This window comes from Astatotilapia calliptera, chromosome 18 (assembly GCF_964374335.1).
Source record: "Astatotilapia calliptera chromosome 18, fAstCal68.1, whole genome shotgun sequence".
NCBI lineage: Eukaryota > Metazoa > Chordata > Actinopteri > Cichliformes > Cichlidae > Astatotilapia > Astatotilapia calliptera.
The window spans coordinates 2,335,249-2,407,185 of NC_137439.1; the positions used below are offsets into that span (position 1 = coordinate 2,335,249).

Sequence of the window (71,937 nt, forward strand, 5' to 3'; positions counted from 1 at the left end):
TCCGGGAGGGGCTCAGAGTAGAGCAGCTGCTGCTCCACATTGAAAGGAGCCAGCTGAGGTGGTTCGGGCATCTGACAAGGATGCCCCCTGGGCGCCTCCTGGGAGAGGTGTTCCAGGCATGTCCCACCGGGAGGAGGCCCCGGGGCAGACCCAGGACACGCTGGAGAGATTATATCTCTCGGCTGGCCTGGGAACGCCTTGGTATTCCCCCGGATAAGCTGGAGGAGGTGGCTGGGGAGAGGGAGGTCTGGGCCTCTTTGCTTAGGCTGCTGCCCCCGCGACCCGGCCTCGGATAAAGCGGATGAAAATGGATGGATGGATTTCTAATTAGATGAAAGGTTTTTATTCATATCCACAGTCTTCTTCAATTCTCCTTCAGCTTTAGGAAAAGTCAGTATGAGGTCATTTACAGCCCTGGTCTGTCTGTCTGTGAGGCTCAGTGAGCCAAAACAGAAAATACAAAACTGCATTCAAAACTTTAAGTAACTGCTTTTGTCACCAGCTTCATCCGCGATTCACGAGAATCATTTGAAGCATTAAATGCCCTTTTGTGTCTTTAACAGCTGGACACCAGATGTTTCCTCCTTTGCCTAAAAATGTGTGTTTCTGTTTCTGACCTGAAGCTACAAGTCTGCAAGTCACACCTCTGCAAGTTTATTCGAGCACTTTGATTGGCTACACATTATTCAGCTTACAGGAAAAACAGGATGATAAATGACATAATTCCTTTAATTGTCCCACGGCAGTTACTGAGCATGTGCAGTAGTCGCTGTTATCAGTTCAGATGTGCTGTATGTCCCTTATAATCCAACCTAAACCTTTGAAGAAGCATCACTTCCTGTTGCACTTTTTTAGACTTTTTGAAAATGATCATTTGATTTAAGAGAAACATTTTACTTTCAGAATGATGAAATGTGTGGCAGCTTAGAGTTTTTCCAGTTTTATTTAAGGGTCAGACCTGCTGCAGAGGAAACAACATGTAACTCAGAGTTTGGACACATGGGGGCAGCAACGCTCCAAGAATGAGTGGAGCTGAGAGGCAGGAGGAGGCAGCCTGCAGAGGAAGAACCAAGAGCACACGTCCATGTAAGAGAGCAAGAGACGGTTTAAAGGTTTAAACTCAAACTAACCCTGAAATCAAAAAGTGTTACGTCACAGATGAATTTAAAAGATATTTAAACTGTAACTTAAATCATTTTCTTTGCTCTTCAATATAACTTTGAACTGCTTATACACAAAAAGCACCATAGATTAAGAGTAAGTGTGAATATCAGTGTGAACCATCAAAATTATAAGAACCCAGACCAATTCTTAAAAACAGATTATGAAACACATGGACTATGTGGTGGATATTTATGACTTTTATCCTTAAATTTCTCCCTCTGGTGTCAAATATTTGGAATATTTCTTTATATTTCTGATTTAAAATGAAACACTGGTCAGAAACAACACTGACAGTGTTTGTGTTGGACTCGCTGTTGTGAATATGAGCTGAATTCAGGAGGCTCAGATTGAGTTTGAGGAAAATCAGAAGGATAATTAACGATAATCCTCCTGAATGAATCAGTTTCAAACCTTCAGTTTTGCCTCAAGAAACCAAACTTCATGTACAAATTCATCCTTTCCTTCATCTCTTTGCAAAATGATATTCTGAAACATTCTCCCTGCATTTAATGTGCTTTCAAACATTTTTATGCAAAAACAATAAAGTGACAGTTACTCACACAGAGCTCAACTCATCTTATAAAACGGTTTTTAAAAACCTTAAAGGTAAGTTTGAGTGAATTCTGTATCACAGCGTACTCACACAGTATTCAATCACACCAAAACACACATGAACTGAAACTATAATACTTTAATCAACAACAAGTTACAGTGACATCAGGCGGGTTTTCATCCTTTGTTCCTTCATCAGTGTCAAATTCAAATATTTTGGAGGAACTCAGAGTCGAAGATTCTACAGCAGGAAATCTGTCTGCTGGTCAGTGCCAAACACCACAGTGTGTGACTGGGAGTGCAGTTAAATTAAAGACCATCATGTTAGATACACACTGAACTGCTCATTAATACAAATGTCTAATCTGCCACGTGATAAAGACACAGTCAGGACGACCTGCTGAAGTTCAAACTGAGCAGAAGAAAGAAGAAATGTGATTTAAGTGACTTTGAATGTGGTGTTTTTAGCAGACAGGCTGATCTGATTGGATTTTCACACACAAACATCTCTGAGTTTGTCTACAGCTCACACAGGCCAGCGTACGGCTGCAACCACGATGCCTCATTTTGATTCCTGCTGTAACATTCACACGGTTTTCTTCAAATTTGTTGTAAACATCAAAGCATGGATGCATCGTGCTTGTACCAGTGTTTCAGGCGATGATGTAACATTATGGGGGATTTTTTAGCACACTTCTCAGTACCAGCTGAGCATTGTTGCTGATCGTGTCCCTTTGTGACTACAGTTTGCCATTGTTGATGCTTCCAGCAGGAAAACACACCACAGTTCACATCATCTCAGGCCGGTTTCTTGGTCATGACGCTGATCTCTGCACCCAAACAGCCTTCACAGCCAGAGGAACGAGAGATTCAAATCATGGATGCTGGTGTGATGATGTCATGATGATGTCGCATGACCACAATCTGTGAGGAATGTTTGAGCTCCTTGTTGTTGCTGAGTGATGAGAATTAAAGCAGCTCTGAAGGCAAAACAGGTCCAACCCAGGGCCAACAAGGTGTACCTAATGAAGTGACCAGAGTCTATTTCACACAACTTCCCATCATCCTCATCACGCCGAGTAGTGAGTGCCTGTAAAAACGATGAAATCTTGCAGAACAAGCAGCTGGAACATAAATCAGCGTCTGTTTCTCAGGAATGTGCTGTGATATTATTCACAATAACATGGAAACTGTTTATTTATCACACCTGCTGATCCTGTTCAGGTGGACTGAACAGTTTCACTGAGACCGACGTGTCTCAGCCTGTGGCCTTCATCGAGGTCTGAAGTCTGCCGAAGAACACAAAGTGAAACGGTGGAGTTCTTCTGAGCTCTGCAGACTTTCTGCTGTGCAGCGTGGACGTCGGTCAGACTGTGTCTGAAGAAAGAAATGATTAAAAACACAGAAGACATAAATCCAGCTGCACAGAAATGATGTGACTGCAGAGCTGGTTTACACAGAGACCACATCGTGATGCAAACTGGTCTCCATTAAACAGTGAAATGATCACAGGGAGGAATAACAAAACTAACCAGCCAAACTAGTGCGTGTTGTTTACAGAGGCTCACTGGTAATTTAAGGGATTAACTCAAATTAACTAACTCAACAAGCAGGTTGTAGCTGCAGACGTGGGATCTGTGTATTTACTGAAAAACCTTTTAGATGCTTGAATATTTCAGTTTTCAGATTTCCTGCTGGGCTGGTGGATTTAAGACGATGCTTCAGTGTTTCTGTGCAGCAGGAGGCTGAACGTGGAGCCGCCGTGTGTGACGATCTTTTTCTGTTTCGTCTTCTTGTTTTCTGCTTTCTCTGGACTCGCCTGTTTGTGTGAATAAATCTGTAAAAACAGCCCAAAGCGTGCCAACAGTTTGTGAAACAGTTAAAACTCAGTTCATCTCCACCTACAGTCCAAGGGTGTGTCTCCTCCACCTTTGTGTCTCATTGTAAAGGTAAAATAGTTTAAACACACTCACCTCTCACAGCGTTTGTTCCTAGAAACCCATCAGCTCGTCTGATGACACTGAACAGTTTACAGGTCCTGTTTCCATCTGCCAGTCTCTGCAGCTGAAGTTTGAAACCGAAACAGTAACTTTGCTCTGCACACAGACAGTTTACCTGCATGCACCCAAAGCCTGCTGAGACCTGATTGGTCAGTGTCGTCTGCAGAGTGGACAGAGATGTCGGAGCAGAGGTCTGTGTGTGCTCAGGGTTTGGGGCTGATTGAGGCAACTTCAGGTTTAATCCAGGGTACATCGCCATGGTAACCTATCCTGCAGACCTGCTCTGCTCCAGGCCCGGTTATGTTCAAGATTAGAGATCAATATAAACAAAAGCACTGACCAATCAGGTCCCTGGAAATCCATTCATTCTTGCAGGAAGAGCTCTCAGACCCGAGCGTGCAGATTTTAAGACGGTGTGTTTTGTGCAGTGTGACTGAAGTCGTCGTCTCTCCCTGATGAGCCTCAGTGTCTTTAATCTTCGCCTTTCTCATGCAAACTACTTTAAGTTCCTCCATCCTTCTGTGAAGCGTCACACTGCGAGATAATCCTGAAACGGGGACCTCGAGGCTTCTGGTCGTTGGCTTTATTTAAACTCTCTGAGCAAGCCTGCTCACTGGTTTGAATTCTGACTTTAGTTCTTTATTGTTTAACCCTGTCGGGGTTACAGCTGACTCACTAACGCAGAATAAACAGCTAGAATCAGATCTTCCTGCATCCGAGCCTCTAACAGCAGGTTGACTCATCGAGTTTGATCCACTCTTTTTGTTTTAGACATTTTACAAAGACTTTAATTCTAAAATCTACTTTCTGTTAATGTTCAAATTTAACCTGAGACTAAAACTAAATGAAGCCTGAATCTAGAGCTAGACCGGTCTCCTGGGACCAGGTGCATGTTCAGAGCTGAATGACAGAGTCGTGATAGCGACACACTCAGCTGGTTTCTTTATTTACAGCCTTTGTCGCTTTAACTGGATTTATTTAAATATCATATATAATACAGCACTCAGTGCAGCTGTGTTACTTTCAGGCTGTATCACATATTTAACATCTTTATAATTCTCTAATATTCCAATTTTATGCTCATTGTTAAAATCAGTCACTCAGACCTGTTCATGTTTCTGATTGGTCGGATGCTGCAGGCCCCGCCTCTTTCCTAGCTGGATTGATAAACCCTGGGTTGACTTATAGGGCTGATAACCTGTCAGGTGACCTCTTGGCCTGATAGCTGAACTAAAGCAATGTGGAAAATAAATCACAGGATTTTTTTTCCTTTGTAATTCAGGCTGCAGGTAAAACTCAGGTTAGAGATGAGGACGGCTTCTTTGCTTTCATGGTTGGGGCAGTTGCCTCAAACTGAACTGAAGTGAGTAAAAGATGGGCGACAGATAGTTACAGGTAAACGTGCAGATTTAGATATTAGATGGACGAGCGGGATCACAAAGGCAGGAAGGGGAGGATCCGGATGAGACAAAATAAAAAAGGAAAGATGAGAAAACAGAGCCTGAGAGCTGTCAGGTCTCTTACACAAGTATTTTCATGCTGCTTCAGTGATACTTTTACATAAGTAAAGTATCCGAATACTCTGTACCTGGTTAAAGAAGTCATGTTGATCACATGACTCATGAGAAAGGTTAAAAACTGCAGACACAAAAAACACCAAACACACTTAAAGACCTGATTACTTATACAGAGAAGCATCAGCTGATTCATAGCTGAGCTGCTGCAGCAGTAATAACTGTAGTGATCACAGTACTGTAATAGTTGTAGTACTTCAGTACTTTTGTAGTATTTCAATGAATCAAAGTGAATGAAAGTAAATGCCCATGCTGCTCTCTGATTGGCTAAAAGCAGCATAACCTCCAAATAAAACGTGAACCTGCAGTTCAAATTCCTCATGCACAGATCTGATTGGATAGTTTATGGTCAGGCGGGAGTGTGGAGAGCCAATCAGCAGGGAGCTGATGTTTGTAACCCATAGACGGTCAGACTTCATGTTTTCAGCCTGCAGCTGAGATCTGATGTCAAGTCAGGACTCATCTGTGAACAACACACACACACACACACACACACACACACACACACACACACTTGCAGGTCTCTGAATGAGTTTCAGAAACAACAAATTTCAGTTTTAATTTGAAGTCATTTCTGCATTAGCACCTTTTGGCACAAGATGAAAGATGCAGCAGTAGGGAAGCTTCCATGTGTCCTAAAGGAGGGAATGAAGGAAGCACTGGAGCTCTTTTCCTCAGTTTTAGAGGATTCACAGAGATACTTGAGCTGGTTTGGAACCTGTTTGACCCTGAACAACATCTGTAAAAACGCAGAATGAGTGAGAGTGCTCAACCAATCAGCATCACTCAGCATCAGAAATCACAGCTCAGCTTTATATCATCATAAGTCAAGTCAAAGTTTATTTATATGGCACATTTAAAAGACTAGTGTACATCAAAGTGCTTCACAATAAAACTGCAATGCAGACAGAACAAAGAAGAAATAGTACAATTATACTTAAAATTGCATTTATATGGTGTAGTGCAGGCTGAATGAAAGTCAAACTAACTCGTTTCAAAAGTTAAGTTAAACAAGTGTGTTTTTAAACAGGATTTGAACGATTGAACTGATTCTGAAGTACGGATTTTGACTGGGAGATCATTCCAGTCTAGGGGCAATGATGGTAAATGCAAGGTCACCTCAGGTTTTTAAACGAGACCTTGGTTGCATTAGGAGCAGTTGGATTTAGGACATCAGTTAAGTAGCTAAGGGCCGGGTTATTTATTTATTATTTATTTACATTTTAAAAGGGAGCAGAAGGATTTTTAAATCAATGCGATATTTGATGGGAAGCCAGTGTAGGTTAGCGAGGACAGGGGTGATGTGCTCATGCCTTCTGGTGCCGGTTAAGAGGCGTGCTGCCGCATTTTGGACTGACTGCAGGTGCTGAAGGAGGGAGAGTTGGAGGCCCAGGTAAGGAGAGTTGCAATAGTCTAGAAGTGATGAAGGGATGGATACGTTTTTCGAGTTCTTTATGTGGAAATTTGGCGTAATTGATGGAAGCTGTTTTTTTTAGCACCGTGGATACCTGCTTGTTTCATTTAAAAGAACTATCCATGAGCTCTCTGAGGTTTCTGGCAGAATGAGAAAGGTGGCTGGCAAAAGACCCCATTGTATCAGTTAGCTGGCCCAGGGGAACGTGGCTATCAAAAACAATCATTTCTGTTTTGCTTTCATTTAAGATAAACGAGTTCTGGGATAGTCGGTCTTTAACCTCCCGCAGACAGTCGAACAAATGCGAGAGCCGAGACGAAGCATCCAAATTTAGAGGAAAGTAAATTTGGATATCATCTGCATAGTAGTGATAGGAGATGTTATGTTTTTTAAAGATGAGTCCCAAGGGCAGCATGTACAGGGAGAACAGCGTGGGGCTTAATACGGACCCCTGAGGCACACCACAATCAACAGGGGCAGAAGAGGAAAAGTATTTCCCCATGGTGACAGAGAAGGATCTGTCTGAGAGATACGATTTAAACCATGATAGAACATTACCTTCAAGGCCAACTACATGTTCTAGCCTTGTTAGGAGAATATTATGGTCCAGCGTATCGAAAGCAGAAGTTTGATCTAATAAGACTAGAGCCACAGGGCGCCCAAAATCGGCAGCTGGGAGGAGATCATTAAAAACTCAATAAGGCTGTCTCGGTTCTGTGACGGTTTGAATTCAGATTGAAATTTGTCACTGACACCATGTGTCTCTAAGGACTGAAGTTGCTGGTGAACTATTTTTTCTAAAATTTTAGACATGAAAGGAAGAGATCGGCCTGTAGGTTGAAGGACTGTTGGGGTCAGCGTTGCTTTTCTTGATTACAGGTTGTACAGTTGTGTGTTTGAAGGCAGTCGGAGCACAGCCTGATGACAGTGAAGAGTTCGTTAGAAGTAAGATAGAGGGATCGATAGTAGTCAGAGCTTCCTTAATAATGCGGGAAGGAAGCGTATTAGAGCTTCTCATAGGATCAATTATTTCTTTCAGAGTCGAAAAAGGTACGGGCTCAAACTATTGAAAAACCCCAGAGCATTCAGAAACTGGGGTTTGGTTAACTGCTGGTAGATATGGTGCCCTCAGTGCTGAAATTTTATCTATAAAGTAATGTAAGAATTCTTCACAGAGAGCCGGGGAGGCATCCCTCAGGGATTAATAACTGAATTAAAGATTTTAAACAGAACTTGAGGCTTGTGACTGTTGTTAGCAATAAGTTCAACAATAAGAAGCTTTTGCAGTTTTGTCAGTCTTCTGATATTTTGACCGGCAGTTATGCAGGATTTCCAGGGACACTTGAAGTTCGTCTTTTCCATTTCCTCTCGGCTCGGCGACATTCACGCCTGAGGGTGCGAGTGGATTCATTCAGCCATGGTTGGTAAGTGGGCTTGAAGCGTTTAGCCCTTAATGGAGCCACAGTGTTTAAAATCGAGGCGCATGTTGAAATAAAAGAGTTAGAAAATTCATCAACCAATATAGCTGAATTACAGTAGGTATCATAAAAATGAATCTAAAAGAACTCAACAGAAATTTAAGACATTGTGTTGAACATCCTGAAGACTGATTTTTATTCCTAAAGAACATGAAAATAAAAATAAAATGAATGGATGGGTGTTCAAGAATATTCTGGAGCTCCATAACAGCTTCTTATTTTCAAACACTCTTTAAATGCAAAATAAAAATCTCAGAAAAAAGACCACGGCAGCTTTTTGTCTTCTTTCCTCTCATAAAACAACCTCCACATTCGTCAGGTGACCCTACTGAGGGGTCCGACCCATATGTTGGGAACCACTGTGCATGCAGACGGCTCCAGCTGCAGCAGCTGCAGCTGCAGCTGTGATGCATCATCAGGCAGCAAAACAAAGTTTGAAGTTTTGGAGGAAAACAGTTTGAGCTGCTTGCAGAAGCTTTACTTCTTTACTGATTTAGAGCTTCTGACAGAAGGCAGCAGACGACACTACATTTAATGTGCCCTACTAACCATCCTACTACAGCTTTAACTACAACATGAATAAATAGTTCATAACATTTTAATTCAAATATTTTTCTCTTTTCTTGGAAATAATTTTGGATTTTTGACCTTGACGAGAATTTTTCTCATTTTTCACTTTTTACAAATCAAATAATCAGCTAAGAATTATTCAAATGAGAATATTAACAATCTATAATTAAGAAAATTCATCTCTGGGCAGGGTTTGCACAGAAGGAGTACTTGTACTTTGCGGTATTACTACTTGAATAATCTGACGGCTTCCTGCACTGCTGGATAAACAGGAGGTTAAATATTTCCGCCTGTGATCTCGTCTTATCTCTCCTCCAGCATCTGTCGCCCTGCAGCAGCCCCCCGGCCGCCGTCACTTCACAGTTTAAAGTGTTTTTTTAAAAAGTAAAAGAAAACCACCCGAAACACTTATTTCAGTGTAATTCCGTGTCTGACACATTCAGGTAAAAGTGCGTAACCTCCTCACAGCTTCCTGTCCTCCCCCCTCCCTGCTGCAGAGGTGGGCCGTTCCCTCTGCTCTGCTCCTGTGTGGGACGAACCATCTGAGAGCTGCGGGGGTGCTGCTGCTCTGCTGCGTCAGACCACCTGCTGAGGTAAGAAGAGATTTCAGGTTTTCAGCTCACAGACTTGATCCGGTTAGAGAGCCGCTGACTCTCACCGACCTGCAGGACGACTGGGACCAGCCTCACTGGTGTGACTGGTGTTTACTGCGGTCCTTAAAGACGCGCAGTCTCAGATATTTACAACTAATTCTATTTAAGGTCATTTACGCTGAACGCAGGGGCTGTTCTCCTGAAGGGGGCGCTGGAGTAAACAAAATAAAATCAAACTAAATAGAGTAGAATAGAGTAAAAAAGTCATGATTATCATTTATGGAAAATTTAAGGGAATTTAAAAAAATGTCACAATTTACAAGAAAATAAAGTTTTAATATAATATGATAAAGAAGAATAAAGTGCAGCGAGAGTGCGAAAAATATATGAAATGTAAAAATGTGCAGCCCTAACACCTATAAATATAATAAAAATGATAACTTACATATGTCAAAAATAGAATTCATGAATAATAAATATTTCTAAAACATGTCTTCATAAAGCAAATAGTGAACAATGTGTTTTTGTAACGGATTTTTAAAAATTCACTGATTTTATAAGACATTTTACTTAAACACAAAAATTAAGGAACACTTAAACACTGCTAATGATTCACACCTGTGGAGCTCACCTGTCCGTGCCCCCCCCCCCCCACACACACACACACGTTGCCATGGTTTCTGTGATCCTGTGGGTGTAATGAAGCCGCTCGCTGTGTTTTTGACATTCCTGTGTGGATCTCTGCACTGCAGGCTGCGGCCGACATGACTGAACACAGATCAGATCCTCCTCCGTCCTTCAGGCTCCGTCATGTTCGACTCGCTGTAACACACTGACGGCAGACAGCTGCAGCTGCTGTGCACAGGTACACGAGTGCTATCAGCTTCATATACTGACAGCATCAGCACACATGAGAAAATGTGCTTCCACTGCAGCGCTGTGTGTAGCAGTCTGTGCCCGGTGGACTGGAGCCTGTTCTCCTTCCTAAAAGTTTTTATACCTGCAGTCCAACAAATCTAAGTGTCAAAAAGCTGCAGTTCCTGTAATGTCCACCAGAGGCTCCATAGACTTCTATGTTTACCGTTTTAATATTAGAGCAGAAGTAGACATGTTTACAGCCTCATAAAAAAACTTTTTCACCATTATTAGGGGTGTGGCCTATTTGACTGACAGGTGGATGGTGACACAGGTGGCTGGAGCTGCTAGCTGTCGGCTAGCTTCACCTGAACTAGACCTCTGCACCATGTTTATGCTGTTGGAGCCTGTTTAATTCAATGATCTGACCAATCATATTACCGCTGTGAGGTTACTTGTACTAACTGGTGACGGCCATCTTTTAAATACAGTCTGTGGTGAGGATGTGAATCTGGAAAAATCTGTAACATCCAAAACAAAAAAACAAGAATCAAAGAAGTAATCATAATTTTAATAAACATTTCTACATCTTCTGGTTCATTTTAGGCCGTCTTAGATCATTTTGACCTCCATGTTTAAACTAAGACTTCACACTCTACAGCTGGTTTGGGCTGAGTTGGTATCTGGAGCTGGAGATGTGAAAGAACGTAGATGCAGTAGATGCAAGCTGACGTCTCAGAGTCCTCTTCTTCTTGATCCTTCCTGTAAAGAGAAACTCATATGATCAAACACACAGCAGCAGCTTCATTAACAGCTGTGAGAGAAAGCCTGGGAGACGTGCTCTGGCCCTTTGCTCGATTTCAAATACCCCAAAATACCCAAATATTGACAGAAGTGTAAAAATTACAAGCACTCATTATACAAGCTGGTCCATTCATGTTGTCGTTTTGGTGGTTATTAATATTTTTTCACAGGCTTTGACACAAACGTGATTCCCTTTCTGCTCGGCTGATGCTGTAAAATAAATGTATCAAACTTTAAAATGAAGATGACTAAAGACTGTTTAAGAAAGTGCATCATATCAGAGTTTATGATGCTTCCATGCGACTCATCTGGGTTCACATCAGGAGCTAAATGCACGGAGGGCAGACTGCAAGAGTAAAATCTGAGCAGAGGATTAGAAATCAGCTTGTGCTGTAACTCATTTAGTGAAAATTCAGACTAACACCATAAATGGTTAATCTAAAGTTCTGAGAATGGGAAGAGCTCACAGCGACATCTGAGGACATGTTAACTGCAGCCTTGTTAAAGCAAGAAAACCCACAAATATAACACAAAAAGCTCAGAAATGTCTGAAGAACTTTTTGTTAGGTTTGTGTGAGATTTGGATGATGAGTCAGAATGAGTTTGTTTTCTTTTTAATGTGAATTTGTATATTCTGTTTGCTGGATGTGGAACAGGAAGTGCAGCTTTTTAAAAGCCTTATAAACCGTGCAGTACCAGAGCTCGCCTCTAGGGGTGCTGTTGTATTCATGTTCATGTTTTTAATGTTGTCTAATGAATATTGAAAAGTGTCGGGTTTCTGTTACGTGTGCAAATATCACTGAGCTGTTTTAGGGAGCAGTTTGATAAATTGAAGGAAGAATAACAAGTTTTGATTTTCCACGCTCAGCAGGAATGTTGTCTTTTCCATAAACTGGGAAACTCTGTAGCCCGGATCATTAGAGGAGCTCTGTCTGCTTCCTTTGATAACAGATTCATAATATTTTACCTTTTCTGCCACAAAATGTTCTGCTAATCTGCCGCAAAGCTGAAATATGACTTTCTTATTTCTTTAGGAGCACCAACTTTCAACGATGCAGATTTCTGTGTCTGAATAAAACCAGAGAAAGATTTAAACTGGACTTTCACAGACGACACATTCATTGTGCAAGCAGTGATTAAATATTTGAAGCTGTGAGTGAGTGTGCTGCTTGTTCTTGTATTCATCAGGTCCCCAAACTGTTCTATGAATTATATGAAGCTTTAAAAACATGAAGTTGAGGACCCGTCGTGTTTAAATGATGCATTAAGACCTTAAATATAAAAAACTGCTCAGCAGTATGAAGAGAATCTTTGGATTTTAGACAAAACACTGAATCTGAAAACACAACTTGGAGCTTAAGCTCTCACTTCTTGTTGTGCAGTTTTCCACCGCCTCACTGGAAGATCCTGAATCAGGAATTTCTCCAACTTTTTCTGCACTTTTTACATTTTCAAACCAAAGAACTTGAAATTGTAGAAGTGCACTTACCTGGACATTGGTCCAAATAAATTTACTAACAGACTAACTTACAAAATTAAACTTATTGGCAATGATTTTTCCCACGGACCTTAAACACAACCTCTAAAGAGGAAATTTATTAGAATACAGATCAGCTTCTCAGACCTTAATATGCTTAATTTTAATGTTAAGACTTTAAATTCATGCAGAAACCCTTATTTATGTGACACATTATGTTATTCTTACAACTTTCAACTATCAGAACTGCTTCTGTTTGCATGTTTGCAATATAGACAAAAAGAAGAGAAAAATCCAAAAGAAATAAACCACATTTTAGTCTTTTGGAACCGCCAGTTTATTTTAGTACCAAACCTTAACTTTTATGTAATATGAATTATATGGATGTAATGAGTGTAAAATGTCCAATAAGATGTGCTGGACCCACCTCCTCGCTGTTGTGACCCTAAAGTAAAAGCAGACCTCAGGTTTACCTGCACTGCTTCCTCTTCCTCACAGGAGAGCAAAGCACAAATAAAAAGGGGCAGAGATACAAAGTACAACTCACAAAATAAAAGTCCGGTTTATTGTCAAACAACAAACTTTGCACATACATCAAAACAGGCCGTCATAAAACAAAAAGTCGCTGACAAAAACAAAACCAAAAGAAAAAAACCAAAAGAAAGGAAAAAGAAAAGAGGCTCTTTTCTTTGGCCTTACCCTCCCATACAAACAAACTAGTTATGGTACAGCTAAAGTACATACATTAAATTTACTGGAATGCTCTGAGTTCAACGGCTTAAGAGGTTGTCTTTCATGTTTTTATTCATTTTATTTTTTTACACGTTTTTCTAAGATCTGTTGAGATATCGTAACATGGTCAACCAAGTAAAATCTTTCGTTAGAGAAGCACCGATTTGGTCTGACGGGATCGCTGCCGAGAGAGAAACTGCCCCCCTCCCCTCTCCTAACAATATGTACAAAAATATAAAATGTAAATAAAAATACAAACAAATTCTCCTTTTGTGTTGTTGCTGAAGAGAAGCCGGATTTCTGCGTCGTCGATGCGGTGGCGGGTTCCTCTAGAAAATTTGTCTCGCAGCGTCGAGGGGAGCTCGGGTGGGTGTGGGCGTGGCGGGTGTTTGTTGAACTCTACTTGCTAATGACCATGTTGGATTTTTTTTATTATTATTATTTTTTCCTTTAAATCAGTCCTCCAGCCCCTCCACCTGCGACATAGAAAAATGGTCAGAGGTGAAGAATCAGGAAGTGGTTCAGCAGGATGGCGCGGGGGAAACGCATCAATCGTCATCGTCGGTTTTCTGCTTCTTGGTTTCGACGTCGTCCTGAAAGAAGAGAAGACGGTGGCGGGTTAGACCGGCGCCTGCTGGGTGTCACGGCGACGCTCGATTTAAGGGCGTTTAAGCGCCGCTGCCTCACCTCGTCGTCGTCCTCGTCATCCTCAGCTGCCCGTTTTGTGCCACCCTCAATCTCGTCGTCGTCCTCCTCCTCATCTTCCTCATCACCTACAGGACAGAAGTTGAAAGGTGAGAAAGACTAACAAGAGTTCTTTTTTTTTTTTTTTAAAGGCAAATAAGCCTTCAAGCTACCTTCTCCATCATCTTCCTCTTCTTCCTCGTCCACCTCCTCGTCCTCCTCGTCATCTACCTCGGGCTCACCGTTCTCCTCATTCTCCTGGAAAATACAAAAATGGTTAAAAATGTCCGACTCTGTGCAGAGAGCTGCTGCGGCGGCGGCGATGGCGCTCACCTTCCCATTGGTGGCGGCGTCTTTGCCGTTCTCCTTCTCCTCCACCAGCTTCTTCTCTTTCAGGTCCTGGAAACAAACAGAAGCAAACATCAGAAACTGAACCTGCTCATCTGCCCAGCAAAACGCGCTGCTGGGTTTAGACTCCGCCCACCGCTACCTGCCCTTCTACCTACTGGCCTACTTAGCAGCGTCCCAGTGCTTGCTGGGAGCTGCACGTTTTTCTGCCTTCCTATTTAAACACCATATTGGTCTCCGCAGATCCTCCCCCCACCTCTTCCCTCTCCTCCCACTCCATCCCCTCTAATGTGTTGTAATCTGATACTTTGATGTGGCCCGCGGGGCATTCTGGGTATTGTAGTCTTCTATGGGCCGCTGTCGCCGCCATATGTCACGAGACACGCCCGGGAGAGGCACTGCAATACCCAGGATGCACCCCGTTTAAAATAACACAGGAGGGCGCAGGAGCAGGGAGGGAGCAGGAGGAGGGGTCGGTGATGGAGGAGGAGGAGGCGGCGGAGAGAGCGCGATGCACGCTGCTGCTACTGCTCGTTGTAACGGAGGCAGGAAAGGACAATAGAAGACGACACATGGCAGGCGAGCGAAGACACGGCACCTTCCGCCTCCGTGCTCGAGCTCAGCGCGCACTAACGCCGCTTCTCTTCCTCGTTTTGTTCCCTCATAGCCTATTATCCCCGCCACACGCGCGCCTCACGCATCCACACGTAGGCTGTTATTGATTAATTGCTCTCCATAATCTTATTGGTTGAAATCCATTAAGCTGTTAAGCGGCAGGAGGAGAGCAGCCTGGCCGCGCGCTGCGCGTAAAAACGCGCCTGTGCGTAAAAACGCTCCACAACTAAAAATAGTGAACAGGCTCCCCGGATTACCCGCGCTAATGCCTGTCCAACTTTTCCCCTCTACACCTTCACCACCTCCTCCAAATGGACATTTGTTACAATCGCTCAGAATTATCGGGCTCGCTGCTGCTCTGATTCCCGGGATGATCGCGGTCCGCGGAGCCACAACTCCCCCCGCGGGGGCGATTAAACTTTTACCCGATCTGATCCAAAGTCCACGCGCACAAAAACTCGCGTTTTCACAACAAAAGCAGCTCAAACGTTTAAACGGAGGAAAAACCCGCAGAAAGAGGGGAAAACCAGCAACGTCACATCACACCTCCACAGCCCGGCCACGCGCGCTCACGCGCACACACACACACACACACACACAGAAAGAAGTGGCTGCATTACAAAAAAAGAAAGAAAAGTTTCCCCTGAGACCGAAGCGCGCCCTGCAAACAAGCCCCGAAAACACCAAAGCAAAGCGGAAGCCCCGCGCTCACAGCCGCTCACGCGCTCCGGGAGCGGAGACCGGAGCAGCTGAGGCTGGAGCAGCGGCGGCCGCCGACCTTCCGGAGTCGGTAAACAAACGGGGTCAGACGGTGCAGGCAGATCGGTGGCGTTAACAAACGGGCTCACGGAAATAAGAAATAAAAAAGGCGGGAGGAAAAGTGCAGAACCGAAAGTTCAGCGGAGGACTACGCACCGCCTGACGCGCTGTCCTCCATTCAAACGGAGCAAACCCCGGGCTGGAGGTCCGCGTCCACGCATCCACCGGCCGCTCACTCCGTCACCGCTCCCGGTAATGCGACCCGACCGAGTCCCTGCACCGGGAACGGAACCTCCCCTCGATCTATACGCGTTAAGAGCCCGAGATGCGGGATAGATGTGCGCGGCGCCCCGGCGCTCACAACGAGCCCGAAAACCCCGCGGGGAGCGAGCCGGGGGACCGGAGCTGCTCGGTGTCCGGGTCCCGCTTGGATGTGCGCGTGGAGCAGCAGGAGAACCGAGCTGCTGGCAGAAACAAAGACCCGCGCAGACCGGGACGCTCCGGACAATGAGCCGCGGCGCTTTAACGCTGCCCGTGATGCGGTGCCGAGACCCCCCACTTCCCTCTACACACAGAGTTCAGGGGGAAAGACGCGAACACCGACTTTTCTTCTCCACCTCAGACTCCACAGAGTCCGAGCGAGCGCGAAGCGACGACGGAGAGGTTTTAAATGTAGGTTAGAGCCTGGAGAGCTTTATTCTTGTAAGGGGGCTCCGCGGAGACACGGCCCCGCGAATGGAGGTGTGCGGCGGCTTACCTTGGCAGAGATATCCGAGCCGGAGTCGACCTGTGTGTCTGCCATTGTTTAGTAGAATAAAATAAAGGACGGCTGAAATGAAAGGTTGAATAAAGTAAATCCCCTCGTCTCGGTTAGCGGATCAATCAGTATTATATTGTGCCAGTGGCCAATGCTTCTGACGGCCGAGCCTTTAATATAGGCTTGTGGGCGGGGTCTTCATGAGGTCGGTGGTCTCTGATTGGCCAGAGGCTCGGCAGAGGTGTTCTCCTAGCGCGTAGAGTAACAATGGATAGGATTTCTTAACCCAAAGGCCACGCCCCCTCCTATTCTATCGCTGCAACCGTCCCTTTCTCCCCTAAAACAATAATCAGAGTCGATAAAAGCCCACAAAACGGACCGGAGCCGGAACCGTGGCAGCTCCACAGCACCGTGAGCGCAAGAAAATCGAGTTTCCGTCGAGTTACGCAGTAAATATGTCGAATCGAGAGCGCTTCGGTTGACGTAGTGTCACTTTGATTGATTGATGTGCGTCTGGACGAGTCAAGCGGCGACTTCAGACGGTTTCTCCCGCCCACCGCCGCGACGGGGGAATAGAGGCGAAGTGTTTGGGAGGGAAACGTGGACGACACGGATGTTATTACGGATTAAATCGGGCTTTTCTCCCCAAAAGTTAGTGTCACATCTCAAGCTCCATGTGAACAACATCAGTCAGATACAAGGCGCTCAGAGTGTAAATGTGGAGCGGCGCCGCCATGTCACATCGCAGCTCTTCGTCGCCCCGCCCCTTCCCGACGTCCATGTTTGAAACTCATCCCTGTATGTGCGCACTTGACACTCTTGAGGGCTTTTTTTTTTTTTTTACATAACAGCCCATAAATTCGTGCGCCAAGGTCGAGACACAAATAAACACAGTGCCCGTCGAACAACACACACACAGCCGGCTCTGACGCCGTGATTCGGGCTGTTCGGGCTCAGTGAGCGGGTGCAGTGAACAGTGCTGGTGGCTCATTTCCTCCGCCTCCATTGTTAGGACCCACAGAGAAATGCCCCGCCGTGGAGGAGGGAAAAAAAGCAGTGCGACATAAAAGACATGCGATGAGAGAAGTGCGGAAAATAATTATAATGTGCTCATGAACTGACGCGCATTCTTATGAAACACAAGGGCAAACACGTATTTTCCTTACCGACTTTTGTACACATGGCTTTTACAAGCTGAACTGAGAAGGACAAAGCGGCACGCAAAAAAGGGTAGCCGCCATTGCTCAGTGTTGATGGGGGATGGGAGCAAAGTGTGCTCCGGTAACAGGCAGCCCACATTCACATTCTACTCTGATGACGCACTTGGCCGCAGAGGACGGCTCGGATTGGTCGGTTAAGTGGAATAAACACGGCTTTGGCGCACGGCAGGCGCTGATTGGTTACCGCCGACGTCCGTCAATTCGAAACTAGGCTCAGTCGGCTGGCGGTAAAGAGCGGGCCCGGATGCTGGATCCGGACTGTGCTTCCATCAGTGTAGAGTTTCAGTTCTGTCTTTGACATGTTTGATTTCCCAGTTGTTGCCTTTTAGTTTTAGCGCCACGATCTCTGAGAGACACTCATTATGCTTAATTGTTTGGAAAAGCCGGGCTCTTCATGTTTCATTAGGCTGTATTATAAAATATTTAAACAGGTATCAGAGAGAGCAGATGGAGGCGGTGATCCTTCAACAGAACCAAACTCTGTCTCCCTGCTGCATCCATCTAACCACGTTTTGAGTGTGTGGAAAATATGAATTTGCTGACATGCACCTGCAGCGCGTCGACCTGTTTATGTGTTGATTTTGAACTTGTGCATTAAAGCCCAACTTTTATACTGTGCATTACATTCATATACTGAGTAAAGATGATGGATGTAGCTAATGTGATGAGCCATCCCTTACTGAATCGTCCAGAAGCGTCTTGGTGTTGAAACCAGACGAGAAACTTGATACTGCCAGGAGTTTTAAGTCACATGCTCGTACCCCGAGTCATTGTCATTTTTGACTCTAACAGAGATCGTTATTTAAAAAGGAACACTATAAGGTATTGATTGCGACCATAGAGCCACCAGGAAAGTCTTTAATGAGGTTATAGATTGGGAGAGCCAAAGGTCAATGTGTCAAAGACAACTAAACCATCCAGAGGAGTCGCCCCCTGTTGGCCATTATATAAGAAAAAAGTACTTTTCAGAACCCGAAGCTATGTCCGAATTTTAACCTTGCAGGTAAATGTCTGTATTTTCGGGCTTAGGCTGCATTAAATCTGGTTTCCATGGTAACACCAGATGTAAAACACAACAGCAAAGTAAAAAAGTTCCCAAGAAAAGTTCCTGATGAATCTGAAGACACAGATCATTCGCAGGAACTATTACAGTTTAAAACAAGTGAAAAAAATCATCCTATGTGTCGAATCGAGAGCGCCGTGTGACCTCAGTAAACGCTATCATCAACAGCTTGTGGTCTCACTCGTGTGTTTCAACTCTAATCAAAGTCCATTAGTTCCCAGAAGGACAGTAAAGCTGGGTGTGATCGACAAGTCGCTAGCGTATAAGCATCCAGTATCCCTCTAATGTGACATCTTCTTAAGATAAGATGATGATGGTCAGTGGGCTCAGCTTCAGTCTTTACAAACTAACAGGTGACATCACGATGGCTACGTCCATCATTTATTCATCATGTGACTTCAGCATCCTACTGTAGAGTCAAAACCATCAGCTGTGTTAGCACAGAAACTAGCAGAGATGACGTATTTCCATCAGGTTTGAACTTCTTTTAAAGATGTCCTCTTTTTCTTAAAACATGAACTACACCCCAATAAAACATTGACTATTAAAATCATAAAACCAGGCTCGGTTTCCAAAAAAGAAGAAACTTTGTAAATGTAGAGTTGACAAATCAAACATGCACGTGGCTCGTAGATGTGCATTACTGCCTGCATCAGGCTCACCAACTGCAGACAAGACTGATGATGTCTTCTAAACATCTGTGTTTCCGGTGTGTTCGACACATTGGAAACTGAAAGAAGCCCGAAATGTTTTTGTGGGAGCCAAGTTAAGATGGGGCAGCAGGGTAGAACAGAGCCACACGGTTTTCCTACCGTAGTATGTTATTTTGTTGAGGACAAGTTAAACCTGACCACTCCTGTAAGATGCAAAACCGTGGAATAAATTTTTTGTTACATCTTTTCACATCGGAGTCCCGTGGAGTTCTTTTTCCTCTTCAAACTGACGTACGCGAGTGAATCACGGGAAAACTGGTCTCACGGCTTAAACAGTTTTCTTAAAATAAACAAAGTAACACAATTAATCAATTATAAGCAGAAAAGAGTAACAGAGTTGGTCAGTCAGATTCAGTACTGATTTGGTGCACCAGAACCCAACCGTCGGTCCAACTCTGGGTACAGAACAAATCTATGAGCCAAGGTTGGATTAACGGCCGTGCAGAGCGGTCAGCTGCCTCTGGCCTCCAAAGCTCTGAGTTTGCAGCGTGTCAATTGGTTGTAGATAACTTGATTAACCACAGATCTGAATTTGAATCACAGAAGATCAATATCAGCTGAGACAGGTACTTAATGTTCAGGAGAAGCAGAAGAAAGACTGCTGTTAGTTTAGTTTAATTCAGTGATAAATAAATGGTAAATAGCCTGTATTTGTATACTTAGGCTTTACATAGTCCAATAACACACTTTGGTTCTCAGGTTGGTCGGACCATGCTGGGTGTCAGCTGGTCCTCCTTTGCCATAACACAGCTGAGCATGCCGCCGCTCACAGTTTGTAAGGTTCAGGGATTTGATGCCAGAATAGCTCCACACTAACACTGGAGTTCAGTGTAAATTTTAGATTTCAGAAATGAAAACTACACGAAGCACACGCCGTCTCACTTTATTCACTGAAGCAGCCGCTGCTACATGATTATCGTCACCCCGCAGCAGCGAGTGCAGTCACATAAACTGGTCACTGATGCAAATCAGCAGCGGACGCAGACAATAACTCAGCCTGTTCACGGACAGCTGCGTCTTCTGATACACTCCCAGTGTGTGTGTTGGGAAACCGCTTCAGGCTGTAACAATTATCATATGAAAAATGTCCAGTTATACGTTTAAAAACATTTCAGACGCGACTTTAAATTCAAACGCAGAGACAGAAACTTTAGTTTAGAGTGCAGATCATCTTTACTGAGCTCTAAAAAGAAAACAATCCAGTCATTGCTACAGTATTAAACTGCGGGTCATACCAACTGGGAATATGTCGACTTGTTATATAGAATTTATGTGAATGTTTCTTTTATATTGGGGATATTTTCATATTACTAACATAAAATAATCTTGTTTCCATGAAGTTATCGAGTCCCAGAACCTGCAGTTCCTTTAACGGCCACTCGAGGCTCCAGCAGTGAGTCCGTCCCCATAGTTAAAACATCCAAATGTGCAGCTGGAATAAACATGTTTACAGCCTGGTACAAAAACTGTTTTGGTCTCTATAGTAAATGTAAACTTTTAAAACAACTGTACGGAGTTTATTTTTTATATAACTCTTCTGTTTAAACTGTGTTAAGACTTAAAGCTAAATGTAGCATATTTAGCTGCTTTGCTTAATGGAACTACATTTAATTCCTGGGCTGCTTCCTCCACCAGCTGTCTCGGTCTTCATCTTGATAAACCGAGCAGATACTTGAAGTTTACACAGCTAAATATCTTGAAAGCTTACTTCGTGACCCATTGTTGGAAACTGGAATTGGCTGGACCGCGCTATGAATTCTGGGATATGGTGGGCCAAGAAGGACACACCCGACCCATCCTTCAAATTCGGGGAAAAGGAGGACTCAATTATCGGCTGTATTCGGAGGAGTCCACGAATTTGGACAGCCTTCAGCTCATCGCTGTGACGTAATCGGTCAGGAGGATGCAGCTCAGGAATTTGGACACACCCTTAGTCTCTCTGATGCTTCAGCTCACGTTACTCTACAAGCTACAGTTAGCTTCTTCTGACACGCTCTATGATGTGGACTTTCACCGTTTATTTAACTTCATGTAGAATCATCAGCTAACGTAACGAGCAAGTGTTTGTAGTGTCAGCTGAGTTAGAGAATATGAGGCCTGAGGTGTAAACAGGATTATTTCAACTCAGATTTAATCAAATCTAACATTTTGATTAATAGCTGTTATTTTTGTCAGATTGCTTTATGCTTCTTAACATCTTGATGCTGTTTTTTGTAAAAAGCATTGCTGCTGAAGATGCGTTACAAATAAATTTGCCTTATGTTGCCTTTTAAAATAACATTTAAATCCATTTAAAATACCACGCAGACTCACTTATTAACCATCAATGCTTCATCCATACATCTGGGTATAAAGATGCTCAGTTTGCAGCTGAGCTCAATAACTCGCTCCTGAATATTTAACCACATCAGCTCAGTTTAAGTTCATCAGTTCGGGGTGTTTGAATTGGATTTTAAATATTTTCGGAGCTTCAGCTCTGACACTAATCCAGGTTTCAAGTTAATCCCAGTCAGCCTGTAAGGGGAGACGTTTGGTTTGTGGGTGAGTCGACGTTACTCAAACACACAAAGCTTCTGTTTGGTTTCTGGTTTTTCTTGCTGGCTCCTGCAGGCCAATGTTCAGGCTGTGTCATCGTGACTGGAGGGAGGAGAGATAAAGAAGGGCCACCGTGGCGGCGGCAAAGGGAAAGGTTTTCTGGTGGTTGTGTATCATTCATCCGGCGTGCAGCCGACATGTCTGAACCTGTCGCAGCGACGCAGTGAGGTGGACGCAGCAGAAGAAGTTCAGATGAATCTGAGAGAGCGAAGCTCACAGAGGCTTTTCTGACATTTCCAACATCCAGTTGTTGTTTCAGCTTCAGTGTAATCTGCACTGAGAGCAGTTTCTCTTAAACCTGCGGTTTTTGATCAGGTTAGTGTGAAGCTCTTTGTGTCCGCTCCTCCCCCACAGCGAGGACTCCTCTGACAGTTTGATTTTTATCTCAAACCTTGAATACTTTCAGTTTTTGGCTGATAAACCAGTTTTATACATTTTCTATTACACTTTATTTTTTTCTCTCAAAAAACTCTCAACTTCAAAGTTTAAAGAAAAAGGTTTATCTAAACGTTGGCACACTAAACTGATGTCCACCTTTCCTTGGTATTTATTTAATAGAGAGAATGCACTGCTATAAAATCTGATGGAAGCAGTTACTACACTGTGATTTTGAAGGTACAAGTTAATATTTGAGGTAAAGAAAAACGATCCTCTGCAGGATTTTGGTGTTGTGAGTTCATAAAGTCAAAAGGTCAAAAAGTCAAAGCAAGTAAAAAACAACAAAGTGACATCGTTTGACTTCCCAGGACGAGAACACACTGAGACTCCATGAAGACTTTTATTGGTGGATTTGAATCCATATCAGACAAATAATAAAGCAGTGCTGATGATGAAGAAGAAGAACATTTTCCACTCAGTCCATGTTCCTGTCCATTTTCAGAGGAACGCCACTTGACCTATAAATCATTCAAGCATACGAAAGTCTCCAAAGTCATGAACCGCTGCTGTCTCTGCCCATGACACACAACTCAGCAAAGAAACAGCCTGTAGCTGTATGAGCAGACACTCTGTTACCAGCAGCCTGTCACAGAAGCTTGTTATTTGTTCTCTTTAGTTTGTATCTGTGAAAAATATCAAAGACAACATTAAAAGTATTTTTGCACCAACCAGGTGATCTCCAAAGAGATCTGAGCACGTCACGCACCGGGTCCTTAATCTGAGGAACCCGAACAAGAGGAGAACATAAGAACTAGAGAAGATGGAAAAATGCCAGACGCAGGACCTGAGGATGCACCAGCTCATCAGCTGATCCATCTACTGTTCACTGAAGCGTCTCAGAGGAAGGCTGAGTGTCAGTCATTCTGAGGGACGGCTGAAGTCTGATGGAGGGAGGAGTCTGAATCAGTGTCAGCAGGGAGGAGGTCAGGAGGTGGAACCAGCCCGGACAGGTCACCAGAGACAGACAGCCATCCACGCACACACACACACACACACACACACACACACACACACACACACACACACACACACACACACACACACACACACACGCACATGCACGCACAGTTAAGAATCACTAATTACCTGAAACACACTGTAAAGCAAAGGTGTCTATATACTTCTGACCACCAGATGCCTGCAGTGTGTCTACTGTAGGCAGACAGAGCACAGCTGCATGTGTCTCCGCCTGTTTGGCCCCCTAATGGTCAAATATCACATCAAGCATGTTTAACATTTAATGGGATGTAAAACGTTTGAGCCGCGCGCTCTGCGAAACATGTGGCAACAGGCAGCAGTGAGACATGGATGTGTTTAACCCGCGCTTTCTGGCACAAGAGGAAGTGCTCACAGCTCGTCTGACCGTGACTTCCTCTGAAGCAACACTGAGTCACGTTCGGCCTTTTTCAGCACGAGCTGAATGTAACGCGCAGGTTTGTGTTCAGCCGTGTTTATTTAGCCCATAGACAGACTCCAGGTTGACTCGGCAGCACAATCCAGGACACACGGAGCTGAAAACAGTTCATTTACAAAAAGAGTGCTTTCCTGAAAAACGTCCAATCAGAACCTGGTTCATCCTCAACTGACGGCAGCGCTGCGTTTACAGCTATTTGTTTATGAAGCAAAGTAGTAAACCTTTAATACCTGTAGCACCTTTAGCCTTTATAAGCAACATATAAATATCTAATAATTACCTGATTAAAGGTTAAAGTTTGTGAAGCCGTAATTAGAAAATAATTATGCTTATCATTAATCAGAAAAAGATAGAAGAGCGTGGTTTGTCTGCAGAGCTGCCACTGAGCAAAGACCTCCGGTCTAATGTCCTCAGCACAGACGAGACCAAAGAGGAGACGTTTGTCTATAATGCACAGCGCCTCAGAACGACTGCAGCACGCTGGTGAAGGAGCGAGCACTGGGTCATCTTACAGACACTGAGTTGACTCCTGCTTTACAGCCACTGTCGGGGAGTAATGGAGTACATGTACCACCGTTACGTATTTAAAATACAAAATATGAGTAACTGTATTCTGTTACAGTTACCGTTTCAAAAGGTGGTAATCAGAATACAGTTACTTTGTTGAAATAAATGGATTGCGGTCTTTCCCTGTTTCATATGTTGGGCTATGGCCTCTCTGTTTTTGGTAATTCCACGCAGGTGGAAACCCAAACAGACACGCATTAAGAGGCTCAAATGCCCGTGTCTCCCCTATTTGCGGCCCGCATAAGGACGTGAAGAAATGTTTTTTAAAATTAATATTCAAAAAATGATTTAATATGAAGGCAACGGGCAGAGTGTTACAGGCCTAAAGCATGTGCTGCAGGGAGAATGGACCCGTGATGTGTCTGTGAGCGAGGGAGGGAGAACAAGGAAAAGTAGGAGCTGTCACGGAGCAGAAACAGGAGCTGGAAGCATGTAAATATAATAATAACCACTGCAGCCAAACAGAGAGCCTGACGAGCCCAGTTGTAAGTAAGCTGTTAAGACTCGACTGTACACTGTGTTCGTGTTTTCCTCTGAAACAATAAGTTCCGTTGCAGCAGCCTTTCAACGCCTCTCTCTGTCTCTGCTAGCAAAGTTGACCCAGACAGCAAAGTAAAGCTAGTTTTCAGCTATGAGCCCGACATGAACCCGACGTATCAGCCAGAGGTCCCTTTACTACGGTTCGGAGCCGCTGACCTGTTTTATATACGCGCCGAATAGTTTCTATACGAGGTCGCTGCAAAAAGTGCAGCCTTACCTAATGTCCACCTACTGTTACTCATTTATATTAAGATTTAAACATCTAGTTGGTGTTGGTGTGGAGAGTAACCTTCAGTAATAGTAATAAATCTCACAGCAATAGCACATTCATGTAGATGTAAAAAGCATGGTAATATATTAAGTAATCCAAAGTATTCAGAATACGTTACTCTCATTGAGTAATGTATACGTTACAAAATACATTTTGGGGCATGTAATCTGTAATCTGTAATATGTAGTGGAATACATTTGAAAAGTAACCTTCCAACACCGTTTACAGCCAAGGCCGTTTAAAGCTTGGTAGAAACCAGCAGCAGATCTAAGAATGTCTAAAACAGGAATCAAGTGCAGACTGAAGCTGAGTGCTGTGCAGAAATGAACGCTGCAAACCTCGATGGCCTGAAGCTGCGCTGTGAAGACGACCAGAGCTCGTCCACAGCGACATGACGGCCACACAGAAACCTTCACTCCTGCTAACAGAGCTTCTACAAGCCATGAGGTGGACTCAGTGGTTCTCACACAACTTTCACTTTGTAAGCACTTTGGGACTTTTGTTGTCACACATCTCTAAATGAATGAACTCGTGCATTAGTTTTGGTTCCATTATGACGAATCTGTGTGTTCAGTTTAAGTTGTGCTCGTATAATTTTAGATGCAGATGATTTTCCTCGTGTCTTATGTATTTCTTGTGAACCTTGGGTACTTTCTTTTTCTTCTGACTGCTCATGAACTCTGTTTCCACTCTTGCTTTCATTGTGGATTTATTTTGGTTGAATAACTCGAGCTGCTCCTTTAATCGTTGCCATACCTGCACGTGTGCATGTGAGTGCTCGTTTTGAATTGTGAAACACGACAAATATAGAATCAGCACTGCCTGATCTGGCACAAGAGGAAGTGCTGAGGGCACGAACAGTGACAGGCCTATGAGGGTTATTAGGTCACGCTCCGTGAACAGCAACAGTTACCGCCTAATTCATACGAGCGACAGCCTGGATGGAATCTGATTCGCGCGCTGAAGCCAAAATAAAGTGAAACCTGAATGAATGAAAAGCAAACACAGAGTCAGTGTGAACGGGAGCAAATCTCCGCAGCAGGTTCAACATCTGGTGTTCAGCAGCCGAGCCGAGGCCGTCGCGGCGGCGCAGTAACGAACACGGAGTCCCAGTCACATGTTACTCTGAGTGCTTCTTCTAAATGTCTCACTGACACTGATAAAGGATGATTCTCTGCATCCGCTTGTCATCTTTAGTAACCAGCAGCCAATGAAAGCTTTCCCCTCGCTCTCCACAGGGTCACATGACTCTGCCATCCTTCTCGCTCGCCCACAGCTTGATTTCCCCGTTCACCATCGCCTCTTTCGCTCTCCCTCTCTCTCTGTCTCTCTCTTTATCGATTACCCCGACAAGGACATTATGCCTGACGTATGACATTACATGGAGCAGAGACAATGGAGGGCAGAGAGATAAGTGATTATCACCTCGAGGTGTTGGAGGCTCCTTTTGTGCAGAGCACATTGTGCAGTCTTTCTTTCTTTCACGTCTTTGCACAAACAATTTTTTAAAAAGGGGCAAAAATCAGTTCAGTGTGAGCGGTTGACCCTGTGTGCACGGCCTCATCTACACAAAGGATTTAATAACAATAACTAACCCTGCACACAGACGGTTTGTTCTCATGTTTGTGAATCGGCATCATTTTAAACACGTTTCAGGTGGAACATGAAGATGAAACAACAGAGACCAAGAAAAAATCAAACAAATGTCAGAATAAAAGTGAAGCTGCAGAAACAGGGCTGCTGATGCTGTGAGAAGCTCAGTGCAAATACAACAAAAGTGATAGTGTTCGTCCCTTAATGAAGCGGTCTGGTGTGGATGTCACAGCTGAGTCTCTTTTGTCTAATGGGAACTTTGAAGTTTTGTGACATTTCACTGATACGTCAGCCTCTTGTTGTTGTTGTTGGTCGTTTAATCCTCTTTATTTTCTCCCTACATTATTTCCACGTGTGGTCGATACCTTTTAGCAATTTGAGGGAATACCTTGTGACACTGCTGAAAATAAACTGGTGACCTGCATAACTATGGTAACTGGGATGGACTCCACCCCCCCAACGACCCTGGATAGGAGAAGTGAATGAGACGATGGATGGATGGACAAGATTTCAGTCTTTTGCAAACATGCTCAGTAAAATGTTTTGGTTCTTCATTTTTAAGTGTTCACACTTCAGTGGTCGTTGTTACCGGACTGATGTGTTGGTGTGATTCAACCTCGTCGCTCACAGATCCTTTTTATGCTGACCTTTCTAAAATAGTAAGACCTTAAAAAGACCCTAAAACTGACCTTTGTGAGCGGTCACCAGCAGTGGGGACAAAGAAGAAAAGGGGGAATCATTTCTTCAGCTGTGGAAACGTGCCTGCATGTGCGGTCCACCTTCATTAACGGCACACTGGACTAAAGAAATAAACTTGGTTGGATTACAACTGCAGGAAAAACACTGCAGTTCTCCTCCAATCAGAAACATTAACTGCAGGAACTTCCTCCAGGGACCAGGAAGTATGAATTTAATCTGCCTAATCTGTGTGGAAACGTTAAATAATGAGCTCTGTAATTCAGTGAGAAACAGCTGGAGGAACTAAAAATCGGGTCCCTAAGTTCCCAAACCCCTAGGAAGTATCGACCCCCCGGGAGGTTTTGGAAGTAGAAGAACTTCATTTAGACTCTGTTTCCTTTATTAGGCGAGCAGCTCAAATGGTTCTGGAAGCTCCCGTGGACACGAAGGGTTAACGGGAGTCCCGCACTCAGGGTAGGTTTGGTTTACAGCTGAGCTTCAAATTACCTGTTGATATCGGCTCCACTACAGCACACATGCTCGGCCCCGAGGGGCTTTCTCATCCTTGCAGTAACGCCGCTCTTTCATTCGCTTCATGATGCAGAGCGACGGCGAGCTGCACACTGATTCGCTGACCTGTCAGTTACCAGCGAGGAAACAAACTGAACAGGAGCGCGCCGCTTCAAAGCCAGGTCAAATATTAAACATACAAAGATCTGAGCACACAGACTAAAGTCCATAAAACATTCAAAAAACATTAAATAATCCATGAAGCTTGCTCACATCCACCAACAATAAACTGTAAAAGTGAGCATGTGTTCGGCTACGAGGGAAACACATCGTGAGCTGAGTGTTCATTAATATTTAACAGCCTGGTGGCCCGAGAGATAAAAGAATTGTTCAGCCTGTTAGATCCTGCCTTTGGTGGTGGAAATATCAGACTCTCCCCGCGGACGATGAAGGGGACGGACCGACCGGCACCACACCAAAGAGCTCGCCAACCTCGTCTGGATGCCGGATCCTGAAGGTTCAACTGTGTTTACGCTGAAACGAGTCAGACTGAAGTCTTTCATTTGAGAATAAGGTGACGAGCAAACAGTGGACTGAAGGATGGACGTACAGGGTCCGTGTAGAAGATCCCCAAACATGTCTGGCTGCTGATTGTTCAGACGTCTGTGAGGAAACATATTCTCAGCGGAGATATGAGCTCATTAAACTCTTTCATAATGACTTTATGATCTCTGTCACTCGCTTCATACAGATAGACAGATTAGTCTGTTGATCATACGGGATTCCCTCTTTAAAAACACACCAGTGACCCCAGACTGTACGATCATGTTTGAACCGAGTATCTTAACTTAGTGACAAACAAAGGTTCCCTGATGTTCCCTGATGTTTCCCGACCAGACTCTAAAACAGACCAATAACACAAACATACTGCGGTCCATTCAGATTCAGTCTGAGTAGGAAATCCTCTTCGCTGTGGGTGTCACAGTCGTGAGCCACTCAGATGTTTGCAGGACTGCAGGTACACAGCTGGATGGTTGTGACCACAGGACACAAACACCAACATTGTTTGGGTCAAAAATAATCTCTTCAGTCTTTTTCACTTTCAAAGCTTGGAGCTCTGAGTCACAACAAACGCCTCGTACTTCAGAGAGGACGCTCGTACTGTAAAGAGCGCAGTAAACACAGCAGTATTTTAAAGAGTAACTGTGTGGATGAGCACACAGAGCAGGGCTCTACTGTGGAGATGACACGACTCAGATTTGTAACCTTTTCCTGGGAATTAATGAGAACTTTCTTTTTTTATGACACTTTTACTTCTTTTTGTCACTTTAATTTTCAAGCTGAGCCAAACGTTTGTTCTTAACTAACTTGTTGTTTTATTGCTTCATGAATCTGTTATGATTGCGTGTGTGACGCTGAGCTGGGTTTGACGCGCCGTCACTGCTTCTACTGCGTGAATGCTTTTTGTTGCAAACAGCCAACTGTTTAAAATAAAAACAGATGCATGTTTGCAGCTGCAGACGCAGCGTGTCGGCGTGTGAGAATCCTGGAAAACCAGAATCCGACTGAAGCTGCTTCCAGCTCCATTTTCACTCCGGTTCGTAGAGGAGCACGCGGCTCAAAATAACCGCGGTTACACGGTGCAGCCTCTCGGCCCGTCCTCCGTGCTGCTCGCTGCTCTGCATCCTGAATGAACCTGAAGTGTTAAACTCATCACTTCCTGTGTGGGAGGAGAGACACCTTCAGCTTTAGTAACCGACTTATGAAAATAACCACAACTGGCACACTCCACAGCTTATTACTGCTTCTCACTGTTTTCTCTTTGGTTGATGGGCGTGAACCTGCTGGATGTTAGCGCCTGCAGTTTGTGGTCGGCTCCGCGAGTCCTGATGTTTAACAGTTACGCTGCATGTGAAGCGTGTTCTGTGTGTGCATCTCACAGAGGCTCGGCCTTCGCTCTGCAGCTTTACGAGGCCGTAGCCCGGGGCTCCACGTTTACTGCAGGAATTCTCTTTGTAAGAACAAGCTGAGACAATGAGGGGCTGGCAGGCCCTGCTGCTCCTCCTCAGCTCCTCCTCTACTCCTTCAACAGCTCTCCTCCTCCTTCACCAAGGAAACACTTCTGCTTCCACAGTGCCTCAGTGCAAGGCAGCAACACTCAACACTAATGTGGCCTCCAAATGTAAGAAGTGTCTCGTCAGGCTCACAGATGTGAATAAGGTGTAGCTGCTGACAGATAACGCTTCTGCAGACCAACTATATTAAGAAGTTAGAGTTTATCAGTCAGGAGATCTTGCGTCTTATTAGCAAAGCCAGACATTAAGTCCTGCATAAAGACCTGGAAAAGTTTCTCCACGTCTAGGTTGGATTATTGAAACTCCTTTTACTTTGGTCTTAACCCGACTCGTCTCCATAGGCTGCAAATTGTTCAGAGCGCAGCTGCTCGTCTCCTCACTGGTACCGGGCGACGTGTCTCTATCACCCGTCCTTGCCGACCTGCATCTGATTCCATTCAATCCTTCAAATCGCGGTTAAAACCCACCTAGTTAGCCTCGCCTTTTCTACCAGTTAGTGCATGTTTGTTAGTTTAATGCTTGTTTCTATCTTCGATCTGTTCTTAACTACTTTTAATCATTTTTAAAGTTTTTGACTGTTTTATCCTTTACACATATTGTTCTTTTATGCTTTTATATGCATTTCTTTTGCTTCTGTGTTTTAATGCCAGTTAACCTCCATGCTGGTACTTTGCCACAGCCTTCGTCCTCCCTGTTACTTCATCTTACTTCACCACTGGTTTTTGAATGTGCTATATAAATAAAGTTTGCGGTTGTTGTTGTTGTTGTTGTTGTAAGGTGTAGCTGCTGACAGATAACGCTTCTGCAGACCAACTACATTAAGACGTTTATCACACAGGAGATGTGATTCACTTCTTGCTGGTTTCCTTTTCACACGCTTAAACATCTCTACATTCATATCTACACCTTCATCTGGAAATGTTACCTAAATGACATCATCAGAAGGAAATCTGATAACAGAAGGACGCCATGTTGTTTGTGAAACTCTGCTTTTTCACCGTGTGGCTTAAACGCCAGCGAGCCCAAACCCTCAGTGCTTTACTGGTGACTCAGATCATTTCATGTTAAATCCAAAAGTACGAGTCAGAGAGAAGCAGGATTTCTTTTTTCCAGAATTTGTGTCAAATATTTTGATTTTCAGACACACCAGCAGGGAAGAAGCTGGAGTCTCTCGCCGGCGTTGGACAGATTGTCCTGAAAAATGGTGAATGACTCACCTGCAAAAATACCAACATCCCCATCAGCAAACACGCGAGCTCCACAGACCCTCAGCGGCCCAGCCCACTCCACTCATATCAAAACTGCTGGTGTGGCTCATCTATGCACAAGGTGTCCTTTGGTGCATGATGCTCGGCGTTACTGCGTTACAGACACGAGTCAGTCTCGCCGTGTTACTGTGCGTGTTTTAGCCCGGGCCTATGATGTTACTCTAACACTAACCAAGTTATTTTAGTGCTTAACTCTAACCCGCAGCATAAAGCTGAAAGCACAAGAGGATCATCTCCAGCCTGAAAACCTGCAGCTTCATCCACCTCCACGCCTCCAGCCTCCAACCACAGACTGTCTGGATGAGAATGCATTGTCTGGACCTCTGATTGGTGAAGGCCCCGTCAGAGCCTCTGCTGGAAGTGATGAAGAGCATCACGTAACATCATTACTTCCTGTTTACAAAGTCTGTTTTTTATCTTCAGCCTTTTTCACACATGAACTCCAGACGTCGGTGGAAGAATCAGGTCAAGTCATTGTTCAGAGTTATCCTTTCTCACATGTAGCATGCAGCAGGAAATAGTCTGCTTCACACTGCTGGAGACGCTCGGTGTGGTTTTGACGCTGGCTGATTGGAGCGCTCGTGGGAGCCAGAGGAGCACCTCCGTCCACAGCAGCTCGCGGCTGCGGCGCATGTGTGAAAGCAGCTTTTCTTTAATTACTGCTGCTCAGTTTGTTGGCTCATTATCACATCAAAGGTGGAGTTTAAGTGAAAGCTCGAGTTGGAATTGAGGTTGTTTCCCCAGATTTTGGTGAATTTGAAAAGTCACTTTGTAACAAAGGCTGGGCTTAAACTGAAAACCGTCCAATCAGGAGCCGCAGAGCAGCTGCTGAAGGGAAGCTGAGGTGAGAGCGTGTGGTCAGCCCTGCACTGCCCTTATTGTTTTTATTCATTAGCAGGAAATTACAGAGGACTCGCTGCACAACAAAGAGTGTGTTCTTCCTTTTTAAGACCGGGGCTTGATGGTATCGCACCAACTGTTTTTTTTCTTTTCGTGCCTTTAGCCTCAACTAATGTTGACTCAGGAAATATCACTCGAAGGTATTTATTACACCTCACACAGCTCCCTCTGCAGACACTGGAAGCAGAAACATGCTCTCCTTCCACAGCAGAGCTGCTGTAATCTCCCAGGAATAAACAGCTGAGGTCGTACGGCGATGAAACTACCTTGTATTTCTTATAAGGTTATTTAGGGCAGAGTTTATCACACGTTCAGTCTAAAAATGGGCAGACTGCTTTATTTTGTATTAGTGTGACTTTCCACAAAATAGATGAATATCCACGTTAAAAGGCATCACGCAGAAGTCCTCGAGGAATCACAGAACTGTGAAGCTGTAATTAAATCTTGATTTAAGAGCGATCCACACACTGTTCTCACGGCTTCTCCTCAAACTGTCCCTTTAAAGAGTAAAGCTTCTTGTTAGAGATGTTAAATATAGACTTAAAATTTAAAAAGACAGAAAAGCAGCCTCACTTCTACAAATGCTCCTTTCCCTCTTTAACACGTGCACTCCCACAGTCTGACGTGACCCATTTACACTCATATTAAGGCATTACCTGCCTTTGTGCTGGATGCATTAGCATTAAAAGAGGACCAGTGTGAGGACTGTGAGGCGGGTCTGTGGCTCTGCTCATAACAATAGGAGGTGTTTGGTCCAAACCCCTGCTGGGGGCTGCTGGTGGGAGAGCCGGGGGAGGTGGAGACCAGGCAGGGACGGGGGCTGGGAGCGCTGCCTCTGCTCAGAGGCGTCACACAAAGAAGTCTTCTTCAGAACTCCATCTACCTGAAACAGGCAACAGGTAGAAACTGGAAATTTGCACTAGAAATGCAGGAAAATGTCTCCTTACTGACATCTAGTGGTAGAGGAGGGGAACTGCAACCACAATTTACAGTTAATGTCCCTTTCACAACCCCCGTGTGTGTGTGTGTGTGTGTGTGTGTGTGTGTGTGTGTGTGTGTGTGTGTGTGTGTGTGTGTGTGTGTGTGTGTGGCTGAAAAACCTTTAGTTCCTCTAAAGTCCACCAGAGGCTCAGCAGTGAGTCTGTCCCCACAGACTATAGTTTGCATGAAAGATGCTACTTACATGCAAACACAGGAAATGGAGGCCTGTAGTTTCAAAGTAAAAGTTGTACCTGCAGGTGATGTCATGATATGTTTGTGTTGCAGCAGTGTACCCATCTTTGTGACTGCTTTCACCTATCAACAGCCAGGAACTGCTCGCTAACTGTGACCAGAGGTCAGGAGGCAGCCTGAATGCTCATGTTGAGGCTTAAAAATACCAAGTGACAGTGGCTGCATCCATCTTTTATATACAGTCTTTACCATGAGTGTTTTTTCTGGCTGATTTTATATTAAAACCAGTTTTTCAGCTAAAAGACGTAAAGCTGCACGAGCACCAAAGTCCCGTTCTGATCAGACTGTATGTAAAAGATGGACATAACCACCATGACCTCATCCACTGCTTTATGGAGTAGACATGTTGGTTCTGCTGTGAAGGTGCACGAGGTTCTGTTTGTCCGTCCCGTGTCTGAAATCACAGCGTATGACGATGAATCCGTGTTCAGCTCTGAGACCTTCCTGGAGGAACCCATCAGTGTCAGCTTGTGTGGTGAATCTGCTCCTCTCCCAGAGACACAACAAGCCTTTATCTCCCAGCTGAAAGGCCCAGTTACTGAGTGGGAATGATGGGAAAAGATAATGCGCCCTTCTCTGCACAATTACTGATGAACTGTAGCGCCGTTGTGGAGCCGAGCAGCAGCTACTCATGCATGTGAGCGGGGAGGTCTGCGCCGAGGTTCCCAGAGCCGCTGCGGGGCCGACGGTGCGTTCAGGTCACGTGGGGAGAAGCAGAACAGGACCACTGTGGTTAAAGCCTCAGTTTCACCACAGATGCTTTAAGGCTCACTGACTGGACGAACGCAACAAAGGCTTAAGATGATCGTTTGTAACTGAGGGCGTGATTTTATGACTCATGATTATTCATCATTGTCACAGGATGCGTTCCTCTAATTTTGGTGATTTTATGACTTTTCTCTTTGGTTTTATATGAGTGACCAGAACAGCTGCCATCACCAGTGAAACTGAGCCCATCACATGAGACGGGGAGCAAATAAATCTTGAATCAAAGGACTTTTAATGAAACACTGAACTCAGACCAGCTCTGAGTCTGGACACGGACTGTCAGACTTGTGAACGTGGGGATAACAGCAGATATATGTCCACACAGGCAGAATCCAGCTGTTGTATTAGCATGAAGAGCAGTGCTATTAGTCAGACACTGATACCTGTGTTCTTAAATCATCAGTTTGTGGAGGCTTGGTTGAGTCGGTGACTGTGGCCACTCGCCGGCTCGGCCCCGGCATCATCCTGATTTGGTCCCACGACTTTTGATGAACTCCTGCTGGTTCCCTGCTTACATCACTGAGCACTTGATGCTCAGACCCGTGAATGTAAAAGCCAACAAGGAATCCAGTGAAGGACACATGTTGATGTCAGTAATGTTTTAAGTTATGACTTTTGTATATTGTGTCATGGATTTGATCTTTTATGTTGCATTTGCAGCATTTTGGGATGTTTTGAGTTCATTCTGCTGCTTCTCAGAGAGACTTTCAGGTTAAATAGAGGTAATAATAATAATAATAATAATAATAATAATAATAATAATAATAATAATAATAATAATAATAATAATAATAAGCAGACTCAGAGCTGTTTAGTTACTGTTGCGAGTAAATAAAAATAGTCTGATATCTGAAGCACTTCTGTTCGTTTATCACAGTTTCTGATGCAGAACTTTGTCGTTGTTGGTAAATCCAGATAATCTGCTCACAGTGAAGAAGGTGAGCAGCACATACCTGGAAGGCTCCGCCCACAAACAAAGGAGGGAAACGCCTCTGAGCTCTTTGATAATCAGACACGCTGTCGGGCGTCGCTGTGAGTCACTGACGTGCTGGTGTTTCTGATATTTCATCTTTCTGCCTCGTTTTCATTTGATGTGACTTTTCCTGCCTGTAAACCTGCAGAGGAGAGTGAGCCTCTGACCCGTGTTCAATGTAAATAATGTGTCCTGTCCACCTTAAATAAAACACAGTTTTACACTGAGCACTGAGTCGCTCCTGGCTTTCCAAATAAATAAACACTGTTAGCAGCTGATATACCAGCTGCTAAGTACGACTTTATTCAGTGTTTACGGCACAATTAACAGCAAAACGCCAAGTTCAGCACTATAAATGTGAAGCTTTGATGATCCTGGAAGCTCACTTCTACATTATAACAGTCCGTAAGTAAAGTGCAGTCTGCTCTGTGGCCCTGCGGAGCAGCTGAGCCCAGGTTTAGGTGGACGGCAAAGACAGAACGAGGGAATTTTCTATGAATCAAACCAGCAAAGTCAAAATCCTCTTCTCTCACTTTAAAAGATTCACAGCAAAAAGCCTGAATATGTTTTCAGGGAAACTCAAAGCTGCGGCAGGTACAGAGGGGATTTCCTCAGACAGCCAGCTGATAACAGCGAGCAGATAAAGAGGGAAAAGTCCCGACTAACAGCTCCCTGTGAGGTCAGGGAAAGTCTGAGGGAGCTGCGGAGCAGGAAATGCCTGAATGGACACATAAAAACGCGCCTGACAGAGCTGCGCCGCGTCCTACAAAGTAAAAGTGAAGAAATGAAAATTAGGTTTGAAACAGGAAGAGGCTCGAGTGTAACTTCCTGTTCAGGCTGCAGTGAGAATAATGAACTCTGTTCCCCGTCTGCAACGTCTCAAACCGACCTGAGCGGCAGCACCAATGGCACGCCAAATTTAGCTCGCCATTTGTTGAGCAACAGGTTAACTGTGAGAGAAACGCACCAACACAAACACTGTTCTGCCCGGTGATTACATTCCATTTCCACTAAACAAATATTAGCTTCACAACTGAGAAATTCAGGCCTGCGTTTCCTGTTTTGCAGCACTTTGACTGACTCACAGGTCAGAAGCATAAAGACACCTGATACTTTAATCCAAGCCCCTGAAAAGGTGTCAGTGCTTCCTGTGTAGTGAGGGAAGCATAGATTGTGCACATCCTGCATATACTGGACAATCCTAATAAAGGTTTATCTTATCTTATCTGAGTAACGTGCAGCTGCAGAGGGACCACTGTGCTGCAGTCCCACAAGCAGCCACTGGGACCAACTGGCAGTGAGGCTCAGCCTGTGACGGCCTGAGGTAGCTGCTGCAGGAGTTTGGCAAACATGGCGTCCAATAATGAGTCTTAATTACGTGCAAACTAAGCAGCAACGTCCAAACACAGCCGGGAGTCAGAGCGCAGCTCAAATAAACACGTTTACGGCCTGATGCAAAAAAGAACAGGTGATGTTTTTATGCCTCACCTGTTTAACTTGGCTCCAAGTTTGCATTATTAGGGGCGTGGCCTCTTTGACTGACAGGTGAATGGTAACACAGGCTACTGCAGGTGCTTGCTGTCTGCTAGGCTTCACCTCTGCTAACTTTAGTCCCTGAGCTGTTGGTGCTGATGAGTGAAACTAAGACTATGATTCATGAGGACTCCACTAAACCAAAGTGTCAGACCTACGGGGACAGACAGGTCACATGTGTAACAGCGAGCACAGGGACAGCTCGCGCCCGTCTCAGGCGTCTGTTTCAGACGTTTTGGGCTTGTGTAGAAATTTATTTGAAATCCTGCAGAGAGAGAGAGCTGCTCTGTTTCACTCTGTTGTATATTTTGCCCCTGAGTTTAAATTTGATGTAAATAAAACAATGAAATGTGAAGCTGAACGTGATCGCACTTAAGAGATTGTACTTTTTATGTTGCAGTGAAGCTTCAGTCAGAGTGAGGCCTAAAGCGAGACGTTAAATAACGATCATCCGTATGTTAAAACGCGACTCGCGTCCGTACGGTGCGGGATGAACTGGAAACTAACCTGCACGAGTCAGAACGAGCTCGTACGAGAAGCTTTTATTTACTTTTACTGAATCATTTCCACTTTCTGTCCACGCGCTGAGAAGTTTGTTCTCATTCATGAACGCTGAACTTTTAATGCTGAACTTTTAATGCTGACGTTCGTGTGTGGAGCTGATGCGTCTCCAGTGTTTGTGAGACAGCTTTTAGCGACTAAGAGCCCTGCAGTGGTTGACGACTGTGTTTACACAGGATTAGGATTATAATCTGTCTCTCAATGAGAGCTCGGTCGTTTATTATAAACTCAGAGTAACTCAGAGTAACTCAGAGTAACGCTCTCATTTTAAGCCCGAAGCAACCAGTTTGATCATTTCTTCAGTCTGTATTAACGAACACTACGGTGGTCTGTAACACGGGGACTTCTTTACATTTATGAAATCTTTCTGATAGTGAGTTTCCTGTTTACGTTGGAAGATAACATCTGTCTGACTTCCTGGAGATTTTCTTGAATTACTGTCCCATTTCCAGCAGCCTCCTGCCCTTCTGCGCCTTTAGATCTGAGTCAGCGATTGAAACTTTTATTTCCATTTATAGTATTTGTGACTGTGACGGGGATCGTATGTATTTCTCACCATGTTTCCTGTGATCTTCTAACTCATTTATTTATCTGGACCTGCTGTCCGGCTGTATGTGTGTGTACATGTGCATACATTTCAGCCTGCTTCCTGTTTCAGAGCATCTTCTGTATGATTTTAGAAGAAGTAACAAAAACAGCCTCACCGTGTCACTCGTACTGGGACTGCGTGGGGTTTAAACTGGACCTGAGCTGATTGCCTCTCCTTTTGGAGGTCAGCAGGTTAAACTGAGGTCCTGACCTCGTCATAATGCAGCTGAACTGAGCATGCTCAGTGCGCTCACACACAGAGGCAGACAGATGTCCCGGACTGCAGCGCACAGCCCATTAGCTGTGTTTAATTATTGATCTCTGAAGAGTCCCGCAGCAGGCAGATGGACACGCACGCACACACACACACACACACACACACACACACACACACACACACACACACACACACACACACACACGTTATGATGTCATCAGCTGGTGTGTGTGTGTATTCATATTAAGATGATGAATCATGTTGGAAGTCAAACAATAAAAACAGATTTTTGTCTTTAAATAAACACAAATCAGCTGTTTACAAACATGAGTGATGTAAACAAAACTTCACCAGCAGCTAGAAAACAAAAAACACCAGATTTAGTTAAAGTGGGCGTGTCCAGTCCCGTGGTTTCAATGTTACAGTGGGCCAGGTGTAAAACTGTGTTATAATAATAATAATAACAATACTACTACTACTACTACTAATAATAATAATAATAATAATGATTGCATTTATATAGCGCTTTTCTAGACTCTCAACGCACAATGCCACTATTCATTCACTCTCACATTCACACACTGGTGGAAGCAGCTACAGTTGTAGCCACAGCTGCCCTGGGGCAGACTGACAGAAGCCAGGCTGCCAATATCGCGCCATCGGCCCCTCTGGCCAACACCAGTAGGCAAGTAGGGTAAAGTGTCTTGCCCAAGGACACAACGACCAGGACAGAGAGCCCAGGGATCGAGCTTCCCAACCCCCCTGAACCACAGACGCCCCCAATGATTATGTGTATTAATCATTATTATGATTTTCTTATTCTGATGACAGAATAAGTATAAATAAGTCATATATATATTCTTAAAACGTTAACAATCTTATTTATAACATCTAAAAATCTACATGTGATCACTGATCACATGTAATGATGACATTTTATTGTTGTGTATGTCATCCATGTTTTTATGTTTTCACACTAAATCTTCTTTTTTATTTCGAGGGAAACAGTAAATCCATAAACTTTATCATATAAACTTGTTATTTTCACATATTTCACAAGTTAATTTTTTAATATTCCATGTTTCCGACACATTTCGGGGACTTTTAAAGAACTAAATTTGTGTTTTTGAAATCTTTTTCATTAGTAACCTGAAGTATTGGAATCAGTTATATATTTCATATAAAAAGCTGATTTTTGTAACATCGTATTTTTATTGTTCCATATGTTAGTGAAGTTTGCATTTTAAATTGAATACATTTTATATCATTTTGTATTTATTTAGTTGCATTTTTAACATTATATTAAGAATTTACATTAAATTTATGACTTCTGTCAAAGAAATTAACGATGATATTTATAAGGTAACTGTGTCATTAAAATCAGAACACCTGTCAGCTGTTTCACACACATGTTCTGTTACATGTGAGACATTTGGAAAACTTTACATGTTAAACTTTGATGTGTTTTTCCTCCGTGTGTCCTGTGATCACAGCGTCATTGTTGTTGGAGTTGTTCCCGCTCTGCCCTGTGTCCACATCCCTGTGTCCATGTCTCTGTGTCCACGTCCTTGTGTCTACGTCCCTGTGTTCACGTCTCTGTGTCCATGTCCTTGTGTCCACGTCTCTGTGTCCATGTCTCTGTGTCCACGTCCCTGTGTCCACGTCCCTGTGTCCATGTCTCTGTGTCCACGTCCTTGTGTCTACGTCCCTGTGTCCACGTCCCTGTGTTCACGTCTCTGTGTCCATGTCCTTGTGTCCACGTCTCTGTGTCCATGTCTCTGTGTCCACGTCCCTGTGTCCACGTCCCTGTGTTCATGTCTCTGTGTCCACGTCCTTGTGTCCACGTCCCTGTGTCCACGTTTCTGTGTCCACGTCCCTGTGTCCACATCCCTGTGTCTATGTCTCTGTGTCCACCTCCCTGTGTTCACGTCCCTGTGTCCATGTCCCTCTGTCCACATCCCTGTGTCCACGTCCCCGTGTCCACGTCTCTGTCTCCATGTCCCTGTGTTCACATCCCTGTGTCCACATCCCTGTGTCCACGTCCCTGTGTCCACGTCTCTGTCTCCACATCCCTGTGTCCACGTCCCTGTGTCCACCTCTCTGTCTCCACGTCCCTGTGTCCACGTCCCTGTGTCCACGTCTCTGTCTCCATGTCCCTGTGTTCACATTCCTGTGTCCACGTCCCCTTGTCCACGTCCCTGTGTTCATGTCCCTGTCTACATGTCCCTGTGTCCACGTCCCTGTATTCATGTCCCTGTCTCCATGTCCATGTGTCCACATCTCTGTCTCCATGTCCCTGTGTCCACGTCCCTGCGTCCACCTCTCTGTCTCCATGTCCCTTTGTCCACGTCCCTGTGTCCACATCCCTGCATCCACTTCTCTGTCTCCATGTCCCTGTGTCCATGTCTCTGTGTCCACGTCCCTGTGTCTACGTCCCTGTGTCCATGTCCCTGTGTCCACGTCCCTGTATCCACATCTCTGTCTCCACGTCCCTGTGTCCACATCTCTGTCTCCATGTCCGTGTCTCCATGTCCCTGTGTTCACGTCCCTGTGTCCACGTCACTGTGTCTACGTCACTGTGTCTACGTCACTGTGTCCACATCCCTGTGTCTACGTCCCTGTCTCCATGTCTCTGTGTCCACGTCACTGTGTCCACATCCCTGTGTCCACGTCTCTGTCTCCATGTCTCTGTGTCCACGTCTCTGTGTCCACGTCCCTGTGTTCATGTCACTGTGTCCACGTCCCTGTGTCTACGTCCCTGTCTCCACGTCTCTGTGTCCATGTCCCTGTGTCCACGTCCCTGCGTCCACGTCCCTGCGTCCACCTCTCTGTCTCCATGTCCCTGTGTCCACGTCCCTGTGTCTACGTCCCCGTCTCCATGTCCCTGTGTCCACGTCCCTGCGTCCACGTCTCTGTCTCCATGTCCCTGCGTCCACGTCCCTGCGTCCACCTCTCTGTCTCCATGTCCCTGTGTCCACGTCCCTGTGTCTACGTCTCTGTCTCCATGTCCCTGCGTCCACGTCCCTGCGTCCACGTCCCTGCGTCCACCTCTCTGTCTCCACGTCCCTGTGTTCATGTCCCTGTGTCCACGTCCCTGTGTCCATGTCTCTGTGTTCAGCATGTGCTCCATCGCTGCTGTGTGTGTCACTCATGTTAAAGTCTCTGCCTCCATCTGCTGGCAGCAGACAGACACACATCAGTAAACAGCAAACAGCTGTTTGAGGAAGCTGCAGCACTGACTCCACTTCTCCACCTGATCAGCTCCAAAAGTTTAAAACTGTTTAAGCTGAACGATCATTGTTTCAGACTGTGTGATTAAAACCACGTGTAATACATGTTTAATCCTCCTGATGCAAAACCAGTAAAACTATAATAAAGTCTTTGTATTTATTTTATGCATTATTAATGAAACTTTAACAATTATCAAACGTGATTGTTAAATGTTTGTACTTTCTCTTCTTTTGATAAATGTGCTGAAAAACATGTACAAAAGTCATATTTACATTATTTTGTCTGTTTTTAATAAGTTTTTTCTCCTTGTGTTTATATTTACAGTTTAAACAGCCAATCAGTCGCTCTGAATGACTTCTGTCACTTTGATGCTTTCATGCCTGTGACCTTTACCTGCTGTAAGAGACAAACATTTTTATGTTACACTGAAATCACACTTTTTTATTTTTATAAACTTACATATTTAGTTTGCTAAAGCGAGACTCAGTTTTTTTATCCTCTCCTCAGTCGTACTTTTATTATTCTTATAAATTCGCTCCTAATATTGTTTATCTTTAAAGTTTTCGTTCAGCTGTCACGTGATTAGAGTTCAGTACCTTATTGTGACATCAGCTCAGCAGGAGCATGAATGCACACTACTGATGTACTCTGCTGCCCTCTGCTGGTTATAAAGTGCAGAAATACTCTGGATGTGATATAAATATATGTGATGACCATAAAAACACATAAAAATGAGTTTAACTAAAGAGCCACAAACACAGCTAAAGGGCCATTTAATTACATGATTTAATTACACGTCTTTTTCTTTCTCAGTATTTTTACTTTAAATACTTTCTTTTACTTTTGTTTGTTACAGTTTGTTTCTTCTTTCTGATGTTTGTGTATCTGTTTAGTTTTCATTGTGGTTATCAGTAACTGGGAGCACTGGTGTCTCATTTCATAGCAACAGCACAGAAAATAAAGGGAATCATGGATTTCGTGTTTTAATTTTAGATGCTCCCTGCAGAAGCACTCTGAATAAAACCTCAGCGGCAGCAGCTCGTCAGAGCAGCTCCTCCTTCAGAAAAGGATTTAAGATTTTCCTGATTACTTCTAAGACTCTTCGTGGCCTCGCTCCGAGTGACATCGCTGACCTCTGAGTACACCAGAGCGAGCGTTGAGGTCCTCGGGTATGTTGTGAGCCGATGAAAACATTTGGTTGGTTGGAAGACGAAACTCTTAAAGAGACAGGTTGTATGGCCCCACGGCCCTGGGCCCCTCCCCCTGCAGCCACTGCATTTAATGCACATCCTTCCTGACTTCATTTCACAATTTCTGTCATTTTTCCCGAAAACTGCTCTCAGATTTTTATTTATTTTGTTGCTCTTATGAAACGCTGTGACGTGGACTTCTTCCAGAGCTAGTCTTTGACATGAAATATTAAAAAGCTGTAATTGTTGACTTTACTCTCATCCCCCCAAATCAGAGTTTCCACTTTCCCACTGAAGCTTGTCTGCTTTGTTTGGAAACCTTCATGATTACCAGATTGATCCAAACATCATGTGATTAGCTGAACCTTCCCTCGGTGTCTCCAGCCAGACATAGTTTTTACTTTCTAGTGAAAATGCCATGAGCTTGTAAACATTTTATAACCTCTACAAGATCGATTAGTACAGATATCTATGGTCCCCAGAGGATGGATTTCACTTACTTTGGAAGGTGTCAAACTTTTACGTCACAGTTTTGAATGTCCTCAGCAGTATGACTACGGTCCTGCAGAAGGACAAGCTGTGGTCCAGACATTCCTGACCCCCAGAGGATGTACCCCAAGTACTATGTGATCCCCTGACATTTGCCTTGGTGTTCATTCGTACCACAGGATGAATCCTATGAACACAACCAGGCTGGTACAAAAATGCAGTGAACGATCGCAGCATCTGTCTACAAGATTTGGATGAAGTTTGGTAAAGATGTTCATGGTCCTGTGGGATTTTTTTTTATTTATTTTTTGCCTGTCCCATTTGGTTCTTTAGCCGTCAGAATTGTTGTCTGAAGACCAACAAGGAGACCCAATGGATTTATTTTTGCCAAATGGATCATCGTGGCATTGCCGTATTGGTCCATTTGATCGACCTTTGTTTTTATTATTTATTATATTTTATTTTCAGATGTTACAGACGGGACAGACATGAGTGAGGGATAGGAAAGGGAGAAAGAAAGAGGAAGGAAAAGAAAAACAGAAGGGGAGAGGGACAGTGAGAGATGGGGGGAGAAAAAAAATCTCCTGGATCACCTGTTGAGAGAGAAAGAAGAGAAAACAAGCAAAAAGAAACAGAGCAACATACTAAACACAACACCATCGCATTAATCTAGCTAAGTGTAAACAGCAGTAAATACTAAATATTCAATGTTGTTGTGCAGCACGCAGGACAGACAGCGCACAATGTGCTTTGAAGTAGCAGCCAAGAAAGGTGTAATTTAAGTCTACGAGCAGTGAACACCCGTGTGCATACCTGTGTGGATCAGCGCGCTTGTATTCAAATGGTTTCCACATGTAATGGTCTGCAAGAGGATGTAGCGAGCCATAGCCCCGTCCCCCAGGGCATGAAGCAGGCATGGAGGAGATCCAGGCCCCAGACATCCAGAGGCCTCAGAGTGCGAGAGCCCGAGGAGGACCACCGGAGGGGCATCTGTGCCACCCTCGTGGGAAGGGCTGAGGATCCCCAGACGAGGCGTCACCCAGCCCCCCCCCCCCCCCCCCCCCCCGCCCCGATGGCTAGTAGAGAACGGGGGTGTGTGAAGACCCCATACCTCCCTCCTCCCGCTCATGTGCAGTGTTGCTGCGTGTTGCTCTAAAGTGCATTTAAAACAAGGGAGAGCATGGTGCTGCTGCCAGAGAGCAGCAGGTGTTAGCACGGCCCCTCCCGAGAACCCTCAATGTCTACATGGATTTGAAATTGAGAGGTGGGCACCGGCGCCAGAGGTAGGTTTGAGTACACAGACCGTCCACTGGACGCCGTTAACGTGCCCACCCTAAAGGCCCTATATATATGTGTGTGTTATGAGAGTGTGAGTAATGTGGATGTCTAAGTTGTGAGATAAAATTGAGGCACAGGTGGCCAGAAGGGGACAGAGGGGGGGGGGGGGGGGGGGATGTCTCCCCTGCACCCTTGTGACACACCCGCACCCCAAGGCCGGGGATGGGGAGGAAAAGGAGGGAGGGGAGGATGCCCCTCCCTAGGGCCAGCTCCCCCGCTGACCCCAGTAGGCACCCCCGTCCTCTGGTACCCACCAAGGCAAGGGAGCCCAGGTCCGTCCAGACCTATGGTAGCAGCACTGCCAAGCCCCACAGGACCCGGGGCAGCCCACCCCACCCCACCGCAGAGGAAACTGTACCCACATGTGGGATGACTTTCAAAGACACGGTGGCCCTCTGACTTTTCTAAAGTTTGCAGTTTATTCACTCTGTGGCAACAACATTTGGTACAGGTGTTCATGATCCCCAGAGGAATACTTCTGTGAAACCAGACGTTTGCACTGGTGCACCAGTCTTTATATCAACATCCATGAAAAATCTCAAAGTTTCCTCAACAGATTTAAACACTTTGGTCCAGATGTTCATGCTTTCCAGACGATTACAAACGTTCCACCATCTCATCAATTCTTTTCTTCCTCTCGTCCACCATTAAAAATAATCAAATACATTATATTTGTTCATCTCCATCAGGCTCAATCGGTCCGATAATCATCAACAGGCAGTTTGGCTGAGCTGCTGATGGTGCGTTTAAGTCAGAGCATAACCAGAGTGATCTCGGTCCATCCTGAGGGGAATATGGATGTTTGAAGCCTGCTTCATGAAAACTCATTATTATTCAGCCACTAACTGTGTGACGACTGAATACCATCGAGGTCCTCAGCCTCAAGCCTCAACCTGAACAAACTCACACCAATTCTCACCCAGCGTTAAAGCATTTCCACTTCCCAGCTCTGATATAAGGTGGAAACAAGGCATCAAAACGCCGCAGTCCAGAAAAAACACAGACAAGATCCGGTTTAAACGACCATCCTGAAAAAGAGCAAACACTCACAGTCATCAGCGAGATTTGTCAACTCCTGCCAATAATCTCACATTTTCCTGTTTCAGCTGCTCCGTCACCACAGCAGGAAGCTCTGCATGTTTGATTAGGCAGTTTTATTGTTCTTTGCTGGTGGGGATTGGTGTGTTCAGCAGGAATTGAACCTGTGACACCAGCAGTGAACCATTACGCTGAGGAGCCCTACAGATAAATGTCACTCATCAAACAAACTGGTTCAACTGAGCAAATGAAACTAGTAAAAATATAATAACCTGCTTTCTCCATGCTGACACATCCACTGTCAAATAAACTTCAGTTTATTATAACTATGATTATTATCATTTTTATAATCAAATCACTTTTTCCATGAGAACATTTTCTGCCTTTCATCAATATGATGTGATATTAAATAAATACTGTTTTCATAATCAGGTCAGAAAAATCAGATATTTGTACTGAAAAAGTACAAATCTGTAGAGCTGAGACAGGATTCATGTCAGTGGAATCTTCTTAAGTGAAAGCTACAATTTCATTAGTTAATATTCTCCAACAAACGCCAGCTTTGTGCTTCTGAAGCTGTTAGAAATGATCAAAACTAATGTTTGTGCATGTGAGATAAAATACATTTTAAAAATCCCTTTACTGGACTGGATGGTCAAATATCAGCAGCACAGCTGGAGGTGCGGATCAGCCGGGAAGTCCAGTCCCAGGTTCCAAAAACATGTTGCAGCAACACGTTGAGAATAAAGCTGACATTTCTGTCGCAGTTGTGTAGACAATTAGCTTTAGGATGAAGTGATTTCACATTTAGTACATAAATATCAGGACTTTGAAGAGACTGTGGAGAATCAATAAAACTGGAAGAGCTGGTAATTGAGATGGGAACAGCTCTGTAGGTGGAATCAATTTAACGCAAGGAAGGAAAACCGGGAAAAAATAGAAGGAGCGCGAGCTTAATTAGCATCCCATCATCAAGACACGAGAAGATCTGATTATAATTACATGTGCGTTTCCCGCTAGGCGACGACTTAGACATTAAATGAAGATGTTGCTGAGATGAAGGTACTGCTGTGGCATGTTGGACAGTTTTACTGGCAGTTTATGGTCACTGTGAACAGCAGCGTGACATCACACAAGCTGGTCGGTGTCACGATCAGTGCAGGAGCTCCCACAGTCCCAGATTACTGAAGCACCTTTGAAGCCCTGAAAACTGAGTTCAACCTGAAACTACCTCAATAAACCTTCTCTCACCCTCAACCGGCCGTGGCAGATGGACGCTCCTCCCTGAGCCCGGCTCTGTCGGAGGCTTCTTCCTGTTGAAAAGTAGAGTTTTTCCTTCCCACTGTTGCCAAGTGCTTTCTCAAAGGGGGCTGTTTAATTGTTCCCTCTATATGGTTGAAGTATAGAGAGAACTTCTACGTTACAGTATGAAGCACCCTGAATGGCCGCTGTAGTGATTTGCTGCTGTATAAAATTCTGTTTCACTGACGTCTCATCACTCTGAGAAATTTGACTTTAGGGAGGGAGATAAACCTCTTTAGCAGCACACAGCTCTGAGGCTTAAATCATCATTTTCTTAGCTGCTTATCGAACTCAGGGTTGTGGATGTCGGAGGCACCACAACCAGCACTGTTACTGTTTGGTGGAAAAACTGTCTGCAAACTAAAAACAATAACAGAGAAAATACTGGACACAGCCAATAAAACACACTGACTATAGAGGGAAGGTGTAATACCAGGTGCAGCCTGCAGGTGTCGCCAACAGCACTGAAGCGCTTCCTTATTTTGTTGTGCTGTTTCTAAAGCATGTGTGTGTTAATGTACACTGTTCCCATTCAGAGTGAGGCAGCAGTGTAGGTTTGGTATTCCTGCTGTTTACGATGCATGAACCAGCCCTCCCCGCTCCCCGCCCCGCGACTCCTCATCTGCTTTCGTCTGTCTGTCCCCTCCCAACCCCCCAAACAGGCCCACACAGACCAACATCAAACACTCCTTTGATATGGGACGGCCTTTATGTGTGTGTGTGTGTGTGTGTGTGTGTGTGTGTGTGTGTGGTGGGGGAGTTGAAGGCATTTCCATACCACACAAGTAAAGACCTTTTTTTCCTCTCGTAATTTCATCTGGATTCAGGTTTGAAAACATGACAGGAAGTAAATTTTCTACTTTAATAGAGTTCTGGACAAACTCCATGTGGGAGTTACATTATAGGACCGTAGCAGAGAAGCACTAAAAACCTTATCAACCTCCTACCGGCGAGTCCTGGAACACAAATATATCTCCACTAACATCAAAGCAAAGATTTAAAAGGAAAATCTTTTTATCAGTTTCTGATCGAGACAGTAAAGATGTTGGGAATGACCTGAGGTGCATCACAGATGTGCAAACTGTGACCCCTAAACATGATCTTTAAGAGGGAACGTGAATTTGAAGTTAAACTAAATATTTTCATGAGGTTTGGCACATCTGAGGTGTCTCCATGAACAGCAGACGTAATCTGAGCTGTCCTTCTGGAAATTATTGTATTTTTCAGAATAAAAGTCTGTGGAGTGGGTGCATCGTGCTCGCAGACACATGCTGAGTGTTTGTGTTTCCAGCTGACCTTTCCACTCGTGAATGTGCAGACACATGGTCGCTTTTTGGTTTAAAAGCTGCAGCTCCACGTCTGCCTGTGTTTGTGAGCGTTTGCAGGGCGGCCGTGAGAGCGGCCGCAGGCTGTAGGTGTAAAGGCCGCATGTGGAGGTGAAGCTGCAGACAAAGACAGAGCTGCTTTTGTTCTTCCATGACAGAAAGGCCTCTGCAGCTCCTGAAATGGCGGCAGCACGCAGGCCGTAAACAGGCTGAGCGGGAGGAACGAAAGCCCGGAGTGGAGCAGCAAGGATCCGGACTCTGATCTGGTTTCAGGTTTTTCCACAGAAATGAACTCATTTATCACTCAGAGGGACGCAGATACACGGTTTAATTTCTGTTTGATTGCTCAATTTAACGGAAATGATACAGAACATCGTCTCAAACTGCAGTTTTTACCGAAATCAGAACAGAAAATTGAAGAATTTCAGCTGTGAATCACATGATGACAACACACTGAGTAAACAGCAGTTAGTCTGTTAAAGGGCGCCAAAGCCACACATGCACAAGAAAACCACAGTCACAGCAAACAGACAAACACATCTAATACAGAAAATATGAAAGTTAAATAAAAATCTGGAAGGAAAGAAAACACCCGGAAACAACAGGAGCAGAAGGATGAAGGCTAAGTAACGAGCAGCGTGTCAATCATAACCTCGGCAGTTTGGGACTATTTTACAGTCGGATCTGTCGGGAGCTGGAAGCCAGTGTAGCTCAGCTGCAGCGATATGTTCTTCTTTTTTTTTTTTAGCTGATAACTTTGCAGCAGAGCTGAAATCAGTGCACGCTTCGATACTCAAACCCAGCGAACGGTCAGCTCGTTCATCCAGTTTTATAAGTGAGCAGCTCATGTCTGTGTTTAGAGCCAAGAACATGAACTTTTGTCTTTGTTAAGTTTTAAAAGGTTGTGCTGATCTATTCAGCTGTCAGTTCAATTCAATTTAATCCAGTTCAGTTTTATTTAAATAACTCCAAATCATGTCAAGACACTTTATATTGTAATGTAAATGTGTCCTTGGGCGAGACACTTCACCCGTTGCCTACTGGTGGTGGTCAGAGGGCCCGGTGGCGCCAGTGTCCGGCAGCCTCGCCTCCGTCAGTGCGCCCCAGGGTGGCTGTGGCTACAATGTAGCTGCCATCACCAGTGTGTGAATGTGTGTGTGAATGGGTGTGTGACTGAATGTAGTGTAAACCGCTATACAAATACAGGCCATTTACCATTTAGAGTAATACAACGAAAACAGAGATAACCCCAACAATCATATGACCCCCTATGAGCAGCATTTTGGCAACAGTGGGAAGGAAAAACTCCCTTTTAACAGGAAGAAACCTCCTGGAGAGCCAGGCTCAGGGAGGGGCGGGGCCATCTGCTGCGACTGGCGAGGGGAGGAAGACGACAAATGATTAAATGCAGAGAGGTTATTAACACATATTAGTGAAGAAGAAACACCCAGTGCATCATGGGAGTCCCCCAGCAGCCTACACCTGTTGCACCACAACTAAGGGAGGATTCAGGGTCAGCTGATCCAATTTAATAAAATTGAATTCAGTTTTATTTATATTGCACCAAATCACAAAAACAGTCACCTTTTTTAATCCCAATTTTAGTGATGGTGTCTGTGTCCTGAATCCAAACTGGGAGCTGGTTCCACTCAAAACCGAAGGCTCTGCCTCCCCCTGTAAAGACTGTAGTCTGCCGTCTTTGTGCAGAAACGTATAGTCATGTATCATCTGTGTAACTGTGGACATGATTATTCTGTCGTGAGGTTAATGAAGATTAATTGCTCGTGTGAACGTTGGTCTTTCCCAGGTTAGACTTCAGACCCTCATCGCCCTGAAATGGTCATCGAGTGTTTAAATATATTTCCAACAAAATTGTTACTTTTTAAAGTTTCTTGATCCTCGCCTTTCATTGTAGCATACCTCAGAAACTAGCTGCCTCAGGCACTGCTGGACTGCAGCCCTTTATTTTTTTAGGCCAATCCTGAAGTTAGACTGCTCCGTTTTCTTCAACAGAAAACAGGATTTTTCCACTGGCTCTGGGTTTTCCACAGAAAGTACAGTCTCTGGACACTGGCACCATTTTTGGTTTAAGCACAAATGCACTGGAGGAAGTAAAATGCTAACTTAGGCCACACGACGTATGACTTCACTGCCCCTAAGCTTCAAATCCCACTCACAGGCTCTGGGGTCTTATTTAGCTGCTTATTAGTTCACGTGTGATGTTTTTACTCACATTTTCAATGATGGAGAACAAAAAGTGAAAATACTGAGAGCTCGTGTTAACCACAGGCATTATTTTAGACACTCACTAAGAGCTGTTCAGTAACTGACTGACTTTAAGATGAGGAACAGGAAGTGCAAAACACAAACTCATTTCTGGTTTTTTGCCTTGTTTAATTCCTGTTAAACTTTATTATTCATCTGACAAACAGACGGTGAATCTTCTGCAAGCTGCAGCTCAAAGTCATGTTTTTAGAAACATAGATAAGATGTTTTGTTAACATTTGCAGTTGATTTACTGAAGGTCAAAGGTCATTTGTGCTATAGCTTGTTTTGTGTTCTGTTTTATTCCGAGTTATAAAGCTACAGCCAGCTGGTTCTGAAGCTTCATGTTTAAGCGCCGTATCAATCTGAACTCTCAGCCAGGAAGTGAATAAGAGGATTTGACAAAATGATGCTTTAAAGCTGCAGAGCGGCAGGCTGAGGATCAAATCCTGCCGCCTTTTACCGTCACAAAGGAAAGCTTCACATAAGACAAAAAAGAAACATGAGCTAATATCAGGAAAAACTCGTGATGAAGAATCAAATGGAGACAGTCACATTCCTGCCGATGGTGCTTTCACACGATGCACAGCTGCTGGTTAGAGATGGAAAGCACCCAGAGTGTCAGACAAGAAGAAAACATTACTGTGCACCGAATAAATCATTATCAGACCATCTCAGGGTGTCAAGTGTTTTGAACTGCACGGGTGACACAGAGATACAATCTTTAGCGTCAGTGCTTTCAGTGTTCACGACGATATCGGATGCTGAGATTTAAAGGTTGAGTTTTATACGGCTGCAGTGGGAGGATGGAGGGTTGTCGGTGGAACTACAGATTGTCTGCCAGGAAAGTGTGGTTAGGTTGTTTGGTGTAGGAGTTTTGTTTCAGTTTGATTCTAAATGCTGATTAGTTTGCTCCACACTCAGTTTTGACTTTCACTTCCACTTATAGTCAGCCATTAAAACATGTCACTGATGCACATTTCAAAAAAGGAGAAAAAAGGAGGGAACTATTTTCAGTGGCATATGCATCGCAGCGGGACAGTGTGAGTCCTGCAGCTGGGGTATGATAAAGAGCCGCGGAGGGAAAATGCACTCACTGAACATTTTAATCAGGTGTCTGCAAAGGAAGAGATTCACGTAATGACCAAAGACCGCAGAATCACCGAGTTCAAGCAACAAACATTAGCAATAACTGAAGTGGGCGGTCCCCAGATAAACTTTCTCAACTTTGAGAGATTGAAGCAACAACCAATGAGAGCAGAGAATGCTACTGATTATTTATAAATAAGTGGGTTACTCTAGGGTGAAGCATGAAATGTCCACTAGTGACCAACCATCACTCACTTGCTGTGTGGACGCCCTCGGGTGTTGGTAAAAGAGAAGATTGTCTCTAAAGTTGGTCATTTTAAACTGTGTGCTATTTATAGTTAACTATTAATATAGTTACTCTGGCATTACATTACTTGGTGCCTCCAATTTAAATTCCCACGTTGCAACTAAAACCAGGAATATTGAAGCCAGAGAGTCAACAGGAACTTCAGTAAAGAAGTCACCGGGCCAGTTGGTCTTTGGGTCAGGTGTTTTCCACAAATGGTCACCACTGGTCCACTGACTGCACTTTGAGAGCCCTGCTTCAGCTGCTGGAAGGTGAGTTAGTTTAGGAAAAACAACCGTTGGTTAAAATAGATCCTTCCACACTACTGATTTAAATATGACCCCACTGGGCCCTTTACAGTGTTCTACATGTGATGGGTCGGGTGGTTTAAGCCAGTACTGCAGACTGGTGTGACACACCAAACACTACAACTTGTAAGGCAAACGTCTCCCATCTGCAACAAGCCTCACTTTCATTTTCTTTTATAACTCAGTGACATTGTTCTGGAAAAGTCACATGACTCTGAGCCGCGTACATAAGCAGCAGTCATTCTAACACCTGCCTGTTATCCTGTTGTGAGGTCAGGCTGACCGGACTCTGCAGGAAACCCTTCGGTCTTCAGAGGGACGTTAGAGGTTTTCAGCTGATGATTTTTAACGTATTCGTGTTGGTGCTGATGAGCTTGGTGGTGTAACTGTCCTAGAAGATGTTTGAGTGTCAAAGCCAGAACATCCTCCAGGTGTTTTTTTGTTTTCCTGCTAATAGTCTAAATAAAACTCTTCATTTGCATATTACAGGAGGGGTCGAGCAATGAAGCGATTTGATCAGCTGCCGGTTTAATTTGAGGAAATGAAAGCTGCTTCTTGTGAACCTGCAGCTGAAAAACACGATTTCAGATCCACTTCTCAGCCAGTCCACACAGAGGTGTTTCACATTATTTGCAGAGTTTAACTGTGACTGAATGAGTGTGCAAACGTGTGATGTGTTTCTGAGGACTTTTTGAAATTTCAGCTAAACTGAAACGTTGTTTCTGTTCCCACTGTAAGTGCAAGAAGCTCTTTGGCCCTTGGGCCTGTTCACCTATTCATCCTACCAGTTCCATTCTAGTAGTTTTGCAGTTCAAAGTCAACCTCATTTATCTCGTCCTGGGCCTTGGTGCATCCCCTCTAACTGAAGTCCTTTTCGATTAGTTTCAGCCTCACTTTAAGGCATCTTTGTTCTGCAGGCATCAGTGACATCATACAAACATATGAGCAGAAGAAAATATGTGAAACTAAGCGCTCAAAACAAGCATCCACCACCAGGGAAGAAACGGAGGCTACAAGTTGCAGTTCCTCCAATGTCCACACGAGGCTCAGTGAGTCAGTCCCAAACAACCGTGTTTACAGTCTGCTACGGAGAAACGCTCAGTCTCTAAAGCTAATTTCCCTCTTTGTTACACTTGCACACAGGAAACTCTTATTGTTATTTTTAATGACTATAGCAGCTGATTTGCATTATTAGGGGTGTGGCCTCTTTGACTGACAGGTGGCTGTAGCTGCTAGCTGTCCGCTAGGCTTCACCTAAGCTAACTGGAGTGCTTGAACTGGACCTCTGGACTGCGTTTGTGCTTCCTGTTAAAATGATCGGAGCAGTAATGTGGCTGCTGTGTGGTTAATTATACTAACAGACCAACGAGTCTGAGCTCCACTGTTGGCTTTTGGATGTTACTGAGCCCTAAATAACAGGTATCTGTGTCTCTGTATGGAAGCCGCCTGCTAACAGTTAGCATTAGTTGATCATTATCTCTTGTCCAAATATGGCCACTTGTGGTTCCAGAAAACCACCAAGGTGCTGTTAAGGCTTCAACATTCAGAGTACTGGCGTCACAGTGGCCACGGCCATCCTTTAAATACAGTCTGTATTCTACTGCTAAGCTGTGGGCTCGCGGGGATCAGCTGTTCAAACACTGACCTCATTTGAAGCCCTTCTGTGCTTAATATGAACATCGACCATTCAAACACAACAGGCTCCTCTTTAAGTAAAAGTTCTTCATTGATTCACTGCTCTTCACACCAGTAAGCTCCAGTACTGCGGCTGCGATACTTTCACACTGATTGTTACTCTGAGAAAATCCTCCGCACTGCACTGTAGTATTGTTATTCTCAGGGGAAAATCTCGTATCTCCAGTTTGGGGAATTTCCCTGCTGTCACATCAGTGAAAGAAGAAACAGAATATCAAAAGCAGAAGCAAGAGAAGAACAAAGAGAGCAGGCAGGGGATGCACAGAGAGTCAGAGATTATTTATGATCATGCCGAATACAAAAGCAACCTGTAACTTCAGCTGTGAGATTTCTGCACGCAGTTTGGTGAAGGAAAACGAAAGGAAGCACTCATGTGAAGCACAGAAACTTTACGGTGACGGCTCAGGGAGCGTGCTGCTGGAAAACCAGAAGCTTCAGACTCTCTGTGCAGATTTTCTCAGTTTCAGCAGCTGATTCAGCCGAGAGGCTCGAGCAAACATGAAGAGACATGATGATCCATCTATCACAGTCAGACAGGGAAAACACACACACACACGCCCTCTTTCATAACAGCCAGTAAGTCTGCATCTCTAAAAATACAGGGCTCGCCCTCTGAGACTTGGAGGGAAACAGAGTCACTCCCTGCTGGAGGTTTTCTGGTGGCTGGAGGCTTGAAAAGTTCCCCTCAGACCATACATGGAGCCCTGACTGCAGCAGAAACAGGAGGAGGAGGAGGAGGTGATGAAGGGCGAGTGAAGGGGCTGAGTCCTGAGAAACACGAACACAACAAACACTTTAAAAAACTAAAAACAAACGTCGTTTTCTCGAAGGGACTGAAAGCAGCCCATCCTTAATGATTATTTTCTATACGTGCAGATTTTTAAAGACTTTGTTTTTCAGGCTTTCATCTCGTCCGCTCTCTTCCCTTCAGCTCTCTGCTGGCTGCCATCCATCCATCCATCCATCCAACCATTAACTACACCCGCTTCTCCCTGAGGGGCTGCAGGGGCTGGGGGGGGGGGGGGGGCTCGACTGTCTGCTATCTAATTAAGGTAAAACAACATGGCCCCCGTATATTTAAATATATATGTATGTATAAACAAACACAGTCCCACTCTGTGTATCCAGCTGGATGTTAACGAGGTGTTTTTAAAGGTTGGCGCTGTCAGTTGGAACCAATGAGAGTCGGAAACTAAGCAGAAAGCAACGAGAACACTTTACAGGAACGGAAACAGAGACCAGGGCGACCTGTTGGCAGGGTTACTGTCAGCGGGGATTATTCAGCAGCAGTCTGCGCTCTGAGTCGTAGTTTGTTAAAAGTCGCGACATTTAATCTGTTACTTTCCTTATTTTCATGAACATCAACGTGAGTTATCATCAGACTGCACAAACACACATCTGTGTACACAAAATGAAGATGTTCCACATCCAAAGGGAGTAAAAGTCCACATCTGGAGGAAAACACAGCCTGATTTCAGTTTTCACATTTCTTACATGAAGCACAGAGCAGGAAATACTCCAGTTCACACTCTGACACCCACTCACCAACACTGACTCCATCACTCTCAGCTGCACCATTCTAGCTTCAGTGTAACCTGACATCTCCTTAGACTGTATATAAAAGATGTACGTGTGTATCGTGGCGATCTTTAATGGTTTCTGGACTCAGCGGCAGCGTTTTGGCCACCGTGGTGTTGTGGAGGAGGGTGGAGTATTAAATAATCAGCTAGTTATCAAGGTGCACCCATAGACGGAGTGGATGCAACAGACAGACACAGATTGCTGCTTAGAGACCATTTAGACTTGGTTTAAATTGTCTCCTAGACAACTGTCCACATAGCAACCATATTATTGGTCAGATAATTGCATTAAAAATTGTCCAACAGCACAAACACGGTCCAGAGATCCAGTTCAGGGACTCCAGTTAGCTGAGGTGAAGCTAGCAGACAGCTAGCAGCTACAACATACTGAGCAAAGCAGCCACACCCCCTGCAGGAAGCGGCCTGCGGACTGTCGTCATTTTGAGCCTTTAAATGATCCAAAAAAACATTAATAACACATTCGCTCCCTGTGCAGACGTTATAATGGTGAACAGTAGCTGTAACTATTCTCTGCATCAGGCTGTAAACATGTTTATTTTTGCTGTAAAGTTTGACATTTTAACATGAGAGTCTGTGGGGACTGACTCGTTTGGAAACCAGCCTCCAGTGGACATTAGAGGAACTGCAGGTTTTGGCACTTCTGTACAGGCAGAGCTTCCAGCCCGAGATGCTGCTGCTTGGACATCAAACATACTTTGTATTTGGGAGCCAGCAGGTTAAAGACCAGCTAATTATGCTTGTAAAGTTCGGAGGTGCGAAAAAGGTGCCCGAGAGCCTCATTTAGTTATCCAAACACAACACTAACACGCTCAGCTTGAGCTACAGGGTCACCTGGTTTATGTATATTAGACTCATTTCACTCTTTGTCCTTCTGAAGTCTTTGAAAACTATCTAAGAAAAAGTCATGATTGTTGTTCAGCTCGTCTCCAACCCTCCTCTGTTGTAACCTTTGTGTTGGGAACCTTACTGAGAGAACTGCTGCTACATGTGTGCACTGTCTCAGTTTACGGTTAAAAAAAAGCTAAAAATAAAATTACCAGGAAGCCTGAGTCACCCTTCACCCCTCCTCCCTCCATTTTCAGACAAAACAACCTGTGAATATTTTTTTTCTTGCTATGAATAAACAGACATGTCCCAGCAGCGGCCCGGCTGCGTTCAGCGTCTTCCAGCTCAGAATAAAAACAAATATTTGTCGTTTGCTGGCTTCGGGGCGGAAATGTGAAGAATGAGGAAGAGCTGGTGCGTTTGTGCTGAGCGAGTGAGAGCAGCAGGCTCTGAAACATGTCGGCCGGCCGAGCTCAGTCTGCACACTTCCTGTTTTTCTCTCCACATTAAATCTAAAACAGAAAGATGAAAACAGTGCGTGTGACTGCTGAAGCCTGACGGTGAAGCAGACGAGTGAAAGTGACAGCAGCAGACTCACCGTCTGAGCCGGCTCTAAAAACAGCGCAGTGACTACATGTTCATGAGCTTTTAGGGAGAAACCGCCTGCTAAAGACTTTAAAACCTTTTCTTTCCCTGTCACAGGAATGTAATCTCTAACGGCCGGCTTAGCATGAGCAGACAGATTACGACTTGGCGTGTGGTGTTTTTACTGAACATGCAGCAGCTCTGTGTCATGTGTGTCCAGCTGTCAGCACTTTATTATCTGCACATGGATGGAGTCATCTCCTGACCTTTGCATGTTGGTGCAGGTTTAGTTTTTACTCAGTGAGACGACTTTTCAGTGACTCGATCACAGCAGGACTGTGGACCAACAGGAGGAGAGCACAGAGCAGTGCAGACGTTGTATCAATGAGCCTCGGCCTCATTAGTGGACGAGTTTTTACATTTTGCTGAGGACCATCAAACCTAATGTTGTAGAAGCTGTTGGAGGCGGTACTATATGCTAATCTCAAGCATCACCCATCGATCCAAAACTAGGTCAATGCTGCAGTTCCTCTTATGTCCACTTGAGGCTCTACAAATTCTGATGTGAACATTTTCAGCTCTAAAGAAGAAACAAACAGATTTACAGTCTGCTGAAAAAAATATTTTCATTCTTTAAATTAGCTGGACTATTTAATCTGCAGGAGGCCAGAGGAGAAACGTCTGAGGGGAACCAACACTTTTTGATGTCATGAATTTCTGCAGCATTTTAGGAAAAGTCCTTCCATTAGTTGCTTAGTCCGTTTCCCCCGGTAACCATCAGTTACTAAGGAAAAATATGCATTCCCCAACTAGTTGGTGAGTGGTTGCAACCTGCTGGTAAGTGAAAATGTTCACAAGAGGGTCTGTGGCACTGAACCTATCACTGTGGTCACCAGGGGTCTGCATGGCTTGTCTTCTGTGACCAGAGCAAACGTGCCGCAGTTTTAGCAGCTCGTAGAAACTTTCCAACTGGTTGGGATTAATAATCTTTCCTGGTTACCAGTGCTTGCTGGTAGGCCTTACATATTTCACTCTGAACCACTAATGTCAGCTTAAACCTTGAGGTGGTTTGATTCCTAAGTTTGACCTAAATCCATCAAATCAATAAAAAATGAATTTAATTTAGAGCAAAGGGACCGAGTGCTGCTGCAGCTCGACCTCACTGAGCTTATCAATCGATTCAGCCCTCTCCTCGTGTCCGACTGCACAAACACGCACGCCTGGACACCGTCTTTACGAGGACTCTCACTGACATAATGACCCCTTATCTGATTCCCAACCATCACAGCTAAATGCTGAACCACAACTTAAAGTCTTTACCCTTAAACAGTCCTTTAGAGTGAGCACAAACACAATCTAACAGTCAGAATGGTTCACAATGACAAACATGCAAGTAAACAAGCACATGCAGTCCAGGAAGGGTGGTCAAGGGGGGAGGAGGTAATCTGAGACGCATTTCCTGAGTCTCAAAGGCAGCGAACTGAAGAGCCTCCATTGTTTTAGCTGGGTCCTAAAGCCCACCAGCAAACAAAGGGGGGAAGGGTTCAGGTCTCACCTTTATTCTGCATTTCTTTTTCAGCACCTGCGGTAAAGGCAGAGAGCTCATTGGCCGGCGGTTATCTGGCCGCTGTGAACTCTGGTCTGCCTGTAATGTTACTGCTCTCTGCCAGCTGGAAGGGGTTCAGCATAGTTCTGTACAGAATGAATCCCGAGAGCAAACATTAGCGGTGAGCTCAGGGACACAGCATTTCCTGGAAATGTGTTAACGCTGGTCAGCTACTCTTCTGATCCTCTGCTTCTGTAAAGCCAAGGACTCTGGCACCAGAGACTCACATCCAAAGTCCCGCCGAGGGTTTGCTCTAGACCAACAAGTCCAACCTCCAACCTACAAACTCACAGGTGGTGTCCTCAGTGTGAGATGCAGGAGCACATTTGTTGTCCTGTTAGTGCTCCTCTCACGGTTATTAGTTATTACTCACCTGACGTTTGTGTTCATGGTTAAAAAACTGAGGACGAAAGTGACGTTCAAGTCAAAGACGCTGCCGTACCTGACACAGGGACTCAAATACTGTGGTAGTGAGATGGGCCTGTACGCTTTTTAGCATAGATTAGCTAAAAACAATCTATGCTACGCTAACCAAAAGACATCAAAAAGCATTTAGAGCGCGTGCAAAGCCCCTCACAGGCTTCACGACCATCAGAGGCCTTTGGAGGGCTACGCAGTATTCACGGTGTGTGCAACAATGTTTATGTTCCCCTGCAAGCCTGCACACGAAGCATGGACACCATGATGTCACTCAGCCTCGGTATTAGCATTACAGCCATACATTTTAATGCAAGTGACAGACGAATGCCAGCAAACTTGTTTAGTCATGTGCGTCATGTAGACGCAGATACCGTACCTGCTAACGAGCAAGTGTAAGAATAAAATCCTTATCATAAGATAAAACGCTTTTAAAGCAGCTGCAGACAGCAGCCAGTTTCACTCAAAGCCACAGTGGGTTTCAGTTAATATTTGGTAACATATGTGACTCAGTCATAGAAAAACAAAGCTGCAGACTTCAATTTATGAACCATTTTAAGCTTTCAGAGCGTGAGGTGGTGGTCTGACTCGAGAGCAGTTTGTGGAGTTTCAGAGGCGGAAATGCAGAGCGAGCGTTGAGCCGGAAAACCCCTGTGCCCACAGCAGGTTCCTGCTGGTTTCTGATGCACCTGAAACCATCGCCTCCCACCTCAACGGCCTCTGTCTGTGCTTGTTGGGGAAAATGAAGAAGAACATCAGAGGAAAACACAATCACAAATAAGAAAACAAAGGAAAGAAGAAGCGCTTCAGGTTGCACTGAACCTGGAGGCGACGTTTCCCGCACGCCGCTGAACACATCACAGAACAGCAGAAGGATTACACGCTCATCTGTGGGCGCCGTGTATGACGAAAACCTCGGAGGTTCGGAGGAATGACAAATCACAATCTGATGATGAGTCGATGACACCATAATGAAAACAAAACATTTAACACACAGATTTGTGGGCGAGTCTGCGAAGGTGTGTTTACAGGACAGCCTATAGGCTGCGAGGATGCTGAGGCTCAGCACAGCTTCACATTACACATCATCAGCACAGGAGAAGGCTGGGAAACGAATGATGGCCTGGAAACTGATCGTTCTCATCGCCTCGTCAGAAACACTCGTGTGGTGGTGACTCCAACTCATCCACAGCTCTGAATGCCTCTAAATGGCATCATCAGCTTGTGATGAGATCATAAACTCATGCAGAGAGTGTTTACTGATGTCATAGCTAAAGGAGCGGGAGGCTACGTTAGACTTCTACAGTTAGATTTATGTTTGCCCCCTGCTGGCCGTTAGAAAGACTGCAGCTGCGACCAAAGGAAGGTCTTTGTACTTTTATTTTTATAAATGAGAATTACAACATTTTTGAGACTGGATGATGAAGTTTTTCCTCCTCAAATTCCGAGTCTTTGCAGCAGAGTGTGTACAGCTGTCTGAACAGGCTGCAGATCAGTAACTACCGCGATTACTACGCGTGACAACAAAAACAAAGAGGTCGCAGTCGCACTCCTGCCTCCTCGGCTTCAGGCTGCTGCGTCAGCCCGAAGAGCAGAAATGAAAAGTGAGTTTGCGGCTCGTCGGTTTCACTCAGGCTGCAGCTCGCTGCTGATCGGAGGTCAGATGTCCTCGTTTCCTGTCTCGTGTGATTGAGTTTCATGAGCAAAATAAGCCACTCAAAGCATCTCTCTGCGTTTCAAACAAGATAAAAACAGCTGCAGTAAACAAAGCGCTGCTCTGACAGGACTGAGGGAATTTGATGTTCAGGCATTTTATGTTTCAGTGTTGGAAAATAAATACAAAGAAACAGTAAAGGCTGAGCGACAGGGATCAGTTCCACCAGCTGAGGCCTGTCGGTGTGTAGTCTGCATGTTCTCCGTGTTCTCCCGAGCATGTGTGGGTTCTCTCCGTGAGCTCCTCCACAGTCCAAACACATGATTGTAAACTAGCTGCAGTGTGAGTGACTGTGTTGGTTCCATTTTGTTCAGCACTTTGTGAAAACACTGAAGGTTAATTTGTTTTTTTTACTAATTAAAACTGATTTTTGTGATTTTTAATGAAAGAATTTGTTCTTAAATGTTCCTGTTTCATTGTTTGTTTGCGCTGCGTCCTCCTCTCGCTGTCTGGACTCTGCTCTTTACACTTCATATCAAACTTGTTGTCCCGTACGTGTTAATGTGTACTTTATAATCTGGTTTCTTGGCTGTGCAAAGCCATGTTGGGTAAACTTCCTTCTCATCTTTGTAAACTCTTAATACCTTCAAACAGCTGCAGTGATGTGAGGCCCTCTCGCTGGTCGTCTTTAGAGTACCCAGGAAATTTCAGCGCTTTGTAGAACAGCGAGGTTGTTTCACGGCGTCACCTTCAGAGCAAATTAAAGCTGAATGCTTTTGTCAGAGCTCTGATGAAAACTTCTGTAACTGCAGAGTCTGACTATTATTCAGCTGGACTTATATTTGTTTTATGTGTTTTGTTGAAACTTTGTAACGGCGCACACTCGTGGCCATGTCTCTCTCGAAAAAGAGACGTTAATCTTAAAGGTTAAATAAATAAATAAAAATAAAAGTTGGGACTGGACTGCGTGTGCTTGTGTACTTTGTCTCTTAGGGAGACAGGGTGAGAAGTCTGGGAGGGGCTCAGAGTAGAGCTGCTGCTCCTCCACATCGAAAGGATCCGGCTGAGGTGGTTCGGGCATCTGACAAGGATGCTTCCTGGGTGAGGTGTTCTGGGCACCTTCCACCGGGAGGAGGCCCGGGGCAGACCCAGGACACGCTGGAGAGATTATATCTCTCGGCTGGCCTGGGAACGGCTTGGTGCTTCCCCGGATAAGCTGGAGGAGGTGGCTGGGGAGAGGGAGGTCTGGGCCTCTCTGCTTGGGCTGCTGCCCCCGCGGCCCAGCTTTGGATAAAGCAGAAGAAGACGGATGGATGGATAAACGTTGGGTTTGAATATTCAGCTGGAAGAAGCTTCAAGCCAGAGAAAAACCACCAACTCCGACTTCATAAAACAAGATGGCAGCAGTGCAGATCAGTAAAACTTGGACTCTGTTGTGTTGTGACTCCCTGTATATGAATGGCCATGTCTAGCTACTTTTTTTTTTTTTACAACTACCAGTGAAACACAAACGTCACAGCTCCAACATGGAAACACGTCCCCAACTCTTTCTGCATGAAAGCTGGCGAGGGTTCAGCTGCACCACCACTCTGAGCTGGATAACTGGAAGAAAACCGATGGATGGTGAAAGATGATGCACACCACGATGGTCAGCTGAAGCTGGGTGGATTGTTCCTTTCAGGCTGGGTTTAAATGAGTTTAGAACCTCGTGAGGACCTGAGGATTTGCTTTCACGCTGAGGGAGTCTACTTTCTTTCTCACGACACGACTTTCTTAACAGAAACAGTTCACTGTTTTTGGTCGTTTTGAGTATCTCTTAGAGGACGTTTATACAAGAATGTCTGTTTTCATCAGCATTTCCTGTGTCTTCGATCATCATGAACCTTGTAAGCCGTTAGGGACTCGTTTAAATTCTATGATTTATATATAATAAAGAAGTAGTGGTGGCGTCCTGTAGTTAGAGGAGCATCTCCTTCAGCTGCTGGCTAATTTTCAGATGATTGTTCTGAGGCTCTGCAGTAGGGCTTCTTCATCCTGTCGGCTCAGTAATCTTTTGCTCTTACAGAGAACAACTTGACCTGTTCTAGTTCTGAGAACTTTAAGGGAAACCAGCACTTTGATAATGACAGGAAAGCGTAACAACAACACAATAAAGGCACAGCCAGAAACAGGACAAAGCAGAAAGGGATCGAGTGTCATCAATCCACAGCAAACCAAGTCAAATTATATGGTCATTAGAGTATTAGGCATATAAAAGACATCGATCAGTTGAAGTGCAGACTGAAGCTGAGGCACAAAGTGGAAGCATCAAAGCAGCAGTTAAAGCAGCAGCCTGCAGTCATTAGTCTGACAGGAGAAAACCAGCGTTTGAGTTACACTCCGAGCCGTGACGGGGAAGGCGCTGCGTGAGTAAAAGCAATCACAGGGCTCGTTTACGTGTCAAACACACATAATTCAGGAGCTGCGGAACAAAAAGGGAGCAGACATGCGTGACGGGGGAGCCGGCGTCTCTGAACTGGGACATCGGCTCCTGATCGTCCCCGCGGATTTCCCCGGCATCAGGGAGCAGGAAAGAGAAGCAGGTTAATTAGCTCAATCAGATCAGCAAATTACAGCAGAGCTCGGATTCAACAGGAGGACGGCACATTAACACCGGCAGAAGGGCGGCTGACGGGGCCTGATCCCGATGAAGCCCAGCTCTCAGCAGGGGAGAGGCTTAGGGTATTCTCAGGGTGTGTGACCTTTGACCTCCTTCAGCTTCCTTATAATCAGATGGAAAAGATTAATGAAAACGCCAGTTTTGGTTTTTGGTGCTTCAGACTCACGAAAAGGGTTGAAAAATAATGAAGTCTGAAGAAGAATGAAAACCAAAGATTGAGGATTGGAAAAGACAGATAGACGAAACTTAAGCAAATAGTTTTCAGGCCTCCTGTCTCTCTGTCAGTGTAATCGTCTCCAGACCAAAGATCACAGCAGGCCTCACTGCCATCTTTAAATCTTCCAAAATGATCTCATGGTGTCCCTCCAATGTCCTGGTGGAAGGTCGCTGAAAAGCCAGTACTGCAGACGCCATGTGATGGCATCAGATGACACCAGGACAAAAAGGTTTCCGACGTTTTGGAGGAAGTTACCCATTCTTCCATTTCTGGTGTTTTCGGAATAATTCCCCGTAGTAACTCAGAGTTCAGAGAAGGTTATCCATCCGTATATAAGAAGTGTAAAAACAATAACTCAGTCGTTAGCGGTCTCTCTGGAGGAGGGTTTGTGTGTAAAATCAGTTGGTAGCAACAGCAGAGGCCTCTGGGAAACTGACTCTCCTTCATGCTCAGCAAACACCGTCGTCATCGCCGCAACACGTCCCTGCAGCTCGCTCTGATATCGCTGCCGTATTGTTGTCATGTGGCACATAAAGACGCCTCTCCTCCATAACAGCAGCTACACGACTGCAGTGCCGAGGATGGCACAGCAACGGGGGCTATTTAAGTCCACTGAAGATGCCAGGAGGTCCAAACTTTTGCTTTTTATTCTCCATAAACTTCAGAGAATTCTGGTGAAATAATGTATTGGGCATTGCTAATAAAATCTTATAGTTTGGGGTGGATTAGGACGTAAGTGACTCAGTAAAGACAGAGAACATTCGACTCAGAAAAGGAAACGGTGAAGACTTCCAGCTGATAACAGAGTTATGAGAAGAGATTGCTCGTAGTTACAGCTTTGGGTAGTGATGCCAGAATTCATTTTTTAATGAATCTCATAAAACATCTTTGAAAAAAGTATTTTTAGCCTTTTGCAGCAGAGTTATGATTTACTGAGTCAAGGTTTCATTCATTTGTTTTATGACTCAAGCTTGGAGCTCTTCAGTGGCTTTAATTGGCACCAAACCCTGTTGGTTCAATCATCACTGAGCAACAAAATCTTTCATAAAACCTGAAGGTAGAAAAAATGTGCACAACTCCCACAGAGCTTTTTCTGCAAGAAGTATCTGATCGCTCAGATGAATGTGCACTCATACACTCACCAAACAGAGTGACAAGTGCAGTGGTATGGATAAGATAAACCTCTGCTCCTTTACAAGTTTGACCTCATATCATCCATCTAGGGTTAGTTCAGTTAACTCATTTTATTATTGTTTTTGGAACAATGAGGTATGACAGCTTCTTACAAAAACATTTTAAAGCTAACCTGTTGTATGTAACAGGTAACAGGTAACTAACAGAATCCAAACTCGGACACGAACCACAGACAGACATCAGTGATGCTAATTCAGAAAGACGGGGAACCCTTCACATTGGCACAGTTAGCGTTTAGCTACGCTAGTTTAGCTGACTTTCCTTTGAATTACAATTTTATTACAAATCAAACATTAGCATATACAACATGTCATTTTGCACTATTTTTAAAACTAATAAGACGTAGCAAAGTGCAAACTAGGATTTCTGAGGTGCAGCATAAAAAGTGTCATTCCAGAGAATCGTGCACTGTGTGAACGAAGAGTTAGCTTAACACGATTAGCCTCCACGTGTCTCAGGACAGGTTTTTCCTGAGGATGTAGTCGTTTCTGTACTTGATTTGTTATTCTGAGTGTATAAAGTTAATATACACATATAGTGTACTATATGTGGTACACTACGAGTACCCAGAGCACAAAACTCTTCCTCACTCTTTGTCCTACAGCAGGCATCAGTGGTGTATATCAGTATACTGCCGAATGTTCACCTGAGAGCCGCGGTCGTACGACTCTGTTTTTAAAGCCTGATGTTAGCCTTTTACTTCTGCAGTGGCTTCAGAGCTCGTAAAAACTGCCTAAATCTGTCAAGATTACATACTTTTTTAAGTCCCAGCAGGGACATTTTGCCGAGGGAAGCAAAGCATTGCTAACTTATAACTTGCAGCCAGGAGGACGCGGCTAACACAGTGATGACAGTTACATATTTGACGTCTTCAGGGACAATAAACAGTCAAAGAGACCGTCCATGAACACCAGTCAGAAATGTCATCGCTTTTCTGCCTCTGACTGTAGTTTATTTGTCTTCATCTTGAGCTCCCTCTGCTGGTCACATCACAGTAAATCATCTATCTGGACACTGCAGAGAGCTGCAGACGCCGCCTGTCCACTCGCTCCGGCAACGGCACAGCACCGGGCGGCAAATCGCCATGGCGACCAGCCCAGATTGCTGGTCACCACGGTGTGAGGTCAGTGTTTCCATGGCAATGGAGCAGATGAACGGTAATCCGTCCTTGTTTTTGCGCCGTGGAAACAGGACGTGTGGGTGGAGGCAGAGACGCAGGAAGGGTGGAGGAGGTGGAGGAGGTGGAGTCGTGAGCATGTTAGCATGTGTGTGATATCACTCTCTCACCAAAGCTGCACCCTCACCCCCCTCCCCTAAATCCTCACCCTCCAGTCCTTTCCTCACCCCTCCTCCTCCCTTCAGTCTTAATAGCGAATTTGCAATCATGCACGGCAGATCAAGCAGGAGCGGAAGATTAAAACGCGCTGATGATCTGGAGCAAAGAAACGAGGTCAGGGCGAGCGAGCTGCGTTTCACTGCTGCAGGAAGCTGAGCAGACAGGACACGACGGGAAGGACGGCGAAGGACAGACACACTGACACAGCCTCAGGTCTCGGCTCTGCACGAAACAGTCCGTGCTTTTTTTTGATCCTTGTATGCTTTTATTTTGGAATTCACGCGTGAACAGTATACACTGATACACTTTAAAGTACACGCAGTGAGATTTAAATCAGTGCTTCAGATCAAAGACGGGTATAAAAAGATGAGGCTGCAGTTCCCCACAGCTGCCACCAGGGGCTAATAAAGACTTATTTCCCTGACACCACCTTTAATTGATCACATGATTAACGAGAACCCACGGCTCACAGGGGGATAAATCGCCTCGTTCCGACACTCCACGCTCTGTGCAGACATTCACAGCAGAATAAACTTTATTAAGCAGTTCAAAGAGGACGGGGAGATGTTCTGATGAATCTGGAGCAGTGCCTCCCATGTGTGGAAGAGAGGCGACCATATGGTGAAGGCGCATGAGCCAAGAGCCCGCGGCAGGGTAAACTCGCAGCGCGCTTCCTGAGTGGAAAAACACCAAATTTAGAAAACAGGTTTCTGTTTTTACAAACTGCAGCCGCTGCACATCCACTCCGGCAGCACATTTATCTTTTTTTTTTTTAAACTCCTCCTCCTCCTCTTCTTCTCTCTGGCATCTTTCAAACACAGCAGCAGCTCCTGATTGGCTGGCTGAAAGGCTTGCTGTGAGGTGTGAGGGGGCGGGGAGTGGCAGCCAATCACGTGCTCCCTCCATCTCCCGGCCCCCTTTTTTTTCTTCTTCCAAACCCTCCATGAATATTCACCCTCCCCAATCCCTCCCCCTCCTCGCCCCTCCTCCCTCCCTGAGTGGAAAAAAAATCCCCTCTGAGATTTAAATCTGCCCCCTTCCTCCTCCTCCTCCTCCTCATGTAGAAGAACAGCAGCCTCACACAACATGGAGGGAGGCAGCTCGCTTTGTGTCACTCACACAATAGACTCCACCACCACCTCCCTCCCCCGGCTCTCCTCCCTCCCCCGTCCTCCCTGCTTGCAGATTTCAGGTTGCATTGCAGCAGCTCGGCCTGCGCTGCAGCCTCTCTTCGCTCGCAGCTATAAATAACTCGGCAGCCATCTTATCTCTGCTCCTCTGCTTTGTTTTTTGTGCTGTGGCCCCCGTGGAACAGAGGAAGGGGAGGGGGGGCTCCAGGGACAAATGTGATGACGAAATTAGCCGAAGGCCTCGAAGCGTCAGCATTATGAGCTGCTAAAGAGAATAAGTGTTGATTACTGAGCTGCAGCCGCATTTCTGCTCGTTTTGCAGTCTGTTAACATTTAAAGGTCAAAAGGTCAGGAAGACTTTGCCTCTCGCAGCAGCGCTGCTGTGAGGCGGGAGGAGCAGTTGGTGGTTGGAGGTGTTCTCCTGTTTGTGGGTAAATAATTAACCTCCAGGCTGTTGTTTGGAGCCCGTGTCTGTGCTGGAAGAGGTCCCGTCACTCGCGGCGTGTCAGAGGACATTTGCATCACTTTGAGTCTTTCTGAGACGCCCCCCCCCCCCCGCGGTGCAGATGGTCTCTTATTTAGTCCTTGGAGCTCAGTGGGCTCGTTCACAATGAACAGCAGCTGTCGCTCTCCCAGCTCCTCTGGAAAAGCCCACCTCTCTCCTAATGGTGACCTTCTGTCTGCTCCCCAGCAGGATTGGGGGCTTAGCGAGCTAACTTCAGGTTACAGCTTAAAGGTTGCAAAGGTGGTTACATACTGACCAATCAAATCTCTGGAGGATCGAGTGGATCACTGTGGCGCTGTGGACTGTAAAGACTGTAGAGCATCACACAAAACCCAGTTCTATCTGCAGCGAGCCGGAGCAGCAGAGCTGAGCCACACTGCTGTCGTCTCTTTGTTTCCTACATTGAACAACCCAACAAACTGACGCATCGTTTTCCTTCATCATAAAGAAATTCTGCTTTAGTAAATAATAAAGCCGGGAGTGTGGCTCTCTGGGCTCTGAAACACTTTCTCTGTTAATTCATCAAAAATAAAAAAAATTTACAAGAAAATGAAAAGAAAAACAACAAAAAACAGGAAATGTTCTGTTTTTAAATGAATATGAACAATAAAAAACAAACCAACACCTCCTTTATTCATAAACTTCCTTCAAAGGTTGGAGCTGCTCTGGTGCTGTGTGACAGTAAGACTGTAAAACTGATCCAAGTGCAGGCAGTACAGTCCTAAACATGAGCCCCCCCGGCCTCCTGTGCCCCCGGGCTTGTGTTTGAGGTCTTTGTCTTCAGGAACAACTTCTTTATTTTGCCCTCCTGATGTGATATTTATGCTCCATGAGCTGTCATACGATCCGTGATCGGGGCACCTGGTCACAGGTAAGCCTGCTGACTGCTGTGCAGGTTAAACCCTGCAGGGCTGCAGCCACACGAGCATCAGCAACATCAGCTCGCTTTCATTAATTTAACTCAAGTCACAGCTGTAATCATGGCACAGCTGTCACACTGACGAGTCTATTAGCATCGTTTTATAGGCTCCCGTTTGTGCCCAGTGAAAGATCAGCTGTACGGTGCCTGCTGAGCTTAACTGCTTCAGTTTTCTGTTTTATCGATGAACCCTACGTTTGTCTCTAATGCCATTTTAAATGAAAGTGTTGGAACGCCCTCCACGCAGCCTCTGACATTAAACTGTTCAAATGAAACTAGACGGAGTACTTTTAGAGAAACTAGCATCAGATATTGAAGGCGTAGCTGTTTGTAAGTCAGACGACGGCGTGTCTGCATGAATATTAACGAGCTGTCAAACGTGTTGATTCAGACGCAGGAAACTGGCTTTAAAGTCGCATTTACATGCAAGAAATCAGACTCAAGGTGACCTCGCAATCTGCAGTGACACACAGCAGGTTTATCATATTTTACACAATTCAGTTATCAAAATGGGATTTTACCCAGCAGCTCCCGACCCCAAGCATCACGTCTGGGTCGTCTTTGAGCCGTCAGCAGGTCCGATTCAGCTCCCCTCCAAACGTCTCACATCAGTTTGATGTCGTATCAATCGATGGTGCCACGTTTTCACGAGCCGACTGATACGGAAACACTTCGATCTGCGTCACGAGGTCATTTTCACTTGCATGCGTCTCGGCCCTGCGGTTCCTCGTTCTCGTCTCTTTGCATATCTTTCATATTTTCTCAGACTTCATGTTGACATGATAACATGTACAGTCATGTTTTTCACGCTGTGCAGCAGTGATGGTTTTGCCGCTCTGATTCAGCTCATTGAGGTTTGCAGGTGTGTGTTTGTGCACAGTGAACTCTGAACTATTGCAGCAGCAGCTTCTTTTCTTTCGCTGGTGGAGATCTGCTGCTGTGCTCGGATCATCGTCCTGTTGTGGTCCCAGCTTCAGCTGAGGGACAGACGGCCTCACGATCTCATTTGTCCACTCAGGGACTGCAAAACAAGCCCAAACCCTCCTCCACCGTGCTCACTGAGGTGTTTGTGCATCGTCCACTTTGGTCTCGTCTGTCTAAAGGACATCGTTCCAGAAGTCTTGTGGTTGGCTCAGATGCAGCTTTCAAACCTAAGCTGTGCTTTCAGTCTTTTCCATGAACTTTAACCTTTGACATGCTGACAGAGGCCTGTGAGTCTGGCGCTCTTGGGTTTGTAGTGGTTTCTCTGAGGACTGTGGGTCTGACCCTGGGGTGAACTCGTTGGGAAATCCACTCCTGATGTATTGTGTCACTGTGTTACCAAACAGCCCAACGTTCCACATCTGCAACCTGCCCAAACCTTTGCTTTTATAGGCGTTCACACTTTCTGATGTTCAGTTAACATGTTTGACTTTCGGCTGCTTCCTCACCCTCTCAGGAGGAGGGTGAGGAAGCAGTGCTTAGTTTGGTCACATCACTGTAAACGCCTCCAAGTACTTTAATCAAACCTGTGAAATCAACTGTGTTGCTGCAGCTTTGCTCTCATTGGTCCTCGATTCTCCAAATCTTAAACACCTGAGAAGGAATTTCTCTAAGATTACAGATTACACAGACGTTCATGGCTCGCTGTGCTAAGTGGAGCAAAGTCCTTTGAATAAGACCGTCAGCACTAAGGAGCATCAAGAGCTCCGTCTTTTAGCTCTGCATGCGTCACAGTTCAAAATAACCAGTGTTCCTGTCACACTGGGCCTGTGGTCACCTCACTGTGTGTAACATCCACCAGTGGAGCAGAAGGAGAGTGAATAAAAACATGTGAATGCAGCAAGTCTCCAAAGAACTTCATATTTATTCAGTATAAATTGTGTAAGTGCTCAAACATGGATCCGTTCATACAAACAAACTGCGGTGTGTTAGAGGCGCACTGACAAATACTGGCTGGCATTAACGACGGTGACTCAGCAGGGTTTGAGGTTTTATGTTGAATGAGACGCTTATTGAAGTGTTACAAAACAAAAGCTGCTGCGAGCGCCGACTCACCGCAGCTGACCTGCCGACGGCGTCCAGGAAGCCTCTGGACTCCGAGTCTTCACGCGAGGCGGCGCCAGGCCGAAGCGCTCACCTGCTCCCTGTCGGACTGCGTCAGCACGGACAGGTGGACTCATTCTATCGTCCTCCTGCAGTCTGACGGCAACACGCCTGCATTTACGATCACACGTCAGACGCAAAGGGCGGCTTTAACGCCGGAGACCAGAGTTTGTTTGTTTGAGTTTTCTGACAAAGTAACAGAAAAACGTTCTGATAGTGTTTGAAAAGTTCAGAGCGACACGTCAAACTGTTACTTTGAGCACTGCGCTGTGCGACAGGTCACGCAGAAATTAAGCTGTGCTAATGAAAAGTGTTCATGAGAGGAAGTTCGAAAGCTCCGAAAAGCAGAAGGCTGCATCAGAGAGGAACTACTTCACACAAATAAAAAGCTTTTCCTGATTCTACAAAAAGGAGAAAAACGTCTGTAAATGTTACATTATCAGATATGAAAGTCAGGCTCGGTGTCATGGAAACGAAGCGGATCACCGATAAACCTGCTGTGGGAGGTAAACAGGGCCGGCGGGGAGAAGACGGGAGAAGACCGGAGGGGTTTTCTTTCTGCAGAAGCAGAACTGAAGGAATGATGAGAAGCAGCTTCTTACTTCTTCGAGAGCGACAAACTGGAAGACACAAAGAGTCAAACGTTACAAACGCTCCGTGGACAGCACGCCAACATCGTGGTTATTGTGCAGGTGTGCACTCCAAAAACACCTCCGATTGACCTCGTAAAGACCCGTAAATCCAGGCCTGAAGCGCGGCAGACCCCACAACGTGCACGAAACAAAAACAATGTCACGTTTGTGGGTTTTAATCGGACTTTGAGATCCCATCTGTGTAAACTAGGGGCTGGGCACTGGTGCCAGACTCTGTCAGCAGGTTTACATAAAAAGCTCACAATGTTGACCTCACAATTACTCATTAAAACACCACAGGCTGAGACATCAAACACTAAAACTAAATCAAGTACAAAAAAAAGTATATACGTGCGAGTCAGACACTCTTTACTGATGCTGTAAATATTAATGTGCAGTTGTTTATGCAGCTTCCTCATTATTGTAGCAACTCCAGAGTTTAGACTCTTCCAGCATCGACTCCTGTCAGGTCAACATGCGACCGCAGAAAACAGCGCAGACTGCGTCGGGGCTTCGACGCAGGACTACAAGTTAAACTTAAAGGTTTCAAACGTGGCCACACTCAGCTGGCGTCTCTGTGACTGGGTCATGCTTCATCGGACCGTCTGTGTTCAGACGGCACTGAGTAACCGAGAGCTTTGACCTCATTGGTCCAGTGAAAAAGGTGAACTTACTTGAAGCTTTTGCTGTCCTGCAGGTTGAGCACCAGGCTGTCGGCGTTCAGGTACACTTTGTTTTGGGACTGCGCCACCTGCAGGTCAAACACAGAGTGAGCAGAGAGAAAACAGGTGGGAGGCAGCCTGCGGGCCTGACCGAGCACAATGGGAACACTGTCCGAGTCTCAACACTGAGCTGATTCACAGCAGAGCGAGAGCTGCCGAGCACGCTCGCCATCCATGTAGGAGGCGCATGACGCCAGCCG

General features: G+C 45.0%; 2 protein-coding genes and 1 long non-coding RNA gene across 4 annotated transcripts in view; 1 reads left to right on the forward strand and 2 right to left on the reverse strand.

Moving 5' to 3' along the window:
• Positions 1 to 9,205: 9,205 nt before the first annotated feature.
• LOC145421744 (uncharacterized) lies at positions 9,206 to 12,160 on the forward strand. The gene is made up of 3 exons (XR_013903112.1): positions 9,206 to 9,345; positions 10,098 to 10,210; positions 12,039 to 12,160. It is a non-coding gene; the product is annotated as an uncharacterized LOC145421744 (long non-coding RNA).
• An 858-nt stretch (positions 12,161 to 13,018) lies between these two features.
• Positions 13,019 to 17,090, reverse strand: LOC113010371 (uncharacterized). Its single transcript, XM_026149402.2, has 5 exons — positions 16,377 to 17,090; positions 14,231 to 14,296; positions 14,071 to 14,155; positions 13,901 to 13,986; positions 13,019 to 13,806 (listed from the first exon to the last, which is right to left on the reverse strand). The coding sequence occupies exons 1-5, from the start codon at positions 16,419 to 16,421 to the stop codon at positions 13,762 to 13,764; spliced, it is 327 nt and encodes a 108-aa protein (XP_026005187.1). The 5' UTR covers positions 16,422 to 17,090; the 3' UTR covers positions 13,019 to 13,761.
• Positions 17,091 to 70,124: 53,034 nt separating this feature from the next.
• Positions 70,125 to 71,937, reverse strand: part of LOC113010316 (prohibitin-2-like) — a 12,163-nt gene continuing 10,350 nt past the window's right edge. For both annotated transcript variants that reach the window (XM_026149349.2, XM_026149350.2), the window contains exons 9-10: positions 71,690 to 71,766; positions 70,125 to 71,003 (exon numbers count right to left, since the gene is read on the reverse strand). In XM_026149349.2, coding sequence (XP_026005134.1) covers positions 70,982 to 71,003; positions 71,690 to 71,766 — 99 coding nt within the window. In that variant the 3' untranslated portion in view covers positions 70,125 to 70,981. The remainder of the gene's footprint in view (positions 71,004 to 71,689; positions 71,767 to 71,937) is intronic.

What these genes read in the sequence shown, in the direction of transcription:
- LOC113010371 (XM_026149402.2), bottom strand. Translation starts at nt 16,421, where the DNA reads ATGGCAGACACACAGGTCGACTCCGGCTCGGATATCTCTGCCAAG. An exon ending in GCTCGGATATCTCTGCCAAG is followed by an intron (nt 14,297 to 16,376) that starts GTAAGCCGCCGC and finishes GTTTGTTTCCAG; the next exon opens with GACCTGAAAGAGAAGAAGCT. An exon ending in ACGCCGCCACCAATGGGAAG is followed by an intron (nt 14,156 to 14,230) that starts GTGAGCGCCATC and finishes TGTATTTTCCAG; the next exon opens with GAGAATGAGGAGAACGGTGA.